This window comes from Oncorhynchus kisutch, linkage group LG11, assembly GCF_002021735.2.
Source record: "Oncorhynchus kisutch isolate 150728-3 linkage group LG11, Okis_V2, whole genome shotgun sequence".
Taxonomy (NCBI): Eukaryota; Metazoa; Chordata; class Actinopteri; order Salmoniformes; family Salmonidae; genus Oncorhynchus; species Oncorhynchus kisutch.
The window spans coordinates 15,749,694-15,821,782 of NC_034184.2; the positions used below are offsets into that span (position 1 = coordinate 15,749,694).

Here is a 72,089-nt window from a genome sequence, read left to right on the forward strand (position 1 = left end):
CTCCAAAACCGCCATAAAAAAGCCAGACTACGGTTTGCAACTGCACATGGGGACAAAGATCATACTTTTTGGAGAAATGTCCTCTGGTCTGATGAAACAAAAAAATAATTGTTTGACCATAATGACCATCGTTATGTTTGGAAGAAAAAGGGGGAGGCTTGCAAGCCGAAGAACACCATCCCAACCGTGAAGAACAGGGGTGGCAGCATCATGTTGTGGGGGTGCTTTGGTGCAGGAGGTACTGGGGCACTTCACAAAATAGATGGCGTCATGAGGCAGGAAAATATGTGGATATATAGAACTAACATCTCAAGACATCAGTCAGGAAGTTAAAGCTTGGTCACAAATGGGTCTTCCAAATGGACAATGACCCCAAACATACTTCCAAAGTTGTGGCAAAATGGCTTAAGGACAACAAAGTCAAGGTATTGGAGTGGCCATCACAAAGCCCTGACCTCAATCCTATAGAAAATTTGTGGGCAGAACTGAAAAAGCGTGTGAGAGCAAGGAGGCCTACAAACCTGGCTCAGTTACACCAGCTCTGTCAGGAGGAATGGGCCAAAATTCACCAAACTTATTGTGGGAGCTTGTGGAAGGCTACCCAAAATGTTTGATCCAAGTTAAACCATTTAAAAGCAATGCTACCAAATACTAATTGAGTGTATGTAAACGTCTGACTCACTGGGAATGTGATGAAAGAAATAAAAGCTGAAAGAAATAATTATCTCTACTATTATTCTGACATTTCACATTCTTAAAATAAAGTGGTGATCCTAACTGACCTAAGACAGGGAATTTTTACTAGGATTAAATGTCAGGAATTGTGAAAAACAGAGTTTAAATGTATTTGGCTAAGGTGTATGTAAACTTACGGGTTCAACTGAACATAACACGCTATAAAGATGGTGGGTATTTTTTATGGGATCATATCTTCAGCAGCAGACTAAATTAGGATTTGCCTGTGCTGAGTGTTTGAGTCAGTATTTCACTACTGCAAATAGACAGGTTAGTTTCCCCTGCCCTGCCTAGGCAATGTCTTGCATCATTCATAATACTGTTTGCTCACAAAAAATGATCAAGAGTCAAATTATACTCAAGAAGACACGACAGAAACACTGATTAGAAACATTTAGGATAGAAATCATTATTTAGATTGTCCATATCAAATCTCTATCTTGTTGTCTGGGACATAAATACTTCATGTCAATTGTGTTATGATTTTTATGTCAATATATCATACGGTATCGGACGTAATGCTAGTATGTGCTATGAGCCGCAAACAGAGATACAACAGCATTTTAAAAGGGCAGGGCGGAGAAAAGGCTATTATGAACTGAAGTCAATGATTGCATCCCAAATGGCACCCTATTCCCTATAATATAGTGTGCTATTTTTGACCCGAACCAGAACCTGAACCTGGTCATCAGTGGTGAACTTTATAGGGCGTGGGCTGCTATTTGGGATGCATCCAATGTTTTACTTTTAGGAGCTGGATATGAGTCACATGGTGTTGCCAAAAATGAGGAAACAGAGCCAGAGGGCAGAACAGCACAAAAACATAGGCTTTTGGTCATACTCTTAGTATCAGTACAGGCACAGGAGAGAAATTAAGTGCTTCTCCTTCATGCTGGGTTGAACTTAAAGATGAAAATTGGAGTCCTGGGTTCCAGTAGTGCATTAGAGGGACACACGCATGACTTGAACTGACCTTAGTCAGTTGGCAGTTAAGGGTTGTGCATCTGAAAGTACTTCACATGAGGCTTACACACACCACAGAGCACTGGAGTGTAGTCTGTGTTTAGGCAAGTCAGTTAAGAACAAATTCTTATTTTCAATGATGGCCTAGGAACAGTGGGTTAACTGTCTTGTTCAAGGGCAGAACGACAGATTTGTACCTTGTCAGCTCGGGATTCAATCTTGCAACCTTTCGGTTCCTAGTCCAACGCTCTAACCACTAGGCTACGCTGCCACCCCATCAAGATATTGTCAAGGGTAAAGTGCCTTCACAAAGTATTTACACCCCTTGACTTTTTCCAAATGTTGTTGTGTTACAGCCTGAATTTTAAATGGATTCAATTTAGATTTTGTGTCACTTACCCCATAATGTCAAAGTGGAATTATGTTTTGAGAAATGTTTAACAATGATTTACAAATGAAAAGTAAGTCAATAAGTATTCAACCCCTTTTGTTATGGCAAGTCTAAATAAGTTCAGGACTAAAAATGTACTTAACAAGTCACATAATAAGTTGCGTGGATTCTGTGTGCACCTAATTGTTGTTGTGTACCTAATCTCTCTACACCACACATACAATTGTCTGTAAGGTCCCTCAGTCGAGCAGTGAATTTGAAACACAAATTCAACCACAAAGACCAGGAAGGTTTTCCAATGCCTCGCAAAGAAGGACACATATTGGTAGATGGGTAAAAATATTTTTTAAAAGCAGATAATGAATATCCCTTTGAGCATAGTGAAGTTATTAATTAGGTATTGGATGGTGTATCTATACACCCAGTCACTACAACGATACAGTCATCATTCCTAACTCAGTTGCCAGAGAGGAAGGAAACCGCTCAGGGATTTCACCATGAGGCCAACGGGGACTTCAAAACAGTTACACAGTTTAATTGTTGTGATAGGAGAAAACTGAGGCTGGATCAACAACATTGTCGTTACTCCACAATACTAGTTTACTCTGAAGGAGGATCAGTAACAGTTGTGAACATCCATGGAGCTGAAGTCAAGGCTGAGGTCAAGGCTGAGGTCAAAGCTTCAATGGTCTAATAAATCGATTTGGGTAAACCCATTTGAATTCAATCACTTTTTGACAGCACCCCTTTTTGATATTTGCCCATTGTACAAGTGCTCAGAAAGTGACTTTTTGAACCTGAATCCCAAAACATTCAGGAGATAAAGGTGCTCAAAGTTGACTCATTTTAGATCCCCCACCTTACTATTAGACATGTCTTCATCACTGGAAAAGACAAAAAGTTCAGATTTATATCATTTAAAAGCTTACAAACAGGGTTGTCATACAATTTTTACATTTTTATTATACAAATTCTGTCATTTTTTAAAACCTTTTAACGTCAATTAACTTTCACATTGTTTTCAAATTCACATACAGTATGTTGTCCCTTAGACCCTATTTTACATAATCTAAGGTGTTTGTGTTGTGCCCGCCATCAGTTGAGACACATGTTTTGGCTAATAAACATACTAAAATACGAATAAAATTGAAATTGTGTCTTTCAAATGGTACCACAAAGATGGAGGTTCACACGAGAGAATGTTGACTTGAATGGGAATATCTGTTGTTTTAAATTATACTGTCAATCCTCCATAGGAAACGGGATGTTAGTGCTGGCTGGGCCACATCAGGATAAGGAGGGGAATTTCCCAAGAGATGAGGGGCAACGAACGTTTTCGGTGGCCCACTGCAATAGGAGGATGGCGACCGGAGAGAGAGTGGAGAGACCAAGGCTTGTCTATTCCAAGCAAAATGATGCAGCCTTCTGTTTTTACGTCAATTTTTTTTCACGCGAGTGAAAATCTGCCCTGGTCAGGGTTGGAACCAGGGACTGAAAGAACCCGTGCTACCTCATCAGCGCTCATGAGAAGTCGAATGACCACCTAGATAGTTTCCAGAGGTGAAAGGAGCTGGAGATCAGGCTGGTGTCCAATCAAACTCAGACGATTTGACCATGGACAGCTACCGAGAGCAAACATCGCTGACTGCAATGCAGCGCCACAGCAGAGGAAAGAGGCCACTCTAGGTGGAGACGAAATAAATAAATGCTGATGTTGGACAATCAAATTCGATATATAAATAAACGAAATTCGTTAAGGCTGGGTCATTGACATAAAGCTTATTTTACACTGCTCCAGCGAAACGAGACCCATCATGCATTTATGAAAGCACTTATTTCCAAAGTTCAAATGATCTTACTCTGTTTTACAGTTCTACAGGGATATTAAAGAATATGTTAAATTAAAGTGTTATTTTTATTGTAATTGTAACAATTATGGGGTCGAGCCATGTGTGATAACAGGTGGCATATTATTAATAAGAAACTTGTTTTCCTACTATAGGTAGTAGGTTGCATAGTGATCGCAACAATCCCCTCTTCCTGGTAAGGGACCTCCTATATGTGTACGCGTCCACCAAAAATGTTTATAGCCATTTTTTTGGGCATCTTCCAAAAAAATGAGAGGTAAGCCTACCTCTTTGACAGACACAATTATCCTATCCATAGATGTTGGTATAGCCAAATACTCCAATACAGGACACCTACACCACCCGATGTCACAGGAAGGCCATAAAGATCATCAAGGACAACAACCACCCGAGCCACTGCCTGTTCACCCCGCTATCATCCAGAAGGCGAGGTCAGTACAGGTGCATCAAAGCTGGGACAGAGAGACTGAAAAACAGCTTCTATCTCAAGGCCATCAGACTGTTAAACAGCCACCACTAACATTGAGTGGCTGCTGCCAACACACTGACTCAACTCCAGCCACTTTAATAATGGGAATTGATGGGAAATGTAAAATATATCACTAGCCACTTTAAACAATGCTACCTAATATAATGTTTACATACCCTACATTATTCATCTCATATGTATACGTATATACTGTACTCTATATCATCTACTGCATCCTTATGTAATACATGTATCACTAGCCACTTTAACTATGCCACTTTGTTTACATACTCATCTCATATGTATATACTGCACTCAATACCATCTACCGTATCTTGCCTATGCCGCTCTGTACCATCACTCATTCATATATCTTATGTACATATTCTTTATCCCCTTACACTTGTGTCTATAAGGTAGTAGTTTTGGAATGGTTAGCTAGATTACTTGTTGGTTATTACTGCATTGTCGGAACTAGAAGCACAAGCATTTCGCTACACTCGCACTAACATCTGCTAACCATGTGTATGGGACAAATAAAATTTGATTTGATTTGATTTACTGTCACATGCACCGATTAAATACCTCGGTGTCTGGGAAGGGCTTGGTGTGTTTGACTAAAACCAGGGCTCGAATTGAGTGAGGGTATCATATCCCCCTTGTTAAAGAAAAGGGCAAAAAGGATATCTATTGTTTGATTTATATTTTGAAATAAATACATAAAATGTATCCAGATTATATCAAGCGTTCTATAACCATGCTTAACTCTGTTTCTACCATAAGGTATCACAATCTCTAAAACGCCCGCAAAGACATGACTCCGATCCATATGGGGATGTATTGATTCCACTCTATGACAATCTGAAGCTAAACTGCAGCCTATAATATTCGAGGGGATTCAAAAAAAATGATCCCTATTAATTGAGCTTTTCTCTTTTTGAAACAAGAATATGTTTGTTTACACCCAGGTAGCTTTTAGGGAAGCACTTCTATTGGTTATACATTTTATTGTCTTGATTTTTGCCTTGCCTAGGGCGGCAGAACGTCCAGGACCGGCCCTGTATGTAAACTTCAACAGCATTGTAATACATGGAGTTGAATATGGCTACAGCATTACCAAAATATGACCTTTCTCTCATAGGAGCTGATATGTCATAGAGGCCTGAGAGAAGCAGTCTTTGTGTTCAGTAGAAAGGACGGAAAGGAGAAAGAGAAGGTGAGGTGTTGAGTACAGGCAAGGCTGACAAGGTTTTTATACCCTGATGAAGACAACTTGTCTGTCGAAACGTTGGTTATTAGGTTAATTAATTATTGTATCTGAGCTCCTAGAGTGTGCGGCTCTATTTTATTTTTCAAGTGTTCTACTCCGCTAGTCAGCACCTCGCCTAAACAGGTGTCCGTTTCTTTCGCCAACAGATAAGGCTGACAAGGTAACACACACACGCACTAACAGCAGCAGCAGACGCCCGAAAAACAGTCGTCACTGCGGTGCTAACAGTGTTATCTTGGTGCCTGCAGCTAGCAGTGTGAGAAAATTACATTTTGGCACACGTCAGGAAGTGTGTGTGTGTAGCCTACAGCGACCAGTGACTTTTCAGCACATCCAATAGGTGCAGTTGTGATTGCCCTGGAGTGGATGGTTTGGAACAGCACTGTCAGTGGTGAAGGTAGAGGATACTGTATTCCCTAAAGGGAAATGTAAGAGCTCTGTTGAATGCACAGGTTGCTGCCATCACTTCACAGCACAGAGATCTATTTCCATATATTTTCTTTGTGTGATAGGTGTGGTTGTGACAGCATTAGAAGGTGATGGCTGAACAGAGGCTGTAGTGCTGAAGTGACATATTTGACAGCATAGAGATCTATTTCCATCTATTATCTTTGTGTGACGTATGTGACGTATGTAGAAGGTTCTCTGACCTAATGTTTGGATCAAGTTGTCACATTGAACTTTCCTTAACGAAAATATAATTAGAAAACAAATGACAGACTCCTCTTTGAATACTGGTATGTGTCATTGAATACCGGTATGTGTCACCCTTGACCTAACCTGACTTCACAGGGCGTGCTACCTTCTCCTGGACCCCGGCTGATAGAGTCCCGCCACCCTACCCGTTATCTACTCGGTACAGCCAGAAGAGGACAGGCCACCCCCTCGGAGCCTGGTCCTCTCTAGGATTCATCCTAGGTTCCTGCCTTCTAGGGTGATTTTCCTAGACAATGTGCTTCTGCCTCTGCCTCTGCATTGCTTGCTGTTTGGGGTTTTAGGCTGGGTTTCTGTATAGCACTTTGTGACAACTGCTAATGTAAAAAGGGCTTTTTAAAATAGATTTGATTGATTGAAGGTCACTTCTTGTGTAAGTCTGGATGACTGTCTGCGTGGTCTCAGTTTTTCTTCACATGTTTGCCTGGGAAATGGCAACCATCATGGGCAATTCACCCTGAAAACAAAGTTATTCTATTCAGTTCTATTCTATTGTACTCACCACAAACTCCAAAATGACCTAATCTGATTAGATATAGGCTACTCAAAGAGACAGAGGACTGTTTCATATTCCTATTCTCTATGGAATTCAATATCTGACTTGGAATTCTCTATCCTACCTTATGTTGCAGAGCAAAGCACTGCAATATTACACCTCTGGACATCCAGAAACCAGTGGAGGCTGCTTAGGGGAAGATGGCTCATCATATTGGCCAGAACAGAGCAAATGGATTGGCATTTGATACCATACCATTGTATTTGATACCATTCCACTTATTCTGCTCCAGCCATTACCAAGAGCCCATCCTTCTCAGTGAAGGTGCCACCAACCTCCTGTGCCAGAAGCAGATGTGCATAGCTACCTTGAATATAATCGAATGAAATCGTGTCCACAAAGGGGGCATGAAAATAATATGTGATGCTCACATCCTTGCCAGTGTGCCCAGCCTCCACATATGTTGTAGTTTTAAGAACGAGCTTTCACCGTCAAGCCAAGTAATTCCAACGAACAACAACCACAGAACAACTCCCAGAAACACTTTCCATTGTGAGCTACAGACATCGTTGGTTCCATTGCTTGAGTAGATTTAGCCAATTAGGAATCTTGTGGATTAATGAGGGGATTTATGTTTAGTAGTGGCGGTGTGGACGTGTTTAGCACAAATTGATTGCATTAGTTTTGGGACCGGGCTACCTCCGGGATGTGAGCCCTATTCAAAGTCCACAGCGAAATCGGCTCCAAACAAAAGTGACGCAATTAAGCACGAGAAGTGCTTAAAGGATTTGAGGATTTTAAGGATTTTTAAGGATTTTGAGGAAAACGCTTTATCTGCCTTCCCAATGAAAAATATATTTCATGGAAAATATATGTTATTTGTTTGTGGACGATGCACCATGCTGCCTTGATGACAACATAACTGAATTGCGCAGATTACTGTTCGATTTGAGAAAGGCGCTCCTCCCTCACCGCTTTTGACCGGCACGTCACGGGCCATGGACCGGTGCCCTAATGTTCAGCATAATCGAATCAGCCCAATATCTAACAGGGACATGGGTCTAGGGCACAAAATCGGAGTCGGTGTTTAAGCAAATGCCGTTAAACATCGGGCGAAAGCGGGGAGGGAGTAGCACCATTCTATAATCTGTGCGCGGCTCAGTCATTTTGTCAACATAAAATAAATGTTTGAATTTTCAACAAAAAATCTTTGGGAAAGAAGAAAAAAATCACTTTTCCATGGGACAACACAGAATCCTACTAATTTACACACGTACTTAAGTAGGTCACTCTTGTTTTGAGCAGATCTCACTTTGCTTTGAACCTTTAAAATCGAAACAATTAATTTTCAGTCGAGGCAAAACACCTCAACACGGGCGCCCGGGTGATATTAATCGAACCCCCTCACTGATGAGAGCCAGCTCAAAGTGCCACGACTCCATTTAAAGGAAGAGGATTCCCAGACGAACTGTCTGAGAGATAATTTGGGGAAATAGCTGCATATTTTACTTCAGATTGAAAGAAATTCAACGACAAAATCCGTGCTTCTTCAACCGCCCCCAGAAGCGGTCTACAGTAGCTACATCAGCAGATATATATAAAAAATAAGGTATGAATTCTGAAGAGCTCTAGAATACTATTCTGAAAAATCAGAACCTTATTCCATATTTCATATGGATGGTAGTCAGACGAACTAACTGGTTGGCTAATGATGACTGTAACTATTTAGCATGTGATTCTTACTAGGCAGCAGCTGACAACTTCGCAATTTTATAATAATAAACTAGCAATGAAACTAAGTTAACTGGCTAAAAAGCCAGCTAGCTAACGTTTTGTAGCCTACTAGCCTAGCTAACGTTAGCTAGCCAGCTCCTAGCTGATCATTCTCAACTCGAGATGTGATGTAGCTACATAGTAGATAAACTCTGTAACGGTAGTTACATAGATTTGTAGAGTTGCTAATTCTCAGCTGGCTATCTCGACTTTCTTGCTAACGCGTTAGCTATGCTAGTTGCGACAGTTTCCCACAAGATGCCAGTTAGTAATGACACAACTTAATTTCCATTTCATGTCATGATAAAAGATTTCGAAATTACATGACAGCGTTTTTATGATAAACATGCCGAATACTGACCGCCGCATATGGGGCTCCAAGGCACCTACCGCCACTTTTTTATTTTTGAGGGGGGGGGGGGGGGGGCAGTAGGAATTTGTTTTAGCAGCCCCCCCCCCCACCCCCAAAAAATTACTTCCTGCATTTCAACACTTTGCCATGGGACAGAGATAAAGTGTGCTATTTAATAGCTAATCTCATGCTATTCTTCACATTTTGCCATGAGGATGAGAGAAAATTTAGCAGTATTAAAGCAAATTTCTTGCTGATGCTTATGGTGTGTTCATATGCTATCTGGGAGGTTGGGGGCCCCTGGCGGACTACAGCATCATGTATCATAAGGATAAAAAAAATGTATGTATAAAAAAACAATCATTTCGCTCCACCAGCAATAACATCTCCTAAACATGTGTTTTTGACCAATACAATTTGATTTGGATTGAAGTCAGAGAGTAGGGGCTGGCGGGTAGTTACTGCTCTGGCCAGGGAGTAAAATAATCCCTTTGGAATGTCCAGACAAACTTGGACGGAGCGTTGGGGTGTTGGCATTATGCCAAGCACTTGTTATAATAACACATGCTTGGCACTATAATGCCAAGCACACACATCTCCCCAAGCTGCACTGAGTGAGCTAATTGAAGAGTACGTAGCCTACTCTTTTGGTGATCCAGAAAAACAGGAGAACACTTATGTGGCTGTTTTATGAAAATCTGGGAATATTTGGCCAAGGAAACATTTCTGGTTGGTGTCAGGGAATGTAAACTGTTAGGGAGACTTTTAAAACAGGATTGAATAAAGTAACAGTAAATATGTTGAATGAGCATTGAGAGTTTGACAAAATGACCTTATGTCTTGAAGTCTAATATGGCTTTTTACTTACTTTCGTAGCTCTTTGTTAGATGCACGCTTTTGTAAGTACCGGTAGTTAACTGTCCACTCCTAGTTTAGCTGGAATGTAGCCCGAAAGGATTTGACAAATGTATTTGGTTGACGATATCAAATTGGCCAACGCTTCTTCTTGCACTGCGCAGAATTATTATAATATATATTTTTTAAATTTCACCTATAAATATTCACTTACCTTTGATCTTCATCAGAATGCACTCCCAGGAATTCCAGTTCCACAATAAATGTTTGTTTTGTTCGATAAAGTCCATTTATGTCCAAATACCTCCTTTTTGTTTGCGTTTAGTTCACAAATCAATATTCACGACGCGCAGGGCAGACAAAGTCAAAAAGTTCCGTTACAGTTCGTAGAAACATGTCAAACGATGTATAGAATCAATCTTTAGGATGTTTTTAACATAAATCTTCAATAATGTTTCAACCTGAGAATTCCTTTGTCTTTAGAAATGCAATGGAACGCAGCTACCAATCATGTGCGCACGCCTGACTGAGCTCATGGCCTTCTGGCAGACCCCCTAGTCAACCTCCTCTTATTCTCTCCTCCTTCACAGTAGAAGCCCCAAACAAGGTTCTAAAGACTGTTGACCTCTAGTGGAAGCCGTAGGAAGTGCAATCGAACCAAATGTACACTATCTTGGATAGGCAAAGAGTTGAAAAACTACAAACCTCAGATTTCCCACTTCCTGGTTGGATTTTTTTCTCAGGTTTCTTCCTGCCATATGAGTTCTGCTATACTCACAGACATCATTCAAACTGTTTTAGAAACTTCAGACTGTTTTATATCCAAATCAACTAATGATATGCATATCCTAGCTTCTGGGCCTGAGTAGCAGGCAGTTTACTCTGGGCACCTTATTCATCCAAGCTACTCAATACTGCCCCCCCAGCCAGAAGAAGTTAATGAGTCTGGAAGGAGAGTTTACAGTCTAGCCAGACACCTAGGTATTTGTAGTTGTCCACATATTCGAAGTCAGAACCGTCCAGAGCAGTGATGTTAGTCGGGCGGGTGCAGGCAGCGAACGGTTGAAAAGCATGCATTTAGTTTTACTATCGTTTTAAGAGCAGTTGGAGGCCACGGAAGGAGTGTTGTTGGCATTGAAGCTCGTTTGGAGGTTTGTTAACACAGTGTCCAAAGGAGGGCCAGATGAATACAGAATGGTGTCGTATGCATAGAGGTGTATCAGAGATTCACCCACAGCAAGAGCGACATCATTGATATATGCAGAGAAAAGAGTTGGCCCGAGAAGTGAACCGTGTGGTTTCCCCATAGAGACTGCCAGAGGTCTGGACAACAGGCCCTCCGATTTGACACACTGAACTCTGTCTGAGAAGTAGTTGGTGAATCAGGTGAGGCAGTCATTTGAAAACCAAGGTTATTGAGTCTGCAGATAAGAATGTGGTGATTGACAGAGTCGAAAGCCTTGGCCAGGTCGATGTACTGTGCAGCCGTCTTCAATCTTTTATCGATGGTGGTTATGATATCGTTTAGTACCTTGAGTGTGGCTGAGGTGCACCTGTGACCAGCCCGGAAACCGGATTACACAGCGGAGAAGGTACGGTGGGATTTGAAATGATCAGTGATCTGTTTATTAACTTGGCTATCGAAGACTTTAGATAGGCAGGGCAGGATGGGTATAGGTCTATAACAGTTTGGGTCTAGAGTGTCACCCCCTTTGAAGAGGGGGATGACCGCGGCAGCTTTCCAATCTTTAGGGATCTCGGACGATACGAAAGAGTGGTTGAACAGACTGGTAATAGGGGTTGCAGCAATGCCAGCGGATAGTTTTAGAAAGAGAGGGTTCAGATTGTCTAGCCCAGCTGATTTGTACGGGTCCAGGTTTTGCAGCTCTTTCAGAACATCAGCTATCTGGATTTGGGTGAAGGAGCAATGGGGAGGCTTAGGCAAGTAGCTGTGGGGGTTGCGGAGCTGTTGGCCGGGGTTGGGGTATCCAGGAGGAAAGCATGGCCAGCTGTAGGGAAATGCTTATTGAAATTCTTGATTATTGTGGATTTATCGCTGAGATCCTGATTGAAAACAACAGAGGTGTATTTAGAGGGCAAGTTGGTCAGGATGATATCTGAGGGTGCCCATGTTTACGGATTTTGGGTTGTACCTGGTGGGTTCCTTGATAATTTGTGTGAGATTGAGGGTATCTAGCTTAGATTGTAGGACTGCCGGGGTGTTAAGCATATTCCAGTTTAGGTCACCTAACAGAACGAACTCTGAAGATAGATGGGGGGCAATCAATTCACATATGGTGTCCAGGGCACAGCTGGGAGCTGAGGGGGATCTAAAACAGGTGGCAACAGTGAGAGATTTATTTCTGGAGAGATTCATTTTAAAAACTAGAAGCTCAAACTGTTTGGGCATAGACCTGGGAAGTATGACAGAACTTTGCAAGCTATCTCTGCAGTAGATTGGAACTCATCCCACTTTGGCAGTTCTATCTTGATGGAAAATTTTGTAGTTGGGGATGGAAACCTCAGAATTTTTGGTGGCCTTCCTAAGCCAGGATTCAGGCACGTCAAGGAGATCAGGGTTGTCGGAGTGTGCTAAAGTAGTGAGTAAAACAAACTTAGGGAGGAGGCTTCTGATGTTAACATGCATGAAGCCAAGGCTTTTTTGGTTACAGAAGTCAACAACTGAGAGTGCCTGTGGACACGCAGGGCCTGGGTTAACCTCCACATCACCCGAGGAGGAGTAGGATGAGGGTACGGCTAAAGGCTATCAAAACTGGTTGTGTAGTGCGTTGGGGACAGAGAATAAAAGGAGCAGATTTCTGTCCGTGGTAGAATAGATTCAGGCCATAATGTACAGATGGGTATGGTGGAGTGCGGGTACAGTGGAGGTAAACCCAGGCATTTTGTGACGATAAGACAGGTTGCATCTCTGGACATACTAGTTATGCTGGGCGAGGTCACCGCATGTGTGGGAGGTGGGACAAAGGAGGTATCTGAGGCATGTTGAGTTGGACTCGGGGCTCCGCGGTAAACTAAAACAATGATAACTATCCTAAACAACAATATACAAGGCATATTGACATTAGAGAGAGACATAAAGTGAGGCATAAAGCAATCACAGGTGTTGATTGGGAGAGCTAGCTAAGACAACAACCGGTAAGACAACAACAGCTAATCAGCTAAGACAACAACAACTGGTAAAATGGTGATGAATGGGCATAGAGGGTCAGTTAACTACACACAGGGCCTGAGTTCGAGGCTAGGGGCGAAAGATAAACAAAAAAAGAAACAAGATGGAGTACCGTGATTATCAGATCTAAACATCGGTTGGAGAAGTGTATAACATCACCACCAGCACATCTTCATCATATAATATCTTGTCATAAGTGCAATTTGACTGCAACAGAGAGAGGTTGGACTGTAAATTATCATCAAATGCATAGGAACCCTTACTGAAATATAAGACAAATGAACCTTTTTTTGTAAATGAGTAGTGTTTTAATTTGTTGATAAAACGCAGGGCATTATTGTTTGGGTGTGGGATGTGGGATGCGTGACAAAGTGCCAAAATGTGGTACTGTCCCATATAATCTTGGACATGTGGCAACCCTAATAGGCTAGATTCTATTGACTGTAATGGAGAGCTTCAGATGGAGTATACTAATATTAGAGAGAGTGAGAAGGATGGAAAGTGATGTTGCATAATAGGCTATATGATTTTCCTAAACGACTGAGATTTGCATTTCTCTCTGCATGGAAAGGACATTTCTTCAGAGGTACAGTAGGTGGCATATGGCTAGCTCTGTGTTGCCTTTTCTTTCTACACATATCTGTTTTTTAACCTGACAAAGATGTTGGTGCCCAATTGGGGACCAGCCCCCCCACCGTCAGCTGGAACGGTGGTGCACGGAATGCAAAAATATTCTTAGAAATATTTAACCTCCACACATTAACAAGTCCAATAGCTCAAATGAAAGATAAACAAGTTGTTTATCTAGCCAGCAAGTCAGATTTCTAAAATGTTTTACGGCGAAAACATAGCACATATTTATGTCAAACCACCACCGAAGACACAGCTAATTTCCATAGCCAAATTGAACAAAATATGCAATCACCAAACGCAGGATTAAAAGAAAAATAATTTCACTAACCTTTTGAAATCTTCATCAGATGACAGTAATATAACATGTTACACAGTACATTTATGTTTTTTTCATTAATATGCTATAAATATCCATAAATCTCTGTTTACAATGACGCATTGTTAAAAAAATGCTACTCAAATGTCCGGAGAAATGACGATGGCTTCTGCACACGCCGTCAGCTAACATGGAATACACAACATAAACTTTGACTAAATATGCATGTTCTACATATATATATATATATAATATATAGAAAGATACACTTCTTCTAAATGCAATCGCTGTGTTACATTTATTTTTAACTTTACAGATTTCGTTCACTAGGCTATAATGTGAGTCGGCGCTCAGGAAGCGCGCGATTCACACAATGAGAAGCCCCATTGAAAGTGGACACCGCGCTGAAGGCATAGGAACTGTTCCCAGGACTGTAGGTGCTTGGGAAGGGTGGGGGCGATGACGTCAAAGTTGGGCCAACTTTTTGGATGACAAGAGAGAGTTTGGGAGAATGAGTGCCCTGAGAGTTCTGCTTTACTTACAGACATAATTTAAACGGTTTTAGAAGCTTTAGAGTGTTTTCTATTCAATAATAATTTTTAATTGCATATATTAGCAATTTTTGACAGATTTTTTTTCTCTGTTTACCATGGGCACGCAATCACCCCAAAGGGGGCAGCAATCAGCCCTATCCCCATCAGGTTTTAAGTATGGTGTGCAGGTTAGAGCTTGACCTTACTTCCTAACAAAATGGAGAGGCTGAGCTCTTGGCATGACTCACGGTGTATATTTCCTCCCCCCTTTGCATAATTTGCCAAATGGTTAATTCCACCAAGCCATAATTGGGCCTATAAAAACACTGAGCAGGTAGGCTATGCTGCACTTGGGTGGCAGAAAGAGCTTTCAATTCAAGCATACTTCTTTCTTTTGATTTGCCAAAATGGGTTTAGTTTAGGGTTTCAATCCCTTTTTGACAGCACCCCTTCTGATTTGAACGAAACCTTCCATAATTATTAGCAATTAGCTTTTGCAGAAGTAGCAGCTAGGCTATTCTTCCTGGGGTCCACAAAAAATGCAGAACATGACAAGTAACAAAACACTGATAGACAAGGACAGTCACACAAATTTGAAATACAATATATGTATTGTATTATGCAAAAATTATAATAAAAACCATACGACAAAATTATTGTATTTGTGTGTGTCCTCAGTCCCCACCGTTCCGTGAGATGTTGCTTAATCTGATTTTAAAGGTAATTTTGCTGTTTGCTTGAGTAATTGGAGATGTTAGTTCCATGCGATCAATGCTCTGTATAATACTTTGCGTTGCCGTGAATTAGTTTTGGATCTGGGGACTGTGAATAAACTCCTGGTGGCATGTCTTGTGGGGTATGTATGGATGTCTGAGTTGAATGTTATTTGATTATGCAAACAATCTGGAATGTATTACAGCAACATTTCTCATAACTAGAAGAGAAGCAGTAAGTCTCTCAATTGTCAACCAGGAAAGACTGGTATGCATGTTATTGTTAGTTCTGTATGTGTTGTTAAGGGCAAGGCGTGCTGCTCCGTTTTGAGCCAGCTGCAGCTTTGCTAGGTCATTCTTTGCTACACTTGACCACGTGACTTGTTTCAGGTAACTCGGCATATGTCGACATCACTACTGTACTTCACAGGAGCAGCATTTGAACATAAACATGTTTCTTTTTTTATCAAAATGCGTTTTTCGGCAGAATTGCCTTCTGGAACGTGAATTTTCATGTGCCTTAATAACAAACTTGTATTCCATCCATAAATATGATTAAAATTGTTAAATTACGAGCCTAGTTGGTTTAGCCTTGGAAAAACGTAGGAACCTTCCCACTAGCCATGATTGGCTGAGATAATGTATGGGCTGGACATGCCGGGAAATTTGTTTAGATAGAAGCGTGCTACATGGCAGACCAGTCTTTAACGTGAGCTGTTCAGTATGTGTTGACAGTCCTTTCTACCGTGCTGTTTTTGAAAGATATAACGTTAACCATTGAGAACTACAAAACTTTTGCTACTTTTCTCAACAACATTGATGCCCAGAATTTAGCAGACGCTATCGACAGATCAGTAGGAAAAAGTGATGGGCTACTTTCTGCACAGTGTGAACCGGTGTGACTTAACACAACGCTGGCCAAACAAGCTGTAGCTCCAAACAAAACAGAGTTAAATGGTTCCAGTCTGCCGTGAAGCATTCATAGCTACATTTTCCAGATATACTTTATAATTTTGTCGGTCATTTTTATTGCAAGTTAAAGCATACTGTTAGTTAGCAAATGTTAGCTTGCTGGCTAACCTTACGTGTATGATCTGTGTAATAATATTATTTGAATCAGAAATCCATTTGCATTGCTAGTTAACATTGAACCTAGTTTGTTAGCTTTAGCTACCTGCAGATTCATACTACAATGTTTGTATTGGTAGTAGTATGAGTTGGGTTGTTCCGGTTCATTGTTTAGCTAGCTAACTACATGTCTAATCAAAAGACTCCACTTCGGCCAGATTGTTACACAACCTATCAAATTGGGTGTGTCTGGGGGTGATTAAGGCCATTGATTGTATTTCATGAAGATGTGTACATGTCTAGACAATAGTGACCCATCTGCTTAGCTAGATGTGGGTGGAGGCTGGTTATAACATTTCCTTCACACAATCCATATATTTAGACAAGTGTGTCGGGTAATCTAATAACAACAAAATATTTGTATTTGAACACTTTCAGTTTTTGATATTGCTGGTATGCAAGTACTATCCCTGTACTGTTTACACCTTCTGTACCCTGTGCATGTGACAAATAAACACATTTTATTTGATACAGCGTGTGTTTGCCACATGGCCTCTCATGTGAATCCTTAAAGGGGCGGCAGGGTAGCCTAGTGGTTAGAGCATTGGACTAGTAACCGAAAGGTTGCAATTTCAAATCCCCGAGCTGACAAGGTACAAAATCTGTCGTTCTGCCCCTGAACAGGCAGTTAACCCACTGTTCCTAGGCCGTCATTGAAAGTAAGAATTTGTTCTTAACTGACTTGCCTAGTAAAATAAAGGTGTAAAAAAAAAAAAAAAAAAAGAGATGGGTGTGGCTAAGGCTTAAGAGATGGTGTGAACGATGCTGAATGACTGACAAAGAAGAGCTCTCCAGTAGGTGTATCAAAACATTCAAGGCCCATTTTCTCAAAAGTGGGATTACAAGTTTATCAACTTTCAAAGCAGAATGACTTTCCCGTTGTTCCTCAACTGCAATGTATGATATACCATTTTCTAGCTCTGTTTTTTACACTGGATAAAAATGTATTAAACGTTTTGCTACGTAAGACCGAATCGAGGTGGTACAGTTGATTTTGTGTCAAACGCAGATCATCTTTTTATAACAGACATACCCCTCCCCATCTTCACAACAATATCCCTAGGAGTTTAGTTTCCTCGACTTGCTCAATGTTAAGACCCTCTGCACAACTCCAGTTGAAATTTAGGTCTTAGAGAATGCTTTGAACCAAATACAATGCTTTTAGTTTTATATGTATTTAAGACCAGATTATTATTAGTCACCCGTTCTGATTCTGACCGTAACTCCGTATTTTTGAATTTCAGTGAGCTCACTGGCTTTGGATGCTGACCTGTAGAGTGTGAAGTCATTTGCATACATAGTCATTGTAGCTTTGTAAGACCAGTGGCAAATAATTTGTAAAAATAGAGGCCAAAGGCAGCTTCCCTGAAGGACACCGCACTGTACATATCTGATGTTAGAGAAGCTTTAGGATTAATAACATCAAAGGCTGCTCTGAAAAATAACAGCTGAGTGCCCTTCTTTGTAGGAATGCTGAAAGTCAGTAGTCAAACACAATTCTCGCCATCCAATTTACTATGGCCAGGCAGGAAACTGATTTGGGTGGCTGTTCGAGCCAGCAAAGGGTGCTTTACTATTTTTAGGTAGTGGAATTACTTAGGTTCCTCCCATGCCTGTGGACACCAGTGGTGGAAAAAGTACTCAATTGTCATACTTGAGTAACAGTAAAGATACCTTTTTAATAGAAAATGACTCAAGTGAAAGTCACCCAGTAAAATACTACTTGAGTAAAAGTCTAAAAGTATTTGGTTTTAAATATACTTAAGTGTCAAAAGTAAATGGAAATGCTCAAATGTAAACCATTTTAAAATTCCTTATATTAAACAAACCAGACAGCACCATTTAAATGTTATTTGTATTGACGGATAGCCAGGGGCACACTCCAATACTAAGACCATAATTTACAAACAAAGCATTTGTGTTTAGTGAGTCCGCCAGATCAGCGGCACTAGGGGTGACCGGGGATGTTCTCTTGAGAAGTGTGTGAATTGGATCATTTTCCTGTCAAATCAGTGAAAATGTATGGAGTAAGAAGTACATTCTTTTCTTTAAAAGTAGTCAAATATTAATAGTAAACTACAGGAGAAAAATGGCTTAAGTAATTCTTTAAAGTGTTTTTACTTAAATACTTTACACCATTGGTGGAGACACACTCCTTCAGGCTTTGGTTAAATATCTAGCAAATAGAGGTGGCAATACAGTCTGCTACCATTCCCAATAGTTTCCTATCTAGGTTGTCGATACCTGGTGGCTTATTATTGATGGATAACAATAGTTTTTCCACCTCTCCCACACTAACTTGACCCTTTACATGTGGGAATTAGCCTGTATGAATAGGGCTGAATTGAAATCTTTCTTACCAAAGAAATATGAAAAGCATATGCATAACCATGGTAGCAATTGAAAGGGAACAGTTTTGATATAATGGAAAAGTTTTAGATCGAAGGTGAATACACAACAGTTCACCTGACCCATGACTGAATACAGACATTACACTGTTGGTTTATGACTTTTTATTTAATTGTTTAACTTTTTGCAACATTTGTTGATAATTAAATCTGAAAATACTCTGGGTAGATTCAGTAACATTATAAGACTATTCCTGGAAAATGTGGGGTAGGTACAAGGTGTTTGAGTAAGAGGACTATCCGGTGTCTCCAAGTGGTCACGCACCTCTCCAATGTGTGAACAGTTCCTAAGCAATTTTAATGTGCTTTTATGACTTGAAGAGTCTTCAACTATAAGGTACTTTTTTTTTGTTCTCCCCTAGCTTTGCTGTTCAGGAACTAGAGCAAGCTTACTTGTAGTTGTTTCATTTGGAACACATCCCCGCATCTCCGCCATCACAAAATGACTGTTTACTCAATTTAAAAACGGTCCATTGTAAATCGCAATCTGGGTCAGGTGGGCATGATTTGAAAGCTTGTTCTATTGCCAACGTGACTAGCTAAGTAAAAAAATATGATCTTAGTGTTAGGTTTTCACATGGCAATTCAGAGAATCAAAATGTAATTTTGGTGCTCATAGTCAGTCATGAGTGCATTCGGGTGCTCACAATAAACAAAAATGGTCATACCCTGGGTTGTTCTCAACAGAATATATCGCCATGTCATCTTGGACATCAAACATAGTGATCATAAACATTGACACTGTATATGACTTGAGTTTTATGGTTTGGAAATGTGAAGTGCACATTTGGACTCACAGGTGTTTGGCTTGCTTGTATGACATCAAAGCGGTATTTATTATAATCCTCAACATCTCATCTTTCAAAATACATTGAGTCATCATTTACAGCATTTCCGTCACTCAGACAAAATATTAGCAAAAGTTGCCCAATTAGCCGGAGGAATGGGGGCAACTTCTTGTCATGCTCGGTGCTCAAGTTAAGAACAGCTGTCAGTCAAACCCATACAGAGCTGTGAAGCGCCAAGCCAGAGCTCTGACGTCATGTATAGCATGTTACTGTACAGCTACTACCTGTCATGTATAGCATGTTACTGTATAGCTACTACCGTCATATATAGCATGTTACTGTACAGCTACTACCTGTCATGTATAGCATGTTACTGTACAGCTACTACCTGTCATGTATAGCATGTTACTGTACAGCTGCTACCTGTCATGTATAGCATGTTACTGTACAGCTACTACCTGTCATGTATAGCATGTTACTGTACAGCTGCTACCCGTCATGTATAGCATGTTACTGTACAGCTACTACCTGTCATGTATAGCATGTTACTGTACAGCTGCTACCTGTCATGTATAGCATGTTATTGTACAGCTGCTACCTGTCATGTATAGCATGTTACTGTACAGATACTACCCGTCATGTATAGCATGTTACTGTACAGCTACTACCTGTCATGTATAGCATGTTACTGTACAGCTACTACCCGTCATGTATAGCATGTTACTGTACAGCTACTACCCGTCATGTATAGCATGTTACTGTACAGCTACTACCCGTCATGTATAGCATGTTACTGTACAGCTGCTACCCGTCATGTATAGCATGTTACTGTACAGCTGCTACCCGTCATGTATAGCATGTTACTGTACAGCTGCTACCCGTCATGTATAGCATGTTACTGTACAGCTGCTACCCGTCATGTATAGCATGTTACTGTACAGCTACTACCCGTCATCTATAGCATGTTACTGTACAGCTGCTACCCGTCATGTATAGCATGTTACTGTACAGCTGCTACCCGTCATATATAGCATGTTACTGTACAGCTACTTGAAAATAAAAGAGAGCCGCACACTCGAGGAGCTCAGATGCAAAAATGGAATTACCAACGTTTCGACAGCCAATCTGTCTTCATCAGGGTATAATCACAAACTCTGCGGGATGACTCTTTATGTATTGTCAAAAGACACAGATGTCTGTAATCATGGCCAAGAGTGGCCTAATATCATTGGTTAATTATCAAATATTAAAATGCCATACAAAGAACAGCATACAAACAACAAATGGATAGCATATGATCATAGATTATTTTGACTGCACAGGTTTACAAACAATTACAATGGCAAAGTCACAATAATCACAAGATTAAAGTCTACGTTGTACAGCTACTACCCATGTACGGGTGTAACGGGCTACGGAACTCAAGTCTTTTTCCTTTGTGTTTTTGTCATTTATCTTGGTTTGGTAATATAATTGATTATTTTTAAGATATCATAAAATGGTTGACATACTATAAAATTAGACAATCAGCTGAGCAGCCACTACTTTTTCATAATTTATTTGAACCATACAATTTTTCATTTCATCATCAATCCAGGGGGCTCTCAAAATTATTTTCGTGACGGATGTTCTTTACCATTCGGTCATCAGATTTGCCACCAATGCTCCTTATAGGACACATCACTACACTCTATACTCCTCTATAAACTGGTCATCTCTGTATACCTGACGCAAGACCCACTGGTTGATACTTATTTATAAAACCCTCTTAGGCCTCACTCCCCCCTATCTGAGATATCTACTGCAGCCCTCATCCTCCACATACAACACCCGTTCTGCCAGTCACATTCTGTTAAAGGTCCCCAAAGCACACACTCCTGGGTCGCTCCTCTTTTCAGTTCGCTGCAGCTAGCGACTGGAACGAGCTGCAACAAACACTCAAACTGGACAGTTTTATCTCAATCTCTTCATTCAAAGACTCGATCATGGACAATCTTACTGACAGCTGTGGCTGCTTTGTGTGATGTATTGTTGTCTCTACCTTGCCCTTTGTGCTGTTTGTGCCCAATAATGTTTGTACCATGTTCTGTGCTGCTACCATGTTGTCATGCTGTGTTGTCTTAGGTCTCTCTTTTATGTAGTGTTCTCTCGTCGTGATGTGTGTTTTTGTCCTGTATTTTTAATCCCAGCCCCCGTCCCTGCAGGATGCTTTTTCGTAGGCCCTCATTGTAAATAAGAATTTGTTCTTGACTGACTTGCCTAGTTAAAAAGGTTAAATAAATACATTAAAATAAAAAAACAGGTGCATGCTTGTTGACAATTTGTTCTTAACTGACTTGCCTAGTTAAATAAATAAATGTATGAATGTTATCAGATGTTAGCAAGTTATTGATTTCATTAACCTTATTTCTAAGGCTACATTAATATCGGCTATTCTTAGCCCTTTCCTGGGTAGCTTATCACTGATAGACATATGGAGAAATGTTTTTGTAAAATAAAAACATTGACTACAATATATTAGTCAAACAATCAGGCACTTGTTAGTGTCAGTGTGTGATGTTGGCCTGAAGCTCTCACTCCTCCCAGACTTTTGGGAGGGTGGACAATGAGCTTGTCGTAGCAGATGTAAGCAATGTCCCCACGCTTTGTGGCAGCTTTCATAGCTGGGATAAGTTCTTTCTGTGCGTCAGAGAATATCTCATTGAAGAAGATGTTGATTCCTCTCAAGTTCTTGGCTCTCTTCAGAACAGCCATCTTGTCCTTGAACCTTAAGAACTTGACCACTATAGACCTGGGTCTGTCACCTGGGCTGAATACAGGTTTGCCCATTGAAAAAGTGCTCAGAAAGTGACTTTGTACCTGAATACCAAAACATTCAAGAGATAAGGCTGCTCAAAGTTGACCTATTTTGCTTCATCACTGCAAAGATCAACGGTTGAGATTGGATGTAATTTAAAAGCTTGTCAAACGATTTTTAAAATGTTTTTCAATAAACATTTATTAAACATGTTGTAGTCTGTAACACAATTTGTGCGAGGGGTGCAAACTTTGTACTTTGAACTTGAAAGCAAAGGTTGTCTAAGATGAGAGAGCTGAAGACAACTTGGAGTTAGACCAACTGCCCTTTTTTAATTAGGCTAGGCCTAACTATCCATTTCCCTGTGTGTTCAACGAAGTGAGTCCCTTTTGGATCACTTTGATATTTTAAGTAGAAATTGTGCTCCAATATTGGATTTTAAAAGCCTGTGATATGGAATGAAGTGCCCTTTTGATATACAGGGATTTTTCTACTATTGAACTACTTGGGTGTGCCGCCTAAGCATTTTTTTCTGGGTCACCTAAGTCCAAACAGTATGATAAATTAAATGCAAATTCAGGATGGAAAAATGCTTTCAGTGTAAGCTAAAATGACTAAAACCAGATAAAAAGCATATAGAAAAGATAATGGACATATATTTTAAAATAATATAATCTTTGTTAGTTCTCAATCACCAAAATGACAACTAGACAGTCGGGGAGAATTGAAAATTCACAAAACAATGAATTTAGCAGTATTGAGATTATTATTATGTTTGAGTAAAACAACACAGCATTAGCCATGGCAAATGCATATAATTGCAGGAAATTAGCTTTAAAACTGCAATATTTTCTCAGCTCCGTGGAGCTAATGCAAAAATGTCTCTAAGCCAAAGGGCTTCCAATGTCATTTAAAATTCAGCTGCATCAACGGTCCGATTTTTTTATTTCTGATTATTATTTATTTCTAGGGCTGTCAAACGATTAAAATAATTACTCGAGTTAATGTATTTTGTGGTCTTGTAGCTCAGTTGGTAGAGCGTGGCGTTTGTAACACCAGGGTAGTGGGTTAAATCCCCGGGACCATCCATGTGTAAAATGTATGCACGCATGACTAGAAGTCACTTTTGGATAAAAGCATCTGCTAAGTGGCATATATTATTAATGGCGACACACATCCATAAGTACTGTTAAAGCTTGAAGCATTTTAAATGCGTGTAACTGTAGGAAAAATAAACTGTCTCTCTGGATACAACAATTACCACGACGTGTTCTCCGAGCATGCGCTGACCAACTGGCAAGTGTCTTCTCTGACATTTTCAACCTCTCCCTGTCTGAGTCTGTAATACCAACATGTTTATTAAAGCAGTCCACCATAGTCATTGTGCCCAAGAACACTAAGGTAATCTGCCTAAGTGACTACTGACCTGTAGCACTCATGTCTGTAGCCATGAAATGCTTTGAAAGGCTGGTCATTGAGTAAAACAACACAGCATTAGCCATGGCACATAAACACCATTATCCCAGAAACACTAGACCCACTGCAATTTGCATACCACACCAACAGATCCACAGATGATGCAATCTCTAGTGCACTGCACACTGCCCTTTCGTTTTGCATGGCACGGTGCCCGGGCTGGGCTAAGTTTGCACCTTTTTTTAGGCCATTCCATTGGTTCTTAAATAAAGGTGAAATACAATTCTAATCATTTCTGTTTTTCTTTCTCCCTATCCAACAGGACAGCTAACCCGTCATAGTGGTCATCATGGATCTGTATGACCCTCAGACGCTAGGCATCATGGTATTTGGAGGCTTCATGTTCATCTCAGCCCTTGGCATCGTCCTGGTCTCCACCTTCTCCATGAAGGTAGCCTAACTGTTGTTAATATAATAATCATAATGTATACCATTTAGCAGATCCAAAGCGACTTAGTCATATGTGCGTGCATTTTTCTTATGGGTAGCCCCAGCAGCACTCAAACCCACAACCAGCACTCAAACCCACAACCTACTGAGATACACAGTTGTTGTTGTCGTGGTGGTGATCATGTATTACATTTAACTTATGTTTTCTCATTCTTCTCCATGAAGGAGACCTCGTATGAGGAGGCTCTGGCCCAGCAGCGTAGAGAGCTGGGCAAGATGGCACCTCCCAGCCAACTGACCAAGAAGGACAAGAAGAAGGACAAGGTAAAACGAGAATAAACACACCTCTACTCAAATGCCTTTTTGTAGAATTATTCTAGCTGTGTGTGTCTGCGTGCATTTTAATGCACATACTGTAGCGCATTTTGATTGTCATATATAATGTTAAAGTGTGTTCTAAATTAAATGTATTATTCTAATCATTAAGATATCTGAGAAGAAGAACCGTGGTAAGAAGAAAGATGACAAGCCCAATGGGAAGCTGCCGGAATCGGAACCAGAGGAGGTCCCAGTGGCCATACCTGAACCAACCCCAGCCCCAGAAAGAGTCACTGCTCCTGCCCCAGCCCCTGAACCAACCACTCACCCTGCTCCAGTTCCCACTGCCGTAGAGGCCCCACCTGCCCCTGCACCAAAGGAGAAGAAGAAGAAGGAGAAGAAGGTGGCTAAGGTAGAGCCAGCTCAGGCAGCCACCACCCCCATTGCCCCCTCTAAGCCTGCACCAGTCCTGGAGGCTGTCACCAAGGAGGTCCCTGTGATGGCAGTGCCCCCAGTGGGCTCCCAGCCGACTGCAGCCAAGGCTCAGGAGGCCAGGGCTCAGGAGGCCAGGGCTCAGGAGGCCAGGGCTCAGGAGGCCAGGGCTCAGGAGGCCAGGGCTCAGGAGGCCAGGGCTCAGGAGGCCAGGGCTCAGGAGGCCAGGGCTCAGGAGGCCAGGGCTCAGGAGGCCAGGGCTCAGGAGGCCCAGAACCCTTCTAAGAAGAAGGCATCTTCCAAGAAAAAAGCGGAGTCTGGTAAGGAAGCTTGGTCTATTTTTTTCTATTGGTCTATGTATTTCAATAATTTTACATATGTATTATTTCACATAACTAGAGAGCAACACAACTATTGATAATATACATGTATTTTTTGTGACCAACTTTTTATTTAGTTTGTCATCTTTTCGGGAAAGGGGTTACAGGTATAACATTAGAAGGGGGTTACGGGTATAACATTAGAAGGGGGTTACAGGTATAACATTCAATGTCATATTCATATATTCAGTTAAGATATTTGCATTTGATATTTCGTAGTAACTTTTGGCTGCCACTCAAAAACAGAGCAACAGAGCAATGCATACAAAGATTTGAGGCCAATTTCATTATGACACATTTATTAGGTAGTCTGTGAACAAAGTTGAAATGAAAAAATTGATGGTCAGAATTATGGGATGCCAAGGTAATGTTTTTCTCTATTCTGGTCCGGTTAAAGGATGATTCAGTTACATTTAGATCTGTGGGCCATACTTTTTTAATGGCTAGCTAAGAGTATGGGCTTTCCAATAGTTTATATGTTAGAGGTAGTCTGTTTACAAATTCCATCATTGGACAGGTTGACAGCTGGGTTTCCCATGGAACTCCATAGGCCAGCATAGCTGACTTAAATAAAAATAATAAAATGCTTAATAAAGATCTTGGAATGTCCTAAAATCATTACTGTCCATGATATCGCCGATACTGCATTGGGGCGATGTGAAAGGCCGTCCTCTCGATCGCAAGGCATTATTAATATTGGCGTGTGGGCATGCCTTTTAGTTTCCTAGTTGCATATTTTTTTCAATTTTGTGGAAAATAGAAATTGTTCGAGCAATAATAGGGACAAAGCGTAGTTTACATGAAGAGATATCAATGAACACCACTGCTTCCAGTTCCATTTCTAACTAGTAGACTATTTGATTTAGAAAAATGGCTCCTGGATGCTGATTGACGCAACGCGGAGTGCCTGGACACAGCACTTAGCCATGGTATATTAGCCATAGATCACAAACTCCCGAGGTGCCTTATTTCTATTATAAACTGATTACCAACGTAATTAGAGCAGTAAAAATAAATGTTTTGTCATACCGGTGGTATACGGTCTGATATACCACGGCTTTCAGCCAATCAGCATTCAGGGCTCGAACCACACAGTTTTATACCAGACAATATACCATGGGTATGATGCAAAACTACTTGTTTACTGTTGTAATTACGTTGGTAACCAGTTTATAGTAGCAATAAGGCACGTCAAGGTTTTGTCGTATATGGCCAATATACCACACCTCCTCGGGCCTTATTGCTTAATTGTATAATAGGCCGGACTATATACTATCTGCAGAGAGACTTGTGCTCCTACACTGCAGAACAAAGCTCAGTTGTTTTCACTGTGGTGGACTGATTAGAATGCGAAATTGGTGTGCTCAGCTGAAGTTTGTTCGTAACACAGTGTTTGGGTGCCGGGTTCAAAAGGTATACACTGGAAGAAAGAAAAACCTGCACTCACTGATATATTCTTTAAGTTTTCATGTCATTTTTTTTAGCAGCACATGTCAGAGCAAATGGACACGTTTCGGCGGCATCTGACGAATGCTGCCGTGGTGGACTCTGATCTTAGCCAGTCTAACTGGGTGTGGTCTGGTCGAAAGACTACTACTGCACACACATGGTCAGGGCCCAAGGCCTCTGTGTGTGTGTTGGGTTATGTGTGTGTGTGTGCCACCAAAGTGCAGCTACTACAGCTGCACAAGAACAACAGGACCACAAGTACAGGACCACAAGTACAGTAGTTTCTCCTAGGGTTGTAAAATTCCAGGAACTTTCAATAAATTCCATGTTTTTCCCGAAATCCCTGTTGGAGGAATCCTGGAATCAGAAGGGAATAAGCAGGAAATCCGGAATCCTCCAACCAGGATTTCTGGAAAACCAGGGAAGTATGTTGTCTGTCTGTAGATGTCATTCTTCCTTATATGGGTTGTGTTTTTGTGTCTGACAGACAGACCAACACAGGAAGTGAGGTAACTGCTAGCTAGGCTGTTAAAAACATATCTTTCTGTTTTTAATGAGTGGAAACGGTAGTCTAGGCAGGAACTACTTTAGCCAAAACACAAGCACTACTGTAACACTCTTACTAGAACAATGACAATGTGTGTGTGTGTTAGCCTGTTCAATTCTCAGTCTGTTCTTGGCTGCAGTGGCGCCCTCCTGCTCAGTGTGTGCATGTGTATGTGTGCATAGCTCTGGCCCTGTTGTGTGCTAGCTGACAAAGCCTCTCAGTAACTCAGACAATAGGGAGTTTCTCTGGTGCCACAGGGGCTGTGTCTGCCTGGTACCACTCTGGCCTCTCAGCCAGGGGTTCAGCTGCCCAATTCCCACACGTTCTGCCCTGAGCCATGGGAATTTACTCATATATTAAGCATATTAGACATACAGTTGAAGTTTACATACACTTAGGTTGGAGTCCATTAAAACTCATTTTTCAACAACTCCACAAATTTCTTGTTAACTAACTATAGTTTTGGCACATCTACTTTGTGCATGACACACTTCATTTTTCCAACAATTGTTTACAGATAGATTCTTTCACTTATAATTCACTGTATCACAACTCCAGTGGGTCAGAACTTTACATAAACTTAAGTTGACTGTGCCTTTAAACAGCTTGGGAAATTCCAGAAAATGTCATGGCTTTAGAAGCTTCTGATAGGCTAATTTACATCATTTGAGTCAATTGGAGGTGTACCTGTGGATGTATTTCAAGGCATACCTTCAAACCCAGTGCCTCTTTGCTTGACATCATGGGAAAATCAAAAGAAATCAGCCAAAAATTGTAGACCTCCACATGTCTGGTTCATCCTTGGGAGCAGTTTCCAAAAGCCTGACGGTACCACGTTCAAACAATAGTACACAAGTATAAACCCCATGGGATCACGCAGCCGTCATACCGCTCAGGAAGGAGGCGAGTTCTGTCTCCTAGAGATGAACGTACTTTTGTGCGAAAAGTGCAAATCAATCCCAGAACAACAGAAAAGGACCTAGTAAAGATGCTGGAGGAAACAGGTACAAAAGTATCTATATCCACAGTAAAACGAGTCGTATATCGACATAACCTGAAAGGCCGCTCAGCAAGGAAGAAGCCACTGCTCCAAAACTGACATAAATAAAGCCAGACTACGGTTTGCAACTACACATGGGGACAAAGATCATACTTTTTGGAGAAATGTCTTCTGGTCTGATGAAACAACAATAGAACTGTTTGGCCATAATGACCATCGTTATGTTTGAAGAGAAAGGGGGAGGCCTGCAAGCCGAATAACACCATCCCAACTGTGAAGCACGGGGGTGGCAGCATCATGTTGTGAGGGTGCTTTGCTGCAGGAGGGACTGGTGCACTTCACAAAACAGATTGCATCATGAGGGAGGAAAATTATGTGGATATTGGAGTGGCCATCACAAAGCCCTGACCTCAATCCTGTAGAAAATTTGTGTGCAGTACTGAAAAAAGCATTTGTGAGCAAGGAGGCCAACAAACCTAACTCGGTTACAACAGCTCTGTCAGGGGGAATGGGCCAAAATTCACCCAACTTATTGTGGGAAGCTTGTGGAAGGCTACCCAAAACGTTTGACCCAAGTTAAACAATTTATAAGCAATGCTACCAAATACTAGTTGAGTGTATGTCAACTTCTGACCCACTAGGAATGTGATGAAAAATAAAATCTCAAATAAATAATTCTCTCTACTATTATTCTGATATTTCACATTCTTAAAATAAACTGGTGTTCCTAACTGACCTAAGACAGGGAATTTTTACTAGGATTAAATGTCAGGAGTTGTGAAAAACTGAGTTTTAATGTATTTGGCTAAGGTGTATGTAAACTTCCGATATCAACTGTATTTAGCCTTCATTTATTGCCTTTTACCCCACAAACACCCCACGAAGACAACTGATAGCTGCCAAATATCAACCAAACCTAATAGAGTAGAATGCCCTACTAGACTGCCCACAGTGCCCAGTTCCCTCCCCTGAGATTGTGAGAACTCACAATCTTACGATGGCAGGCATACTGTATCAGACAGTAGGAATATTCCACATGGCCTTTTACCCCTTAACTTCCCAAGTTCTGCCAACATTGTATTCCTGTGCACAGTAACTGCCCTTTTGATGAGTGCTTTTCTCAGTAGGGAAGGATGTTTTATTAATAGCTATGATTTCCTCTCCTTACTTGTTGCATCTGACTCTCTAGGTGCTTGTAATAATATGTAATAACATCTCTCTCCCTGTCGTGCTCTCTGTTTAGCCATACCAGTGGACTCTGGTCTGGATTCCCCCCTGTACCTGCCCTACAGGGCCCTGGTCTCTACCGTTAGCAGTATGGTGATCAGTCAGGGAGAGGCCCAGCGCCTCATAGAGATCCTGTCTGACAAGGCTGGCATCAGACAAGACACCTGGCAGATGGTATGACCTGTGGCGGGGGATGGGAGATACTGTTGGGGGGGTGGAGAGGGGTGATATGAAATCACTCTGGGGAGGAGGACATCATGCATGACATCGTGGTATGACCCGGGATGGGAGATACCATTGTGGAGTTGAAGGGGAGTTGACAAATGTAAGGCTTGAGTTGGAGGGTAGGAAATCCGGCAGGGCATATAATACAATCTGGTCAGAACTGGATGGGAGATGTCATTTGAGGGGGTTGGACTGGGAGTGTGTGATGTGGGGGGGGTGGTACTGCATGGGACGGGAGAAACCACTGGGAGGGATGGTGACACTGACACACGTCATGCATGAGGAGGATGGGTGATTGGTCAGACACTCACAAATACACTACAGTTGTTGATTTTGATATTGATTGTGACTAACTTCCTGTGTGTGTGCGCATGCTACTCAGGCTACTCAGAAGGGCGACCCGGTGGCTGTGATGAAGAAACAGTTAGAGGAGAATCAGAAACAGCTGGCAACTCAGCAAGAGGACGCCACCGCAGCCAAGAACAGACTGAGGGAACTCACCAAGGTAACACGCACACACACAATGCGCAGGAGTGTGTCACCGCAGCCAAGAACAGACTCTGAGAACTCACTGGGGTAAAAAAAGACACATTCTCACACATTGAGAATCTCTGAAAATATGACTTATTTAACCACATAACTAGAATCCCCTCCCATGGATGAGTTGAACAATTGTTCACCACTGTTGTCTGTGTGTAGGAGCCAGGGTTGGGGTCAATTAGAATTGAAGTCGGTCAATTCAGGAAGGGATTTGGAATTTCACATGAAATATTTTCATAAAACATTTTTTTTTGAATCACTTCCTGAATTGACCCCAGTTCTTGTAGGAGCTGTCTGACAGTCTGTATCTCTCCTCCTTCTGTAGGAGCTGTCTGCTGAGAAGTCCAAGGTGGCCAGTGTGGAAACCAGGCTGAGTTCCCAGCTCTCGTCCAGGGAGCAAGAGATGATCGCTCTGCAGGCTCGGATGCAGGCCTCCTACCAGGACCACGTAGCACAGACACAGAAACTCACCGCTAAGGTACTGTATATAGAATAGAATGCAGGTCTGTCTCTGTCAGCTTCTGTCTTTTTCTCATTTGAATTCAGTATACTTTAAATTAGTAATGTAAAGATTTCCAAAGCATTCCAAAACTTTAAGTCAAAAGTCCCTCCCTACTCTCAGGTCATCAGTCTTCAGGAGCAGTTGGAGTCAGGTCCCACTGCCCAGCTGGCTTGTCTGCAGCAAGAGAACTCCATCCTCAGAGATGCCTTGAACCAGGCCACCAGCCAGGCAGAGAGCAAGTAGGTGTCTGTTCCTAACCTAAACCCTAACCCCTAACCCTGAACCAGGCCACCAGCCAGGCAGAGAGCAAGTAGGTGGGTTCCCGGCCCCTGTCCCAAAACATTTTAGTATTTGCCACTACGAAGAATACGTTTAGTTTTGAGAATGCAGATGTAAATTCGTATGGAACACAGTAAATTAGGATTACTAGGTTTAGGATTAGTGTCTGACTAAGAGACTGTCTACTGTGAAGCCTGCTCTCAGGTACACTACATGGCCAAAAGTATGTGGACACTCATTCAAATGAGTGGATTCTGCTTTTTCAGCCACACCCGTTGCTGACAGGTGTATACAATCGAGCATGAGGCCATGCAATCCCCATAGATAAACATTGGCAGTAGAAGTGCCTTACTGAAGAGGTCAGTGACTTTCAACGTGGCACCGTCATAGGATGGCACCTTTCCAACAAGTCAGTTTGTCAAATTTCTGTCCTGCTAGAGCTTCCCCAGTCAACTGTAAATGCTGTTATTGTGAAGTGGAAATGTCTAGGAGCGACAACGGCTCAGCTGAGAAGTCGTAGGCCACACAAGCTCACAGAACTGGACTGCCGTTCTGTGAGCGTAACAAGTAATAATCGTCTGTCCTCAGTTACAACACTCACCATCAAGTTCCAAACTGCCTCTGGAAGCAAAGTCAGCACAAGAGCTTCATGAAGTGGGTTTCCATGGCCGAGCAGCCGCACACAAGCCTAAGATCACCATGCGCAATGCCAAGCATGAGCTGGAGTGGTGTAAAGCTCGCCGCCTTTGGACTGGAGCAGGGTAAATGCTTTCTCTGGAGTGATGAATCACGCTTCAACATCTCTGTCCAACGGATGAATCTGCGTTTGGCGGATGCCAGGAGAACACTACCTGCCCAAGTGCATAGTGCCAACTGTTACGTTTGGTGGAAGAGGAATAATGGTCTGGGGCTGTTTTTCATAGTTCGGGATAGGCGCCTTAGTTGCAGTAAAAGGTGATCTTAACGCTACAGAATACAATGACATTCTAGACTATTCTGTGTTTTAACTTTGTTTCAACATGACAATGCCCCTTTGCACAAAGTAAAGTCTATACAGAAAATGTTTGGAGATAAGTGTGGAAGAACTTGACTGGCCTGCACAGAGCCCTGACCTAAACCCCATCAAACACCTTTGGGATCAATTGGAACGCCGACTGCGAGCCAGGCCTAATCGCCCAACATCAGTGCTCGACCTCACTCATGCTCTTGTGGCTGAATGTGAACAAGTCACCACAGCAATGTTGTAACATCTAGTGGAAAGCCTTCCCAGAAGAATGGAGAATGTTATAGCAGCAAAGGGGGGACCAACTACATATTAATGCCCATGATTTTGGAATGAGCTGTTTGACAAGCAGGTGTCCACATACTTTTAGCCATGTAGTGTATTTTCCTGACTGACCTGGCCTCCCTCCCTCTTCTCTCCTCAGACAGAATGCAGAGCTTGCCAAGCTGAGAGAGGACTGTGCCAGACTGACCAAGGAGCTGGGGGAGAGGAGTGAGAGCCTTCAAGCTGATGAGAAGGTCAAGAGAGGGCTGGAGACTAAGGTGTCTTCTGTAGAGAAACAACTTACTCTACTGCAGGTAGGACTGGAAAACACAGACTCACACGGACGCACATGCACACGGACGCACATGCACACGGACACACATGCACAGACACACATGCACACACGGATGCACACGGACACGCGAACACGGACATGGAAACGCACACGGACATGGACACACACACGTTCAGACAAATGACAACATCTGGAGAGGGCTGGAGGTACTGGCCCTGCTGCTATAAGTAGTATCGCACCAGATTTAGCTAGTCTGTTCTGTGACCTAGGAAAATGTAACATGCATACATGTCGTGACTTTACTTTCATTAATCTGATGACTGTTATTTATCTAATCAATAACTGTTTAATTGCTACCCGAATCATGTAACAATTAACTAATTAGGAATTTGGGTCACCACCAGAGCGGTTGCTTAAAGAGTTACCTTGTCCCGAATTTACCTATCACATCCATAAAACAGTCTACGTATTAATCATAACCTTGTATCATATCATCATTCGGAACAGTTGTAACTTCCAACAAGCTCAGTCCGATGATGCTGTGACACACCGCCCCAGACCATGACGAACCCCGCTTCAGAGTACAGGCCTCGGTGTAACGCTCATTCCTTCGACGATAAACGCGAATCCAACCATCACCCCGGGTTTAGGTTAGGAACATCACCCCTGAACCAGTCCTGTCTGGGTCAGAGACGGTGGATTTGTGCCCATAGGCAACGTTGTTGCCGGTGATGTCTGGTGAGGACCTGTCTTACAACAGGCCTACAAGCCCTCAGTCCAGCCTCTCTCAGCCTATTGTGGACAGTCTGAGCACTGATGGAGGGATTGTGCGTTCCTGGAGTAACTCGGGCAGTTGTTGATGCCATCCTGTACCTGTCCCTCAGGCGTGATGTTCAGATGTACCTATCCTGTGCAGGTGTTGTACATGTGGTCTGCCACTGCGAGGATGATCAGCTGTCCGTCCTGTCTCCCTGTAGCTCTGTCTTAGGCGTCTCACAGGAATTGTGAAAAACTGAGTTTAAATGTAATTGGCTAAGGTGTATGTCAACTTCCGACTTCAACTGTACATACAGTAGAACCAACAACACGATATACAGAAAATAAGGAACTTTGATGGGAATGCACCCGTGTCCAAAGTTATTATTTGCCCGCCAGAAAATGTTCCAATTTGTGCAAGACTGCGCAAATATCTGCATACTTGATCTGCGCAAACATTGGTGAAATGCGTGGGCTCTCCTCGAAGAGAAGTTTGTCCAGCTCAGTAAAGCCTCAAACATAAATTGTCCACAAATGCTGAAAAGGGCTACTTCTATGTAAATTTAATGAAGAGGCGGAACACACCTCAATTCAAACTTTTAGAAAATACAACATAGAAAATGATTTTGACAAGTTGAAGGCAGCGCGTGTTAACTGTCGTGTTGCGTAATAATCACATTTTGAAACAGTGAGTGCATTCTGACATTATGTGCATAAAACAACTCACGCCGTTAGAGATATTTGGAACTCACGTATAAAAAAGGTTAACAAAAACACATCATTTTTCATACACAACATAAAGGATGGAGACTTCGTACATGTAGTGTGTATATACTTTTCAAGTTACAGTATTTCTTTAACATTTTTAATGACATCACAAAATAACCAAAATGACATTCTTCTTTAGATCACCTCTGACCATTGGGGCGGCAGGGTAGCCTAGTGGTTAGAGCGTTGGACTAGTAACCGGAAGGTTGCAAGTTCAAATCCCCGAGCTGACAAGATACAAATCTGTCGTTCTGCCCCTGAACAGGCAGTTAACCCACTGTTCCTAGACCGTCATTGAAAATAAGAATTTGTTTTGCCCAGTGACTGACTTGCCTAGTTAAATAAAGGTTAAAAAGAATATAATAATTATTCCCCACGTTCTATATTAGAAATATTGTTCCAGTATTCGCTTTAGAACGTGTTAGCATTTCAGCGAGAAACGTCTGTGAAACAAAGGCACATTCCTGTGTGAATTTGGAGAGGGAGAATTACTGTCAACCCACCACCAATCTGGCTGAAGTCATCTACTGCAAAGCTGATCCGACCCATCCGCATCCTCACAGGACAGTCATGACATAGTATTGCACTAGATTTAGTTAGTCTGTTGTCGGAAAATGTTATTAGGAATCCAATATATCCAAGGAATCCAATATATCCAAGGGTATGTTGAACTGCAAGGCTACACCCTAGTTCTAGAACTGCCAGTTTGCAGTTTGCCTTCGCCTTACCCACTGGCTGGTCCCCCACTCCTCTAAAATCTTAGCTACGGGCTGGTCCCCCACCCCTCTAAAGCCTTCGCTACCGGCTGGTACCCCACCCATCTAATGCCCCTGTGATGCGGCTGGGTCTCTAATGGCCATGAAATCATAGAGCTGTGTGTTGAACTGGAATGAAGCCACACAATAATGGGGCTGAATGACTAGCTGGCTGGCAGGTTGGTTGCTGACTGGTTGGCTGGCTCACGGGCTGACTGATTGGCTGGCTGGCTGGCACCAGATGGAATGTGTGCTATGTGCCCAAGCAAGGTTTAAAACATTACTAGACACCAGCTGTGTTTAGTCCATTCGGTAAATCCTAATTGTGTGTGTGTGTGTGTACTATTATGGGGTCAGTGAGTCAATGTTTTACTTCCTGCCAGTCAAGAGTTCATGTTAATTAATCATTTAATTATCATGTCCTTCTGGACCAGTTACGAGGTTTATCAACAGAATGTTACATGCCTATTAGTGAATATACACATGTCACTATCATTAGCCCTCCAGATTTTAGTCTTTCTCTTTCGCTATCTCTCACACACACACCAGTTGTATACCTATTACTAAGTCTCTGTAGCTGGATAATAATGTAGTAGATATGTTTTGTATTTAGCCTCTGCTGCCCTCTGGTGGTTAGTAACATACAATGCGTCCACACCCTTCATCCTCAGGCCAGACCCTGGGAATAATATCATACTGTTATAATCATAGAAATACAATCTCAATCTAGTTGTGGTCATATCTTACCCTGAGCATGCTGTCACAATACTTACTGTAGTATTACAGAATATTAAAATATGTCTTACTCTACCTCAGGCCAGCCGTGTAGAGAGTGAGCAGGTGCTGCAGAGGAGGTTGGAGGAGGTTAGTGAAGAGTTGAGGAGTTCACAGAGCACCCTGGAGAAAGCCCAGCAGGACGCTACCTCCCTCTCAGGTAAGACATTCACGTTTCGGCAATGTTTGTTCGAATTCCAGTGGACTAACCGAGTATGAAGCGAAAATGCTCAATTGAAGTCAATGTCAAACTTTCCTCAAATTCTACCATTAAATTGAACCGTCAGATTAAATAAACCTACCAAAAGTAGAAATCGGAATAGCTATAGTCACGTTATTTGACTGCCAACCTTAACCAATTGTATTTTATTCTTCAAAATTGCAGTGAATAAGATCTATTGATTGAACAGCATTAATCAAATTTGATTTGTCACATGCGCCAAATACAACCTTACCGTGAAATGCTTACTTACAAGCCCTTAACCAACAATGCAGTTCAAGAAATAGTTACGAAATAAACTAAAGTGATTATTATATATATATTTTTATATATACTAATCTTAAAGTAGCACAAGAAAATTACATAACAATAACGAGGCTATATACAGGGGGTACCGGTACATAGTCAATGTGCGGGGCCACAGGTTAGTATAGGTCATTTGTAAATCGACTATGCATAGATAATAAACAGCATGTAGCAGCAGTGTAAAAACAAAGGGGAGCGTCAGTCAATGTAAATTGTCCGGGTGGCCATTTGTTTAATTGTTCAGCAGTCTTATGGCTTGGGGGTAGAAGCTGTTAAGGGGGCTTTTGGTCCTAGACTTGATGCTCTGGTACCGCTTGCCATGCGGTAGCAGAGAGAACAGTCTCTAACTTGGGCGACTGGAGTCTTTGACAATTTTTGGGGGGCCTTCCTCTGACACTGCCTAGTGCATATAGGTCCTGGATGTCAGGAAGCTTGGCCCCAGTGATGTACTGGACCATATGCACTACCCTCTGTAGTGCCTTACGGTCAGATGCCGAGCAGTTGCCATACCAGGCGGTGACACAACCGGTCAGGATGCTCTCGATGGTGCAGCTGTAGAAGTTTTTGAGGATCTGGGGCCCATGCCAAATCTTTTCAGTCTGTACTGAGGGGGAAAAGGTGTTGTGGTACCTCTTCACGACTGTCTTGGTGTGTTTGGACGATGATTGTTCGTAGGTGATGTGGACGCCAAGGATCTTGAAACTCTCAACCCGCTCTACTACAGCCTTGTCGATGTTAATGGGGGCCTGTTTGGCCCGCCTTTTCCTGTAGTCCACGATCAGCTCCTTTGTCTTGCTCACATTGAGGGAGAGGTTGTTGTCCTGGCAACCATACTGCCAAGTCTCTGACTTGCCAAGTCTCTGACAAGCAATATTTCTGCCTCTCACAGACCTTTTGTCTAGGTGGGAAATGGTCCATCTTTAAGAGGCTCCTCTGTCCTCCACTCGTTATTTGTATTAATGGTGCTCATAGTCAGTCATGAGTGCATTCGGGAACTGATAACAAGTTCAAACAGGTGCCATTAATACAGGTAACAAGTGGAGGACAGAGGAGCCTCTTAAAGAAGTTGTTACAGGTCTGTGAGAGCCAGAAATATTGCTTGTTTGTAGGTGACCAAATACTTATTTTCCACCATAATTTGCAAATAAATTCATAAAAAATACTACAATGTGATTTTCTGGATTTCTTTTCCTAATTTTGTCTGTCATAGTTGAAGTGTACCTATGATGAAAATTCCAGGCCTCTCATCTTTTTAAGTGGGAGAACTTGCACAATTGGTGGCTGACTAAATACTTTTTTGCCTCACTGTAGGTGTTCCTTTTGTCTAGGTGGGAAAGGGCAGTGTGGAGTACGATTTGAGATTGTCATCTGTGGATCTTGTGTTTCCGGCATGATGGTGTTGACGTGAGCCTTTCATGGCTACCGACGTGAGTGCTACGGGGCCGTAATTAGGCAGGTTACCATCGCTTTCTTGGGCACAGGGACTATGGTGGTCTGTTTGAAACATGTAGGTATTACAGACTCGGTCAGGGAGAGGTTGAAAATGTCAGTGAAGACACTTGCTAGTTGGTCTGCGCATGCTTTGAGTACACATCCTGGTAATCCATCTGGCCCCACAGCTTTGTGAATGTTGACCTGTTTAACGGTCTGGCTCACATCGGCTACAGAGAGCGTGATCACAGTCGTCCAGAACAGATGATGCTCTATAAATATATAGTTTGTAGTGAGTTTTGTCTGCCATCCCCCCCAGACATCCAGGTCCATCTGGGCAGGATAGAGGCTGATCTGAAAGAGCGTAGTGCCCAGGTGGAGGCCCTAACAGCCCAGCTGGAGCAGACCGAGCTGGAGAAGGGACAACTGGAGGATCAGGTAGAATCCATCAACGTACTGCTGGAGGCCAGCCACAACAGAGACGTGGACGAGGACACGGAGGTGAGTTGTCAGATTAGGGTTAGGGTAAGCGCCTAGACTGCTCCCAACCAGCACTTGCACACTCTGCGTGAGCCAGTGCTTACCAGTGCCAGAGAGGTTGTTAACTGAGAGACTCAAAATGTGATGACTTTCTGTAAACACTCATGATGACGATTCAGAGCAATGTCAATGGCAAATTTGTTCACAAAGTATTTGCAGGAGGTAATCACAAATTGAGTGTCTGTTTCCAACCTCTCTGGTGCTAATGAGCAATGGCTTGTCCGGAGATGATGTGGTGGTGAAAACCATGCTATCAAAGTTTTTTTGGGGTCCACTTCTGAATTCATGTTTATTTATGTTTTACAGGGTAACTCCACTGAGTTGGAACAGCTAAAGAGCAGGTATGGTTTTGATAATCTGTCCCTCATAATTCTCTTTATAGATGTGGAGTTGGTCTTTTCTCAACAACACCAATCATTTATCTTCCAGTCTTCAGGACAGAGACAGTCAGTTGGCATCACTCCAACAGGAGCTGAAGCAGCTCCAAGAAATGAAACAGGAGGCTTCTGTAAGTAGTCTCTATTCTGTTTTCATTGTGCTAGCTAGTTGGATGGCCATGGCTAACTGAATCCATTATTTCTCTATTGATTTCCTCTCTAGGTTTTTTCCTAGGTTCCTGCCTTTCTAGGGAGTTTTTCCTAGACACCATGCTTCTACATCCTGCATTGCTTGCTGTTTGGGGTTTTAGGCTGGGTTTCTGTACAGGGCTTTATAAATACATTTATTTGATTGATTTCCGAGCTGAATCAGTTATTTCTCTTGATTTCCGAGCTGAATCAGGTATTTCTCTTGATTTCCGAGCTGAATCAGTTAGTTATTTCTCTTGATTTCCGAGCTGAATCAGTTAGTTATTTCTCTTGATTTCCTAACTGAATCGGTTATTTCTCTTGATTTCCTAACTGAATCGGTTAGTTCTCTTGATTTCCTAACTGAATCAGTTAGTTCTCTCTTGATTTCCTAACTGAATCAGTTAGTTCTCTCTTGATTTCCGAGCTGAATCAGTTAGTTCTCTCTTGATTTCCGAGCTGAATCAGTTATTTATGTTTACTGAATGTATTTGGACATTTCTAGGCAGAATTGTATCCATTGGGAGGAGACATTTGGTTTCCAAAGTGGGGTATTGAGAACCATAATGTTGTCTTTTTATCTTTCATTATCTTCTTACTCTGTCCCGGCAGGCAGTTGCTACAGCTGAGACCGAGCGCCCACCTAGCAGGTCTGTCTGGAGCAAGTCCACTGCTATTTCAGTTTAAATCACCCATTTGAAGCTGAAACTATATCACCAACTTTGTTAAATTCTGCTATTATGTACCTGAACATCCTCATATGCATCTCTCTTCATTTCAGTGAGGAAACAAGCCTGGTGACATCACTTCAGGAAGAACTGAAGCAGCTTAAAGAAGAGATGGAGCAACTTAAAAACTCTCCTGTAAGTTTCTTTGAGCTAAAAGCGGTACATTTCTATATTTACACGACAGCTTTTCCATTATTGACATGGTTTCTCAAAGTTTACTGCTTTACAGGCTGATGTCACTGGAGAGACGGAACAGCTACTCAACAGGTGAGTTATGGTTTTATTGAAACCTAGTTTCAGAAGAATATACTTACTAGAAGGGACAGAACATTGTCTTGACTGGGACTGTTAGTTCTAGTAATTATAGTTATATGCCTTGTGCTTACTTGGATCAACAACAAACAAAAAAGAGATGTTTCAATACAACTTCATTACAACACACCATTGCCTAATGCTGGTTAACAATGTGGTCCTTCATTCCAGAATGAAGGAGAGAACGAGCCAGGAAGTGAAGCAACTCAAAGAAAAATCAGAGCAGGCCCAGAGCAGCACTGCTGTAAGTGTGCCATTCCTCTCCTACAGTCACCTACAGTTAACTTAGTCTGGTCCCAGGCCCATTTGTGCTGTTTCACCAATCTCCTATGGTCGTTTGGCATGACAACAACCATAGGAATTGGCAAGACCGCACAAACAGATCTGGGACCAGGCTATAGTTGCCCTTCTTGTGTATCAACTTGATCTGTACTACTGTAGGATATAGTTATCTGAATTCCTGCTTTATGTTTCAGCAGTCCGACAACTCAGCAGAACTGGCGGTGCTACAAACCAGGTACAAAAAGCTTTGTTCCTTACCAAACCCATTGATTTTAACTTGGTTTTTCCCTTGTGGAATATCAAATCAAACTGTATTTAAAGTGTCTTTAAAATCGCAACACATTTTACAGTAAAACAATACAAATGTTGATTAAAAGCTATATGGAATATTTGCTTTTGGCTCTTCTATATAAAAAGGATACTAAAGTAAACTGTGTTTCTGGCCATCTGGTTGTTTATTAGTCTGGCAGAGAGGGACGCTATGATGGCATCACTACAGGTGGAGCTAAGGGAAGCCAGGGACCAATCGCAGAAGGTAGAGGAGACCCTCGCTCAGGTCCAGCAGAGCCAGGAATCAGAGCCTAGCACAGAGCTGCCGGTAAGACATGATGTACAAATATGACTGAGCCATGATCATAACTTGATTGGTTTGGTCTGGTCTGACAGAAGTCATGGGGCCCGTTTATGAAACATTTAGATAGAAATAGGCTTTGTCGAACAAATGTGCCTCTCTGACATGTAGGATAAGGAATCACGTCTGCTCTATTCACAGCAGTCCTATATGCAATGTATGACAAAGATTGGCTACCGAACATATCCCTGGTTATGTAGTCTGTATATTATGTACACTGTATATAATGCTTCATATTTATATATATATATTTTTTTTCACCTTTATATAACCAGGTAGGCTAGTTGAGAACAAGTTCTCATTTGCAACTGCGACCTGGCCAAGATAAAGCATAGCAGTGTGAACAGACAACACAGAGTTACACATGGAGTAAAAAATTAACAAGTCAATAACACAGTAGAAAAAAAGAGGAGTCTATATACATTGTGTGCAAAAGGCATGAGGAGGTAGGCGAATAATTACAATTTTGCAGATTAACACTGGGGTGATAAATGATCAGGTGGTCATGTACAGGTAGAGATATTGGTGTGCAAAAGAGCAGAAAAGTAAATAAATAAAAACAGTATGGGGATGAGGTAGGTGAAAATGGGTGGGCTATTTACCAATAGACTATGTACAGCTGCAGCGATCGGTTAGCTGCTCAGATAGCAGATGTTTAAAGTTGGTGAGGGAGATAAAAGTCTCCAACTTCAACGATTTTTGCAATTCGTTCCAGTCACAGGCAGCAGAGTACTGGAACGAAATGCGGCCAAATGAGGTGTTGGCTTTAGGGATGATCAGTGAGATACACCTGCTGGAGCGCGTGCTACGGATGGGTGTTGCCATCGTGACCAGAGAACTGAGATAAGGCGGAGCTTTACCTAGCATGGACTTGTAGATGAACTGGAGCCAGTGGGTCTGGCGACGAATATGTAGCGAGGGCCAGCCGACTAGAGCATACAAGTCGCAGTGGTGGGTGGTATAAGGTGCTTTAGTGACAAAATGGATGGCACTGTGATAAACTGCATCCAGTTTGCTGAGTAGAGTGTTGGAAGCAATTTTGTAGATGACGTCGCCAAAGTCGAGGATCGGTAGGATAGTCAGTTTTACTAGGGTAAGTTTGGCGGCGTGAGTGAAGGAGGCTTTGTTGCGGAATAGAATCGATTTGATTTTCGATTGGAGATGTTTGATATGAGTCTGGAAGGAGAGTTTACAGTCTAGCCAGACACCTAGGTACTTATAGATGTCCACATATTCAAGGTCGGAACCATCCAGGGTGGTGATGCTAGTCGGGCATGCGGGTGCAGGCAGCGATCGGTTGAAAAGCATGCATTTGGTTTTACTAGCGTTTAAGAGCAGTTGGAGGCCACGGAAGGAGTGTTGTATGGCATTGAAGCTCGTTTGGAGGTTAGATAGCACAGTGTCCAAGGACGGGCCGGAAGTATATAGAATGGTGTCGTCTGCGTAGAGGTGGATCAGGGAATCGCCCGCAGCAAGAGCAACATCATTGATATATACAGAGAAAAGAGTCGGCCCGAGAATTGAACCCTGTGGCACCCCATAGAATGCCAGAGGACCGGACAGCATGCCCTCCGATTTGACACACTGAACTCTGTCTGCAAAGTAATTGGTGAACCAGGCAAGGCAGTCATCCGAAAAACCGAGGCTACTGAGTCTGCCGATAAGAATATGGTGATTGACAGAGTCGAAAGCCTTGGCAAGGTCGATGAAGACGGCTGCACAGTACTGTCTTTTATCGATGGCGGTTATGATATCGTTTAGTACCTTGAGTGTGGCCGAGGTGCACCCGTGACCGGCTCGGAAACAGGATTGCACAGCGGAGAAGGTACGGTGAGATTCGAGATGGTCAGTGACCTGTTTGTTGACTTGGCTTTCGAAGACCTTAGATAGGCAGGGCAGGATGGATATAGGTCTGTAACAGTTTGGGTCCAGGGTGTCTCCCCCTTTGAAGAGGGGGATGACTGCGGCAGCTTTCCAATCCTTGGGGATCTCAGACGATATGAAAGAGAGGTTGAACAGGCTGGTAATAGGGGTTGTGACAATGGCGGCGGATAGTTTCAGGAATAGAGGGTCCAGATTGTCAAGCCCAGCTGATTTGTACGGGTCCAGGTTTTGCAGCTCTTTCAGAACATCTGCTATCTGGATTTGGGTAAAGGAGAACCTGGAGAGGCTTGGGCGAGTAGCTGCGGGGGGGGGCGGAGCTGTTGGCCGAGGTTGGAGTAGCCAGGCGGAAGGCATGGCCAGCCGTTGAGAAATGCTTGTTGAAGTTTTCGATAATCATAGATTTATCGGTGGTGACCGTGTTACCTAGCCTCAGTGCAGTGGGCAGCTGGGAGGAGGTGCTCTTGTTCTCCATGGACTTCAGTGTCCCAGAACTTTTTGGAGCTGGAGCTACAGGATGCAAACTTCTGCCTGAAGAAGCTGGCCTTAGCTTTCCTGACTGACTGCGTGTATTGGTTCCTGACTTCCCTGAACAGTTGCATATCGCGGGGACTATTCGATGCTATTGCAGTCCGCCACAGGATGTTTTTGTGCTGGTCGAGGGCAGTCAGGTCTGGAGTGAACCAAGGGCTGTATCTGTTCTTAGTTCTGCATTTTTTGAACGGAGCATGCTTATCTAAAATGGTGAGGAAGTTACTTTTAAAGAATGACCAGGCATCCTCAACTGACGGGATGAGGTCAATGTCCTTCCAGGATACCCGGGCCAGGTCGATTAGAAAGGCCTGCTCACAGAAGTGTTTTAGGGAGCGTTTGACAGTGATGAGGGGTGGTCGTTTGACTCCGGCTCCGTAGCGGATACAGGCAATGAGGCAGTGATCGCTGAGATCCTGGTTGAAGACAGTGGAGGTGTATTTGGAGGGCCAGTTGGTCAGGATGACGTCTATGAGGGTGCCCTTGTTTACAGAGTTAGGGTTGTACCTGGTGGGTTCCTTGATGATTTGTGTGAGATTGAGGGCATCTAGCTTAGATTGTAGGACTGCCGGGGTGTTAAGCATATCCCAGTTTAGTCACCTAACAGAACAAACTCTGAAGCTAGATGGGGGGCGATCAATTCACAAATGGTGTCCAGGGCACAGCTGGGAGCTGAGGGGGGTCGGTAGCAGGCGGCAACAGTGAGAGACTTATTTCTGGAGAGAGTAATTTTCAAAATTAGTAGTTCGAACTGTTTGGGTATCTCTCTGCAGTAGACTGCAACTCCTCCCCCTTTGGCAGTTCTATCTATACAGTACCAGTCCAAAGTTTGGACACACCTACTCATTCAAGGGGTTTTCTTTATTTTTACTATTTTCTACATTGTACGATAATAGTGAAGACATCAAAACTATGAAATAACACATATGGAATCATGTAGTAACCAAGAAAGTGTTAAATAAATCAAAATATATTTGAGTTTTGAGATTCTTCAAAGTAGCCACCCTTTGCCTTGATGACAGCTTTGCACACTCTTGGTATTCTCTCAACCAGCTTCACCTGGAATGCTTTTCCAACAGTCTTGAAGGAGTTCCCACATATGCTGAGCACTTGTTGGCTGCTTTTCCTTCACTCTGCGGTCCAACTCATCCCAAACCATCTCAATTGGGTTGAGGTTGGGTGATTGTGGAGGCCAGGTCATCTGATGCAGCACTCCATCCCTTTCCTTCTTGGTCAAATAGCCCTTACACAGCCTGGGTGTGTGTTGGGTCATTGTCCTGTTGAAAAACAAATGATAGTCCCACTAAGCGCATACGCCATCCACATTGGATGGCGTATCGCTGCAGAATGCTGCAGAATGCTGTGGTAGCAATGCTGGTTAAGTGTGCCTTAAATTCTAAATGCATCAGACTATCACCAGCAAAGCACCCTCACACCACCACCTCTATTCTTCAAGGTGGGAACCACACATGTGGAGATCATCCGTTCACCTACTCTGCATCTCACAAAGACACGGAATTTGGAACCAAAAATCGCAAATTTGGACTCATCAGATCTAATGTCACCGGTCTAATGTCCATTGCTCATGTTTCTTGGCCCAAAGCAAGTCTCTTCTTCTTATTGGTGTCCTTTAGTAGTGGTTTCTTTACAGCAAATCGACCACGAAGGCCTAATTCATGCAGTCTCCTCTGAACAGTTGATGTTGAGATGTGTCTGTTACTTGAACTCAGTGAAGCATTTTTTGGGCTGCAATTTCTGAGGCTGGTTGCTCTAAAGAACTTATCCTCTGCAGCAGAGGTAACTCTGGGTCTTCCTTTCCTGTGGTGGTCCTCATGAGAGCCAGTTTCATCATAGTGCTTTGATGGTTTTTGCACTGCACTTGAAGAAAGTTCTTGACATTTTCCGAATTGACTGACCTTCATGTCTTAAAGTAAAGATGGACTGTAATTTCTCTTGTTCTTGACATAATATGTACTTTTTTTTTTTCTTTTTTTTTACCAATAGGGCTGTCTTCTGTTTCCCACCCCTACCGTGTCACAAACAAAACTGATTTTTTACACAAATTCAATTACACAAATGAACTTTTAACAAGGCACACCTGTTAATTTAAATACATTCCAGGTGACTACCTCATGAAGCTGGTTGAGATAATGCCAAGAGTGTACAAAGCTGTCATCAAGGCAACGGGTGGCTACTTTTAAGAATTTCCAATAAAAAATTTTTTTTGATTTGTTTCACACTTTTTTGGTTACCACATTATTCCATATGTGTTATTTGATAGTTTTGATGTCTTCACTATTATTCTACAATGTAGAAAATAGTTTTAAAAAATAAAGCAAAAACCTGGAATGAGTAGGTGTGTCCAAACTTTGACTGGTACTGTATCATTTGTCTGCTTTTACCTGTAAGCCAGAGCACCACAGAAAAATATCACATTTGTAGAAAATGTAATGGACATGAATGTTTTCTCATTTGTTCTGACTGACTGTGGTGTTTTGATTCCAGGAGCTGTTGGAGAAACTTAAGGAAGCAGAGGACAGCCACGGGACACTGCAGGCAGAGTGTGACCAGTACAGAACAGTCCTGGCTGAAACAGTGAGTACCTACAACAACTCAACACGCCCAGTTGGTTTACACATCGGCATATCTAGTTCCCTCAAATTAAAATCTGGCTCTTGAAACCAGTTCCACTGCTTTTTTTCATTATTCCCTCTAATTAGGGACTGATTTTAGACCTGGGACATCAGGTGGGTACAATTTAATTCTGGTAGAACAGAAAACCAGCAGTATTTTGGACCTCGTAGTGTAAGATTTGAATACCCCTGCTCTAGATAAACTTAAACCTACAACATAAGATAATTACATGTTTGTGTGAGTGAGAGACGGATGTAAATGGGGGATAGATCTACTGAATTTATCACCCAAAACCTGCATCTATAAAGATGTGAAATTTGACCTCAAGCAAAACCTTCTCTTGCATAAAAATACAAGTGTGTGTGTGAGTGGGCGAGAGAGCGAGTTGTGGTCTACAAGATTTCATCCTGCAAAATTTCAAATACAGAAATACTCACACAATCATGTGTCTGTCTCTCCACAGGAAGGAATGCTGAAGTGCCTTCAGAAGAGTGTAGAGGAGGAGGAGCTGGTGTGGAAATCCAAGATTGCTGACTCTGAGGACCAGTTGAAGAAGGTGAAGAAGCAGTGTTTTCTCTCCTCTCCAACTGTAATATTGTGTCCTCTCTCGTGCTCTTTGTGTGGCCCTGCAGTGTATTAGTGGGCGTGGCCAATGTTTCAGTCTCCGACCCAACATTTTAAAGGCCCTTTTCTTGGCCAAGAGACAATGTTTCTGTTTGAATGCAAATTTCCTGAAATTCTTCACATTTTGCCATAGCATAAGAACACAGCATAAGCAATCTGAGTGACTCAAACATTATGACACAATCAATGGGGGCCCCATGCCAGGACATATTTGGGATTTTAGATTCTCTCTGACTGTCTAGTTTTTATTGGTGATTGTTACTTCTCAAAGATGATCTAATTTAAAAAATATATAGCTCTATATACCAAAACCAGATACATATATTCTCTACATAGTCATTTAAGGTAACACTGAAAACATTTACATCCCGAAAATGACCACAAATGTATTTTTAAAAAGAACCCCGCCACTGCTCAATGATTATTGGGGAAACACTGCCATGTTCTAAACCACACCCTCTCTACTCACACTAGGCCCTGGAACAAGTGCACACTCTGAAGGAGACTGCAGAGAGCTTGAAGGCAGAGAACCAAAGCATAGAACAGGTATAAATATCAGGCTGATTTCAACTACAGTCCAGTAGGTGTGTAGTGCTGGACTGGTACTGTCTGTACTGAATTGTACTTAAGTAATGGACTCCTTACCCTCCTCTCCCTCCAGCTGAAGGAGCAGTTGATGCTGTTGGAAGCCCAGTTGGAGAAACAGTCCGAGACCGCCCCGACAGAGGAGGAAATGGCACCGGTACACATCTACATCCATACAGTACACCATAGGTACACTAGCTATACACATCTACATCCATACAGCACACCATAGGTACACTAGCTATACACATCTACATCCATACAGCACACCATAGGTACACTAGCTATACACATCTACATCCATACAGCACACCATAGGTACACTAGCTATACACATCTACATCCATACAGCACACCATAGGTACACTAGCTATACACATCTACATCCATACAGCACACCATAGGTACACTAGCTATACACATCTACATCCATACAGCACACCATAGGTACACTAGCTATACACATCTACATCCATACAGCACACCATAGGTACACTAGCTATACACATCTACATCCATACAGCACACCATAGGTACACTAGCTATACACATCTACATCCATACAGCACACCATAGGTACACTAGCTATACACATCTACATCCATACAGCACACCATAGGTACACTAGCTATACACATCTACATCCATACAGCACACCATAGGTACACTAGCTATACACATCTACATCCATACAGCACACCATAGGTACACTAGCTATACACATCTACACCCATACAGCACACCATAGGTACACTAGCTATACACATCTACACCCATACAGCACACCATAGGTACACTAGCTATACACATCTACACCCATACAGCACACCATAGGTACACTAGCTATACACATCTACACCCATACAGCACACCATAGGTACACTAGCTATACACATCTACACCCATACAGCACACCATAGGTACACTAGCTATACACATCTACACCCATACAGCACACCATAGGTACACTAGCTATACACATCTACACCCATACAGCACACCATAGGTACACTAGCTATACACATCTACACCCATACAGCACACCATAGGTACACTAGCTATACACATCTACATCCATACAGCACACCATAGGTACACTAGCTATACACATCTACACCCATACAGTACACCATAGGTACACTAGCTATACACATCTACAACCATACTGTACACCATAGGTACACTAGCTATACACATCTACACCCATACAGTACACCAGGTTTTGGGACTGTGGAAAATAGGGGATGGGAATCAATCCCCACATGGTTAGTTAAACAAGACTGTGTGTGCTTGCCCCTGTCTCCTGTGGTCCTGACAGGAAATGCAGTGGGCTGCCTGTTGAGGTCTACTAAGTATGTATCACAATTCTCCCCCTCCCCTCTTGTCCCTAACCCTTGGAGCTTCCTTTTCCAGGTCAGAGGTCAGCTGAGCGAGGCGATGATGTGTGCTCAGAGCCAGGAGGTAGTCCCTGAAACCAGGGCACAGAACAGCCAATCAGAGCCTGAGGTCAGAGTGCACCGGAGGTTATCGGTCATGGGGCACCCTTCACTGCATGTCTGTTCTACTTGGGGGGTACTAGAGTTTCTGGAAACTGGTCCCTGGACAGCCATGGTTACCACAACCATAGTTGTAGAGAGAATAGAGAGAATAGAATAGAGAGATATACAAATACTACTGGCTGATGTCATGACCATAGACAGCAGCCAGAGGTTTTAAAATGTTCTAGTAATGGCAGCCATCTTGGCATGTCATAAATAGGGACTAACTCATAAATAAATTGACTCGATTTTATTTCTATGGACTATATTCTAAATGAGTATCTCTCCTGCTGTTAAACCATGTATCTGTGGAGTTGGGATCCATTTGATCACAGTAGAAAAGTCCCCTGTTCTCTTACTGACACATTTTGATTGATAAAAACATTACAGCAATACAAGAAACAGAAGGGTAATCTGGTCGTCAAGATAGTCAGCACACACTAACTCCAGACTGTGTTTGTCTAGTCTGTCCAGTCTTCTCCATACACAGCTAACTCTAACCATGGTGTGTGTTGACTACCAGCTGCAACTAACTCTAACCATGGTGTGTGTTGACTACCAGCTGCAGCTAACTCTAACCATGGTGTGTGTTGACTACCAGCTGCAGCTAACTCTAACCATGGTGTGTGTTGACTACCAGCTGCAGCTAACTCTAACCATGGTGTGTGTTGACTACCAGCTGCAGCTAACTCTAACCATGGTGTGTGTTGACTACCAGCTGCAGCTAACTCTAACCATGGTGTGTGTTGACTACCAGCTGCAGCTAACTCTAACCATGGTGTGTGTTGACTACCAGCTGCAGCTAACTCTAACCATGGTGTGTGTTGACTACCAGCTGCAGCTAACTCTAACCATGGTGTGTGTTGACTACCAGCTGCAGCTAACTCTAACCATGGTGTGTGTTGACTACCAGCTGCAGCTAACTCTAACCATGGCTTCTAATCACTCTCATCTTAGCATGATCACTCACTCATTGGGTTCAGTTTCCCACTGATTTTAGATTTTTCACTGAAGGAACTACACTGTTTGTTTTGGACATGATGCTGTGTCTTGCCTGGTGTGGAGTGAAGTGGGCACTAACATGACACAGGGTGGTGTGGGGGTGTGCAAGTCACAACATTTTATAGTGCTTTTACATGCTTTTATCTATTTCTGTCTGTAGCAAGGAGGAACACACAACATCTCTAGTGTCCGTACAGATATTAATCTTATACTATATTTTCTGCACCTCAAGGTCCAGTCCCAGTTGAATCAGACCACAGAGGAGTTTGAACAGGTACTAAACTCTCCCACCCCTCACTACATACCAACCGGAAGAGGGTAGCTCTTGCTAGCAAGTTTGACATTGGCTAACAACAAAATTGCTTAGTTAGATACAGCGATTTGTCGGCTCGAATGTATGTTTGACTGTTTCTTATTTCTCTGACTGACTGTTTTGTCTTGATTCCCCACCCCCAGGCTCTGAAGACGGTTGCAGAGCTCCAGGCTCAGCTGGACCTGCTGAAAGAGTCAGGAGACTCCCCACAGGCTGACACAGAGGACGTAGCCCAGCTAAAGGTACCCACATAGCGCTGAACATGACCCTTGGCTTTGTTCATCAGGACACAATGCTGTGGAACTTTCAGATAGAAATTTGTTATGTAGAACAAACATGCCTCTCTGACATGTAGAATAAAAATAGTAATCATGTTGGCTCTATTCATTACATTTCTAACCCTAACCCTGCAACATTGGACAACGTTTGCCTGCTAAATGTGGACCAGGGCCAGTATTCATCAAGCGTCTCTGAATAGGAGTTCTGATCTAGGATTTATAAATCTCTCTGGGGTGAGGACTCTAGTGCCCAAATGCCTGTTTTAGCATGGGCACCGCCATTGTGGACTTTTACAATTTTAAAGTAGTCAACTGGGAGGGACTTATTATTGGTCAAGGAAGGATCACATGATTCTATCCAGGTCATCAGGAGGAATCAGCCAATGAATCATACTCTTGAGCTAACATTCCATAACTATAGGTGGCAATAAATCACCAACCTTGGCTTTATACCTGTTCAAACAACACACTCCAGGTGGCAGTATGCTCCATTAAAGTTAGTTTACCAGCTCATAGAAGTAGTAGAAGAACAAATTGACGAATTCAAAATGGAGCCTGAATAGCGCTACCTATGCTGTCACAGATGCTATAATGGGATATACAGTAGCCTATTCAATGCTGCGATCGTTATACATCTCTATGGGTCACCCCTGTCCATTCACTATAGTCTAAAAGGAAAAACTGATCCTAGATCAGTACTACTACTCTGAGACGCTTTATGAATACATGCCTTGGTCAGAACTGAAGCCGATGGAGGTTGTGTGAGGTCCGAAGGATCACCTTCTGTCCCTCTTCTTTTCTCCTCAGGAGCGCCTGCAGAAAGAGAGAGAACTAATCAAAGATCTTGGCCAAGCAGCCACCAAACTCCAGCAGCTCTTAAAGTCCACTCAGGAGCAGCTTGCCAAAGAGAGGAACAAACACCACACACTACAGGACCACTCTGATGAGACCAAGGTGGCTATGACAATCTAGTACTCATTTATTATGCTACGGTTGTGGGTTCAATTCCCACAGGGATCACATACCCAAACTAAAAATGTATGCACTCACTGTACTGACAGTTGTTTTGCATATCTGCGTCTGCTTAGTGGAATACAGAGTAAAATATTTATAATAATTATTATTGCACACTTAGCCTGAATGACTACAGTAATACTGTTTTGAACGGCTGCATGGGTGTGGTTATGTCTTTTCTATATTTCTTTGTAATGTCCATCAATGATTGTTTTGATTGATTCATGTATTTATTGTTTGGGTGTGGTTGTGTAAAAAATGTGTATTTTTGTGTCTGACTTTCAGAGTACAGTGCTGAAGGAAGGAACATCTGTTTAAGAGACTGAAGACAAGACATTAAAACATTCCAAAAAGGCCTTCATATGATTACTATTACCATAGTTATGCATTCCAAAACCATTCTTATTTCTTTGTACTGTAGTAGTTGATTTCTGCAACTCCTGTAAGAATCAAAGGACCAGTTTCCCAGACACAGATGCATGGTCAATGGAGAATCTCCATTTAAAATAACATTTTAGTCCAGGACTAGGTTTAATCTGTGTCTGTGAAACCGGACCAAAATGTTTAGCTATTGCTATGAACATTTCATTGTATGATCTATGATGAGGAAAAAAAGACTATGCTGCAAACAAAACTTTGTTGAAGAAAAAGCTCCATTCCATCAATGACTCTGGCTATGTCAGAAGTTATACCTAATACTAGCTTTGGGCCAGGGCATTGGACCAGAGTTAACCTATTACCTACTCTGCCTTATTCACAGTGACCCCCCCCCCCCAACCAGAGTCCAGTGTTAAAAGGGAAAACAATTGTGCGTTAACGCGTACATCGACCTGTGCAATTACTTTGTCTGTATCCAAAATGGCACCCTATTCCCTATATAGCACACTACCTTTGACCAGGGCCCTCGACGAAACGCAATGGGCCCTTGGTCAAAAGAAGTGAACTATATAGGGAATAAATATGGTGCCACTTTCGGACACACCTTTTGTGTGTGTCTTTTCTAAGAGGTTGGTTGAATGGTGGGTAGATTTTATGGTACACACAATGGATGGATGAATGCAATACAGTGAGTGCCTCCTTCAGTACTGTGTGCGCAGTAGCTGGCTGCCAACACACATGAATGACTTTGATAAAGAATAAACTACAATGTAGCTATGTGTAATGACTCAGTCCTGCTTGAACCTGTTGTTGTTGACATTTAAACAAAGGATTGATGAAAGAAACCTTGTGGCTGTTCCAGAAAGCATGATTGTTACATTAGCCAGCTAATATTGATAAACATCCAGCTAATTTGGACAAACTGACACATTACGGCCACACAATCAGAGGCTATGCTACAGGACTTCTTTGCTAGCACTGACAGGTATATGTTCCGGTACTCCGCCGATAGTATCGACGAGCTAACCACCTCCATCACAGGCTTCATTATGAAATGCATCACCTACGTTGTCCCCACAGTGAATGCTCGCTGCATCCTCGATCAAAAGCCCGGGATTAACACCGAGGTTGGAGCTAAAATAAAGGACAGGGCTACTGCTCACAGGGCTACAGTGGGGCAAAAAAGTATTTAGTCAGCCACCAATTGTGCAAGTTCTCCCACTTAAAAGATGAGGCCTGTAATTTTCATCATAGGTACACTTCAACTATGACAGACAAAATTAGTTGAAAAAAATCCTGAAAATCACATTGTAGGATTTGTAATGAATTTATTTGCAGATTATGGTGGAAAATAAGTATTTGGTCAATAACAAAAGTTTATCTCAATACTTTGTTATATACCCTTTGTTGGCAATGACAGTTTTCTGTAAGTCTCCACAAGGTTTTCACACACTGTTGCTGGTATTTTGGCCCATTCCTCCATGCAGATCTCCTCTAGAGCAGTGATGTTTTGGGGCTGTTGCTGGGCAAAATGGACTTTCAACTCCCTCCAAAGATTTTCTATGGGGTTGAGATCTGGAGACTGGCTAGGCCACTACAGGACCTTGAAATGCTTCTTACGAAGCCACTCCTTCATTGCCTGGGCGGTGTGTTTGGGATCATTGTCATGCTGAAAGACCCAGCCACGTTTCATCTTCAATGCCCTTGCTGATGGAAGGAGGTTTTCACTCAAAATCTCACGATACATGGCCCCATTCATTCTTTCCTTTACACAGATCAGTCGTCCTGGTCCCTTTGCAGAAAAAATGGCTACACAGACCATCTACATTGACTTTTCACTCACACACACATGCTCACACGGACTCTCCAACACACACACACTCAATTTGCTCACATTCTGAGCATAACACGCACACACATTCATCATACTGTACATGCTTCTGGTACTCTATAATATATCCTGATGCCTAGTCACCTTACCCCTATACATATCTACCCCTACCACTCCTTTATCCTTGCACATTGTAAATATGATATTGGCACTGACCCTGTATATAGCTACTGACCCTGGAACTGACCCTGTATATAGCTACTGACCCTGGATATAGCTACCGACCCTGTAACTGACCTTGTATATAGCTACTGACCCTGGAACTGACCCTGTATATAGTTACTGACTCTGGAACTGACCCTGTATATACAGTGGGGAGAACAAGTATTTGATACACTGCTGATTTTGCAGGTTTTCTACTTACAAAGCAAAAATCCAGAAAATCACATTGTATGATTTTTAAGTCATTCATTTGCATTTTATTGCATGACATAAGTATTTGATACATCAGAAAAGCAGAACTTAATATTTGGTACAGAAACCTTTGTTTGCAATTACAGAGATCATACGTTTCCTGTAGTTCTTGACCAGGTTTGCACACACTGCAGCAGGGATTTTGGTCCACTCCTCCATACAGACCATCTCCAGATCCTTCAGGTTTCGGGGCTGTCGCTGGGCAATACGGACTTTCAGCTCCCTGCAAAGATTTTCTACTGGGTTCAGGTCTGGAGATTGGCTAGGCCACTCCAGGACCTTGAGATGCTTCTTACGGAGCCACTCCTTAGTTGCCCTGGCTGTGTGTTTCGGATCGTTGTCATGCTGGAAGACCCAGCCACGACCCATCTTAAATGCTCTACCTGAGGGAAGGAGGTTGTTGGCCAAGATCTCGGGATACATGGCCCCATCCATCCTCCCCTCAATACGGTGCAGTCGTCCACCAAAGAATGATGTTTCCACCTCCATGCCTCACGGTTGGGATGGTGTTCTTGGGGTTGTACTCATCCTTCTTCTTCCTCCAAACACAGCGAGTGGAGTTTAGACCAAAAAGCTATATTTTTGTCTTATCAGACCACATGACCTTCTCCTATTCCTCCTCTGGATCATCCAGATGGTCATTGGCAAACTTCAGACGGGCCTGGACATACGCTGGCTTGAGCAGGGGGACCTTGGGTGCGCTGCAGAATTTTAATCCATGACAGCGTAGTGTGTTACTAATGGTTTTCTTTGAGACTGCGGTCCCAGCTCTCTTCAGGTCATTGACCAGGTCCTGCCGTGTAGTTCTGGGCTGATCACTCACCTTCCTCATGATCATTGATGCCCCATGAGGTGAGATCTTGCATGGAGCCCCAGACCGAGGGTGATTGACCATCATCTTGAACTTCTTCCATTTTCTAATAATTGTTGTTGCCTTCTCACCAAGCTGCTTGCCTATTGTCCTGTAGCCCATCCCAGCCTTGTGCAGGTCTACAATTTTATCCCTGATGTCCTTACACCCTCTCTGGTCTTGGCCATTGTGGAGAGGTTGGAGTCTGTTTGATTGAGTGTGTGGACAGGTGTCTTTTATACAGGTAACAAGTTCAAACAGGTGCAGTTAATACAGGTAATGAGTGGAGAACAGGACTGCTTCTTTAAAAAAAACTAACAGGTCTGTGAGAGCCAGAATTCTTACTGGTTGGTAGGTGATCAAATACTTTTGTCATGCAATAAAATGCAAATTAATTACTTAAAAATCATACGTGATTTTCTGGATTTTTGTTTTAGATTTAAAAATTTAAAAAAAATTAGATTCCGTCTCTCATAGTTGAAGTGTACCTATGATTACAGACCACTACATGCTTTGTAAGTAGGAAAACCTGCAAAATCGGCAGTGTATCAAATACTTGTTCTCCCCACTGTAGCTACTGACTTTCTACTTTACTTTGATCTTGATTACTGCACTGGTTTCATTGTACTTGTGCACATAACAATAAAACTTGAGACTTATCTCTCAAAGTCCTTCTGACTTCAGGGTCTGAAATGGCTCTTTGATGTTGAAGGCATCAATAATGAAGGGGTCTGTGCTTTTACTAGTTGGCTCTCATCCGTGTCTTTCACAGTCGAAGACCCACACACAGCCCCCGAGCCCCGCCCCCTGCCATTATAACAGTTGGATTTTGCATATATTGTTCGTCTTTGTTCATATAGCATTTTAAAGGGATTTTTAATCAGTTCTTTTGTTGTTTGTATCAAACTACTGAGTGTGCCTTAACATGTTTCTTTTTTCGGATTATACCTACAGTTTGGCTGGATTGTACTTGAATATTGAATAATAATGTGATTTGGGAGAAAATATAAATGTATGTGTATGTTATTGTAAGTTTACTTAAATTAGGATAAAATACAAATGTATAGATCGACTTTGAATGATGATGTAAATATGTTAAATTAAAGTATGCCGTCCCAAAATACTGAGCTGTGTGAGAATGTCGCTGAATTTCAAAGGTACTCTCGCAGGTGGAATCTGAAAATCCAAGATTTAAAAGAGGCAGAGGGAGAGGATATTAGGGAAGCAGTCATTAATATCCTGGGAAAGGTGGCTCTGTGCATCAAAGACAAGCTAAGAGACGTGATTGATGTGGTACATCGACTTTGGAAACGAAGATCTGATGGACCCCCTCGCAATATCATTTTGCGCTTAACTATGCGCCATTACAGGGACATCATCTGGAAAATCGCCACGGGGAACACGTTTCTGGACGAGAAGAAGCTCTGCATCAAAGAGGCTTTGATACCGCAAGATCAGATATCATCCTGACCAACTTTTCCTCTAAATACACCTCTGCTGTCTTCAACCAGGATCTCAGCGATCACTGCCTCACTGCCTGCGTGCGTAATGGGTCCCCTCATCACTGGCAAACACTCCCTAAAACACTTCAGCGAGCTGGCCTTCCTAATCGACCTGGCCCTGGACCTGATCTCTCATCCCGTCAGTAGAGGATGCCTGGTTGCTCATTAAAAGTGCTTTCCTCGCCATCTTAAATAAGCATGCCCAGTTAAAAAAATGTAGAACTAAGAAAAGATATAGCCCTAAAGTGGTGATCCTAACTGACCTAAGACAGGTAATTTTTTACAAGGATTAAATGTCAGGAATTGTGAAATACTAAGTTGAAATGTATTTGGCTAAGGTGAAAACTGTAAATAACACTTAAGATCAACTGGTTGAAAAGATGTTTGATCAATACTGATTCAATATGGTATTTCATTCCAGATAATGTGTTTAATATATTGGGAGGTAATTATATTCCTGAAAGATTACCCAGTAAATTGGCTAGGTTTCACCAACAACCTTTAATGGCCTGTAAAATATGCTTGCTACACAATTTTTCCCAACATAAAGCTATTTTGTGGAATAATTCAGACATAACTGTAAGGAATAAGTCATTGTTCTACCCCAGGTGGCATGAGAGGAATATTGACTTTGTTCTTGATGTTTTCAACAACAGGGGTAATATTCTTACATATGAACAATTTATAACATTGAAAGAGTTTCCAATACCTTTCAGAGAGTTCATTTCTGTGATCAAAGCCGTTCCCAGTGGTCAAACTACACTAATGAAAACTCATCTTAGCTTTGGTAATGATCACAAAGCTTATCCAGAACTCAGTTTGGAAGGCGTGGGCTTACTTGAGAAATCTTGTTGTAATAAATATAAGACAAATTCTCCATTCACAAGACCAACTTACATCAAGAGGAAACATTTTCTGGAACATGCGTATTCCTGACATTGTCTGGAAAAATGCATGGTTAAGGCCTTACAAATATTGTATACCAAACAAATTTAAGGAAGTTCACTTAAACATTTTACATAAGAAATATCCATATAATTCTATGTTGTCCAACTTTGTGGCTATTGATGATATCTGCGTTTTTTGTGAAAAAGGTGAGAATCTGTCTCACTCTTTGAATGTAAATTTCTGTCAGAATTTTGGGAAAACCATGCAGAATACTTATTTACCATTATGAACACTCCCCATGTTTTTGACATGAAGGATATAATATGTTACTATTACAATGATAACAAGACCATTGAAATAATTGTGATTTTTTTTTATTCTTGTTGCCAAATACTTTATACACAATTTTTTTTTACAAAATTCGATACCAAAACTACACATTTTTGATAGTTAAATTCAATCTTCTTAGAACATTATCCCTAGCGAATAACAAGAATAACATTTCCTGAATCATTATAATGATATTTTTTCAGAGTGATTACAATTGCACTATAATTGTTTTTTTATTTTTATTATTTCATTGATATTTTTGTATGTTTTAGTATTTTCTTGTTAATACCTGCATTCTATTTTGTATGATGTAGCAATGTAAGTTGTTGATGTATTATGAATAAAAAAAAGAAGGGAAAAAAAGAAAGCCATCACCATCTGCGCCCATTCAACATAGCCTAAATTAAAGTTTTTATTCCTTTTAAACAAAATAACTTTTTGGGGTTCTCATATGTTTACAATGATGTTTTGATTATTGCTTGAGCAGTTGCAAAAATTATATTTTGTTGTGATCTTTGCATAATAACTATTTTGGATGCAGCAGTTAGCTAGAATAGCTGTAGCTGTAGCAAAAGCTAGCCAAATAGCCATTTTACTGGTTGAAGTGTTTTTAAAGGGAACACTAAAATAACACATCCTAGATCTGAATGAATGAAATATTCTTATTAAATACTTTTTTCTTTACATTGTTGAATGTGCTGACAACAAAATCACACAAAAATTATCAATGGAAATCAAATTTATCAACCCATGGAGGTCTGGATTTGGAGTCACACTCAAAATTTAAGTGGAAAGCCACACTACAGGCTGATCCAACTTTGATGTAATGTCCTTAAAACAAGTCAAAATGAGGCCCAGTAGTGTGTGTGGACTCCACGTGCCTGTATGACCTCCCTACAACGCCTGGGCATGCTCCTGATGAGGTGGCGGATGGTCTCCGGCGGGATCTCCTCCCAGACCTGGACTAAAGCATCCGCCAACTCCTGGACAGTATGTGGTGCAACGTGGCGTTGGTGGATGGAGCGAGACATGATGTCCCATATGTGCTCAATTGGATTCAGGTCTGGGGAACGGGCGGGCCACCCCATAGCATCAATGCCTTCCTCTTGCAGGAACTGCTGACACACTCCAGCCACATGAGGTCTAGCATTGTCTTGCATTAGGAGGAACCCAGGGCCAACCGCACCAGCATATGGTCTGACAAGGGGTCTGAGGATCTCATCTCGGTACCTAATGGCAGTCAGGCTACCTCTGGCGAGCACATGGAGGGCTGTGCGGCCCCCCCAAAAAATGCCACCCCACACCATGACTGACCCACCACCAAATCGGTCATGCTGGAGGATGTTGCAGGCAGCAGAACGTTGTCCACGGCGTCTCCAGACTCTGTCACATCTGTCACGTGCTCAGTGTGAACCTGCTTTCATTTGTGAAGAGCACAGGGCGCCAGTGGCAAATTTGCCAATCTTGGTGTTCTCTGGCAAATGCCAAACGTCCTGCACGGTGTTGGGCTGTAAGCACAACCCCCACCTGTGGACGTCGGGCCCTCATACCACCCTCATGGAGTCTGTTTCTGACCGTTTGAGCAGACACATGCACATTTGTGGCCTGCTGGAGATAATTTTGCAGGGCTCTGACAGTGCTCCTCCTGCTCCTCCTTGCACAAAGGCGGAGGTAGCGGTCCTGTTGCTGGGTTGTTGTCCTCCTACGGCCTCCTCCACGTCTCCTGATGTACTGGCCTGTCTCCTGGTAGCGCCTCCATGTTCTGGACACTACGCTGACAGACACAGCAAACCTTCTTGCCACAGCTCTCATTGATGTGCCATCCTGGATGAGCTGCACTACCTGAGCCACTTGTGTGGGTTGTAGACTCCGTCTCATGCTACCACTAGAGTGAAAGCACTGCCAGCATTCAAAAGTGACCAAAACATCAGCCAGGAAGCATAGGAACTGAGAAGTGGTCTGTGGTTACCACCTGCAGAACCACTCCTTTATTGGGGGTGTCTTGCTAATTGCCTATAATTTCCACCTGTTGTCTATTCCAGTTGCACAACAGCATGTGAAATTTATTGTCACTCAGTTTGCTTCCTAAGTGGACAGTTTGATTTCACAGAAGTGTGATTGACTTGGAGTTACATTGTGTTGTTTAAGTGTTCCCTTTACTTTTTAGAGCAGTGTATAATGCAGTTGATTTGCGATGATGACACAGACATTATATTAAGCAGGACATTCATACGAACCTTAAAATCCAATTGTAATCCAAAAGTAGTGTGAAATGCACTCATAAATAACATAAATATAGTTTTTTTTTTGCTGGAGTTTTATAAGAACTCCGCCGTGTTCTGCCACCAACTTCCGAGCATCACCCTCCTGCGGCAATGTTTGCAAACACAGATCTGTGTCTATAATGATCAAAAATAAAAAAGCACAACAAATACACTGACCCACCCATACTACTTCCTGAATCTCTCCCCTTCAACGGCCACACCGTCAAAACCAAGTAAGACAAGTTATTTTGATTTTATAGGGTTATATTCTTAAATGTTAGCTTTTTTACCGATCCAAGTGAACTCGACTATTTCTCGAAATGTGCTTCTAGAATTGTGGGCAGGTTTAATCTTCTGACTGGCTTTATTTAGCTATTCTGTAAATTTTCTGTCAGAGCAAAGCATTTCCTATGTCAGCATCTCGTTTCAACACCCAGCCCATCATCGCCCTTTGAAAACGCTCTTATTTGTTAACGATCCTGGATTTAGTTATTGCCACTTTTTTAATCGCTACACTTTTTGTCATATTTTTCCTCTCCAACATGAACCTACTTGGCAGATCGACCAGGTTTTCTAATTAGACCTACGTAATAGAGGCAATAGTTTAATCTCAAACTGCCATTTTGCCTCAACTCGGGACGCGTAGGCTACTGGGCTACAATGTGATATGTATTGGATGGCTACATTGTAATATTATGTAACAACCTCAGTGTATCATACATATATTTATTATTCAGCGGATAAATGAACACATGAAACATGAGACAAAACAGACTATTCTGATTGGCTGGAAGGTTACATCGTAACAACCATTCTAGTCTGATGTAGCCGAAAGTATGTTGTTTTATGAAATTATTTGCTTTATGGTTTTATTTCGTTATTTTGTTGGGTTCAAATCGAAGAATCAAGCCTTGACAGCCACATTGTCGTGTGTTCGAAGCTAGTTCTCTAGCAATGACTTTCATTCTTAAACTTTGCATTAGGCCTGTACTGGGCCCGCCTCCCGGCCTGTTTTTTCAGATTAATCCGTGTTTAGGGTAGATACTACTGAGATCCCAGTGTTGTGCCGAAAATCGCCCCCTGCCAGAATTCTCTCCCCCTTCGCGTGAACGCGCACACTCAATTCTTCATTGCTGCGACTTGCTTGCTAGTTGAGATTTCTGCTCTTCACTCCGTTGTCAGTGTAGCCTACATTTCACTGATCTTAGCAGAAAGTATTTTTTATTTGTCCTTCAAGGCTGCTGTCAATGATCACGTTAGGTTGCGTTTCATTTTATTTTCTTGCCTGCTGAAATCCCCCCCCCCCCCCCCCTTCTAATTCCTTAATTTTGTGTCTAGAGTCAAATACTTTCTGTGGCACACATCAGAGTCAAATACTTTCTATAGAACCAATTTAACAGGCAACCGAAATTAATAATTAATGTATGTGTGTTATATTAAACATGGAGGAATGAGTAAAATGTAGGCAAGCAATAAACATTTCAGAACAACTACTAGTCGAATAAGACATGGGAGAGATGACGCATTTTGGCAGAGATATATTTAGACTAATACACTTGAAACAAATAGCCAAACTGAAAACTGTAGACATTACTAGTGAATCCCCTGCGATCAAACTGCCATAAAAAAATGAAATGCAGCCTAACTGAGGTTTTCGGCACAACATCGGGTCGTGTCAGAGGGGAGGGGGTGGGGAACACCCAATCGCCCCTCCATATGTCACTGGTTATGTTGCTCTTTCGGGTTATCCAGTCCAGGGAGTGTCTCAAATTAGGAGTGCTGATGTAAGTGCAGGTCTCCCTTGTATTAATTATGATTTAAAAGGCAAAATTGAACCTAGTGCACCACTTTGCGATTACAGGCCCTGAAACCAGAAACCTGCAAGGCAGTTTATGTTTATTGTGGTATACCCCGGCTTCACATCAAGTCATGATAGTGGAATACTGGTAAACTGGTCAAGAGTCTGTAATAGTGACTACTGTTTGTTCATTTGATCCCGGAGTCATATCATTCATCTCAACTACTCCATGTAGCCTATGCGAGGCACATCGAGTCTCCATTTGCCTGTGAAACTTTTACTTCTCTATTATAATCTGAGTATATTTAGTGAACTATGTCTTTACAAATCTTTATTCTCTGAATAAAATTAGCAGTTTTATTCTTTGAATATAATATTTGGTCAGCTATTTCCCCCAGTAATTATGCTTCCTCTGATCCTTTAGGCAAGGTACATAATGTCATTGTCCTTACAGTGTGTTTTGGAAAGGAAGGAAGACTCAAACTTTTTTATCCCATTTACCCTTTATTTAACTTGGCAATTCTAAGGGGAAGTAGGAGTTGCTCAAAACAATGAGCTTTCTCTTATGTAATAATCCAATGCCTGGAAATCTTGTCACATGGAAATGTCTGTGTATGCTTAACTCATCCTTTAACTTTTCTCTTTTTTTTTAACCAAATCTGTATTTTGGCTTTAAATGGTATGTTGTAGAAGTGTCCAGACACTTCTTTTGCGATTTCACTTGGTTTTGAGAAACTTACCCAGGGGTGAAAGTATATTTAAATGTCTTCCCGGTACCTCCTATGTATGTTCCTGTATGTGTTGACCATAACAAGTGCCCCAGAACCAGTGGAAGCAATAAAAATAACCGTAACATCAAAGATCCACCACCATATTTTACAGTAGGTGATAGGTACTTTTTTGATAATGCATCCAGGCCAAAGAGCTCTACTTTTTTGTCATCTTACCGTAGTACCAGTTCCAATCCAAGTGCCAGGCAATAGCATTGTAAAATATTGTAGTGGATCTTTGATATTATGGGTCTGTTTAGCTTCTACTGGTCCTGGGGTCCTTCTTAAGGTCAACGGCATCATGAACTCTAACAAGTACCAGGACATTTTAGCCAAAAACTTGGTTGCCTCTGCCAGGAGGCTGAAACTTGGCCTCAAGTGGATCTTCTAGCAAGACAATAACCCCAAGCACACATCAAAATCCACAAAGAAATGGGTAACTGACCACAAAATCAACCATTTTGCAATGGCCATCTCAGTCTCCAGACTTGAACTCCATTGAAAACCTGTGATTTTGAATTGAAGAGGGCAGTCCATAAGCGCAGATGAAGGATATCAAGGATCTGACAAGATTATGTAATGGCCTAAGATCCGACCCAATTGTTCTCCAATCTCTTTAAACATTTTAGAAAAAGGCTCAATCTTGTTATCCTCGCAAGGGGAGGGTGCCTTAGAATTGAAAACAGGGGTACCAATAATTTTTACCTCTTTGATTACAGGTTAAAATGTATTTCTCTGAGAAATTGTATTAGTATAAAATATAATTTCCCATTTTTTTTTTGCATGCAATATTGCAATTATTTATTTCATTCAGTATTGTTTGGACGTCTGTATCAAAGGTCCCAATAATTTTGGACCTGAATGTATTTTATATTCAGTGAGCTCCAACATTACTGGAACCCCTGACTGGCAATGCACAAGCAATACTTTAAATATATACAATATAATTATAGAGAGAAACTCAAAATACCAACATTTGAGAAATACTGTACTTTATCCATTTTTCAATGGAACCCACTTAAAATCATTTATTGATTTTATTAAAAATCATTGTCCTCTAAATCAAGGTTTCACAATTAATGGCACCCTTAAAGATGATTGTAAATAACATTTTCCAAAATTAAACCAGTAATTAAATTCCACTTATTTATGTTTATCTAAGTCTTAAGGAACTATATTGAGGCATTACATCACTTTCTGTTTCAGTAGGGTATAAAAACGAGGTAACACACATGCAATATCCCTTTGTCATCCAACACCATGAAGAAAACAAAAGAACTGGCAGTTCAAAAAAAGATAAATTAAATTTTATTAGTCATATGCGCCGAATACAACCTTGCAATGAAATGCTTACTTACGAGCCCCTAACCGACAGTGCAGTTAAAAAAAATATGGATAAGAATAAAAGTAACAAGTAATTAAAGAGGAGAAGTAAAAAGAAAAAATAACTATGTACAGGGGGGTGCCGGTACAATGTGCGGGGGGTACCGGTTAGTTGAGGCAGTATGTACATGTACAGTGCCTTGCGAAAGTATTCGGCCCCCTTGAACTTTGCGACCTTTTGCCACATTGCAGGCTCCAAACATAAAGATATAAAACTGTATTTTTTTGTGAAGAATCAACAACAAGTGGGACACAATCATGAAGTGGAACGACATTTATTGGATATTTCAAACTTTTTTAACAAATCAAAAACGGAGAAATTGGGCGTGCAAAATTATTCAGCCCCCTTAAGTTAATACTTTGTAGCGCCACCTGTAGCGCCAGCTGTAACTGTCTCTATCAGTTTTGCACATAGAGACTGAACATTTTTCCCATTCCTCCTTGCAAAACAGCTCGAGCTCAGTGGGGTTGGATGGAGAGCATTTGTGAACAGCAGTTTTCAGTTCTTTCCACAGATTCTCGATTGGATTCAGGTCATGGATGTGTTGTTACCTATCCTTACCACCTGGGGATGGCCCATCAGGAAGTCCAGGAACCAGTTGCAGAGGGAGGTGTTTAGTCCTAGGGTCCTTAACTTGTTGATGAGCTTTGAGGGCACTATGGTGTTGAACGCTGAGCTGTAGTCAATAAATATAATTCTCACATAGGTGTTCCTTTTGTCCAGGTGGGAAAGGGCAGTGTGGAGTGCAATAGAGACTGCTTCATCTGTGGATCTGTAGGGGTCGTATGCAAATTGGAGTGGGTCTAGGGTGTCTGGGATGATGGTGTTGATACATGTTTGTCGCCAAACTCACTGGCTCTAGGTCATCTTTACGTTTTTGCTAGGTAAAGCCCCGCCTTATCTCAGCTCACTGGTCACCATAGCAACATCTGTAAATAGCCCATCCAACTACCTCATCCCCCATATTGTTATTTTTTTTGTTGCTCTTTTGCAACCCAGTATCTCTACTTGCACATCATCATCTGCACATCTGTCACTCCAGTGTTAATGCTAAATTGTAATTATTTCGCCTCTATGGCCTATTTATTGCTTTACCTCCCTAATCGTACTACATTTGCACACTGTACATTCTATTATGTTATTGACTGTACGTTTGTTTATCACATGTGTAACTCTGTGTTGTTGTTTTTGTCGCACTGCTTTGCTTTATCTTGGCCAGGTCACAGTTGTAAATGATAACTTGTTCTCAACTGGCTTACCTGGTTAAATAATGGTGAAATATAAAATATGAGCCATAACCAGCCTTTCAAAGCACTTCATGGCTACAGACGTGAGTGCTATGGGTCGGTAGTCATTTAGGCAGGTTACCTAAGTGTTCTTGGGCACAGGCACTATGGTGGTCTGCTTAAAACATGTTGGTATTACAGGCTCGGACAGGGAGAGGTTGAAAAGGTCAGTGAAGACAGTTGCTGGTTGGTCAGAGCATGCTTGCAGTACATGTCCTGGTAATCCATCTGGCCCTGCGGCCTTGTGAATGTTGACCTGTCTAAAGGTCTTACTCACATCGGCTGCGGAGAGCGTGATCACATAATCTTCTGGTACAGCTGGTGCTCTCATGCATGTTTCAGTGTTATTTTCCTCGAAGTGAGCATAGAAATAGTTTAGCTCGTCCGGTAGGCTTGTGTCACTGGGCAGCTCTCGGCTGTGCTTCCCTTTGTAGTCTGAAATGGTTTGCAGGCCCTGACACATTCGACGAGCATCACAGCCGGTGTAGTAGGACTCGATCTTAGTCCTGTATTGAGGCTTTGCCTGTTTGATGGTTCGTCGGAGGGCATAGCGGGATTTCTTATAAGCTTCCGGGTTGGAGTCCCGCTCCTTGAAAGAGGCAGCTCTAGCCTTTAGCTCAGTGTGGATGCTGCATGTAATCCATGGTTTCTGGTTGGGGTATGGTACGTACAGCCACTGTGGGGAAGACGTCATCGATGCACTTATTGATGAAGCCAATGACTGATGTGGTGTACTCCTGAATGCCATTGGAGGAATCCGGGAACATATTCCAGTCTGTGCTAGCAAAACAGTCCTGTAGCTTAGCATCTACGTCATCTCACCACTTTTTTATTGATCTAGTCAGTGATGCTTCCTGGTTTAATTTTAGCTTGTAAGCAGGAATCAGGAGGATAGAATTATGGTCAGATTTGCCAAATGGAGGGCGAGGGAGAGCTTTGTATGCATCTCTATGTGGAGTATAGGTGGTCCAGAGTTCAACGGTGTACATATATATATTTTTTTATAAATACTTATGCCTCACCTTCTCATGCTTCCTTTCTTTCAGGTCCTAAAGATGAGTTATCCAGGTTACCCTCCCTCCGGTGGCTACCCTCCCCAGGCAGGTGGCTACCCTCCCCAGGCAGGTGGCTACCCTCCCCAGGCAGGTGGCTACCCTCCCCAGGCAGGTGGCTACCCTCCCCAGGCAAGTGGCTACCCTCCCCAGGCAGGTGGTTACCCTCCCCAGGCAGCTGGCTACCCCCCACAACCGGGTGCATATCCCCCCCAAGCAGGAGGCTACCCACCCCAGGCCGGTGGCTACCCACCCCAGGCCAGCGGCTACCCAACCCAAGCCGGCGGCTACCCCCCCCAGGCAGGGGGCTACCCTCCCCAGCAGGCCGGAGGTTATCCTTCCATTCCTCCAGCACAAGGTAAGGCTATTATTTTGGGATTACATTAGTATTTTGTTTTCATGGTAGTGCAAAAGTGTGCTTGCTCTGGTTTGGAGTTATCCTGTTCATTAAAATCATGCTACATCACTCACTTGTTGTCTCTTCATTCTCTAGGTGGTTGGGGTGGAGCCCCTGCTGGTGGAATGGTAAATATGACTTATTATCTTGAATCAAGTAGCTAACTACCAACAAGTAACTACCAACATATTGTACGGCTCTAAATCAGCGGGTTCTATTTACGACCTGATCTACACACCCCGTAACATGTATGGAGTCTGTTACCATGTCATTATGTCCCAAATAGCTCCCCATTCCTATGGGCCCTGGTCAAAAGTAGTGCACTATTTAGGGAATAGGGTGCCATTTGGGACATAGCCAGAGCCAGTAATGTGATACCAGCTAATCACCTCCTTTTCTCCATTCCAGCCAGGCGGAGGTATGCCCCAGGGATACCCAGGCGGTCCTGCTCCATGTCCACCCCAGGGGTACCCAGGAGGCCCTGCCCCAGGACAGCAGCCCATGCCTGGCTACCCTGGAGGAGCCCCGGCACCCAACCCCTCCATGCCAGGATACGGAGGTGGTGCTCCGGCTACTCCCCATTCACCTGCCATCAATGTGAGAATCTCTTGTTTCTTTTTCAGTTTGTGTCATGTGGACTGAAACCATTAACCTGTATTTACATAGCTTTTTCTTAATATACTTTACAAAGTATTTCCTTGTTTCAGTATTTCCTTGTTTCAGTATTTCCTTGTTTCAGTATTTCCTTGTTTCAGTATTTCCTTGCTTCATTTTCAGTACTTGTTTCTATTTGTCATTAGAGAGGCTACAGGGGTGCGATAAAGGACCACCCAGGTGCTGACCCTCTGAGGGATGTGGAAGTCCTCCGCAAGGCCATGAAGGGCTTTGGTCAGTAGTTCATCATTATAGACATTCACTATCATGGATAGATGTATGAAGGATTTGATGAGAGTCAGTCAAATTCTAATAACACTTTATTTAGAGATGCACATTACATACCTGAAGTTCCTTCTGGGGAAAAAAAGTGATTTTATTATATTCTATAAATCTTCAATGGCTAGATGCATATGTAGAATATTATACAATTAAGAGCACACTATTTAGTGATACACATTCCATCTACTACCAGTTAAACTGCTAATAATGCTAATAATAGATTATTTTCAACAGGCACGGATGAGTCCGCTATAATTGAGCTTCTTGGAAGCCGCACCAGCAAGCAGAGGGTTCCAATGGTTGCAGCCTACAAAACCACTTATGGGAAGGTGAGGTTTATACTAGAGTAATGACTATGGTTTCTTCTATTGTTGCTGTTAGTTTAACTTCCATGTAGTGTTCATCTATGTCTGCGTCCTGTAGTGGTAATTGTAACCAAAAGGAGAGCGAGACTGTATTCTTCAAAACAACTTTATTATAACATTTGCAAAAATGAAGCAATCAATAACAACCACTCAGTGCGTCGTTAGGAAAGTCCAATGAACAGAGTTCTCTCTCTTATAGAAAAACTACCACCTATTTTGTCTACTTGGCAGTTTAGCAGATGGAAACAGGGACGGAACATGGTGTGTAAAAGCAGATTTAGCTTGTCTGTTCAGATAATGGTGGCAACATCAACTGTCAACCTTCCTGCTTGTTTTCACACATCTAAGTTCCTGTAGATTGTGAAAACAGGATTTGACATACTGAGGTCTCACCCGAACGGCTCTTATCTGTATGCCAAGATTTATGACTAAGTCACACGACAAGCCTGTATCAGTAAAAATACTAACATATAACAATAGACACTTATCTTGAGTAAAACAGCATAGTATGTCAATCAAATTTATTTATAAAGTCCTTACATCAGCTGATGTCATAAAGTGCTGTACAGAAACCCAGCTTAAACCCCAAACAGCAAGCAATGCAGGTGTAGAAGCACGGTGGCTAGGAAAAACACCCTAGAAAGGCCAGAACCTAGAGATGAACCAGGCTATGAGGGGTGGCCAGTCCTCTTCTGGCTGTGCCGGGTGGAGATTATAACAGAACATGGCCAAGATGTTCATAGATGACCAGCAGAGTCAAATAATAATAATCACAGTGGTTGTAGACGGTGCAACGGGTCAGCACCTCAGGAGTAAATGTCAGTTGGCTTTTTATTGCCGATCATTCAGAGTATCTCTACCACTCCTGCTGTCTCTAGAGAGTTTAAAACAGCAGGTCTGGGACAGGAAGCACATCCGGTGAACAGGTCAGGGTTCCATAGCTGCAGGCAGAACAGTTGAAACTGGAGCACCAGCACAACCAGGTGGACTGGGGACCGCAAGGTGTCATCAGGCCAGGTAGTCCTGAGGCATGGTCCTAGGGCACAGGGAGAGAGGGAGAGGGGGAGAGAGAGAGAGAAACACGGAGAGAGAGACAGGACAGAGAGAATACTTCAATTCACACAGGACACCGGATAAGACAGGAGAAATACTCCAGATATAACAGACTGACCCTAGCTCCCCGACACATAAACTATTGCAGCATAAATACTGGCGGCTGAGACAGGAGGGGTCGGGAGACACTGTGTCTAATTAAACAGTATAGTATGTAATTAATATTTAATTTACACCACAGTCTCAAATGGCACCCTATTCCCCTATGAGCCCTGGTTGAAAGTAGTGCACTATATAGGGAATAGGGTGGAGCAGCAGCACATTTGGGGCACAGATTTACTGTATGTTGAGTGACCTCTTACACAATCTTCTATTTCACAGGATTTATTCCACGATCTAAAGTCTGAGCTGACTGGGAGTTTTGAGAAGCTGGCTATTGCCATGTTGCAGACACCAGCCAAGTTCGATGCATCTGAACTCAAAGAAGCCATATCGGTTTGAACGGGTTCTTTTGTTTAATCTTAGACTATACCAGGTTCATGTGCATTAGAGCAAAACGTAGGATAACATTTTGAAACAAAACAGAAACATGCTTTTTATTGGACAAGTTCTGATATTACCTCCCTATTTCAGTCCGTTATGGACCGTTTTCTTTTGTTTCGTGCCTACTGAACACCACCCAGGTTATTCCACTCTTTATATTAGGCCTCTTTTGTGAGTCATTTCAGTATGAAACAGAAAGCTCCATTAAAGACAGACAAAGTCAGGTATGTTGAGGCCTGAGGAATCACCCATCTTACTATCTGGTGAACAAGCTTTAGATACTTACTGTAGCTTGTAGAGAACATGTATTACTTGGGCCATGATGTATTCTTATCTTGAACCACAAACTATATAGTGAACTATGTGGTGATTCACTGTAGCTGTAGAGAACATGTATTACTTTATTGCACCTGGCCAGTAATTATTATTGTCTTCTAGATCATTTCTGGAACTCATACACATAGCATTTATATATTTACTGTATACTTAACCCTGGCTGGTTTGTTCTCAGGGTGCAGGTACTGATGAAGCATGTCTGATTGAGATCCTGTCATCTCGCTCCAATGCAGAAATCAGAGAAATCAATCAAATTTACAAACATGGTAAGAGCTGTGTATTTATTATGGATCCCCATTAGCTGCTGCCAAGGCAACAGTAGCTAAAATGCCAAGGCACCAGCTACTCTTCCTGGGGTCCAGCAGAGTTAAGGCAGTTTATACAATTGAAAAAATATTACAATACATTCACAGATTTCACAACACACTATGTGCCCTCAGGTCCCTACTCCACCACTACCACATATCTTCAGTACAAAATCCATGTGTACGTGTGTGTATAGTGCGTATGTTATCGTGTGTTTGTGGCAACTGACCACATGACTGAACAGTAATCCAGGTGCAACAAAACTAGGACCTGTAGGACCTGCCTTGTTGATAGTGTTGTTAAAAAGGCAGAGCAGCTCTTTATTATGGATAGACTTCTCCCCATCTTATGTATCAATATGTTTTGATGACCGTTTACAATCCAGGATTACTCCAAGCAGTTTAGTCACCTCAACTTGCTCAATTTCAACATGATTTAGTTGAGGTTTAGTGAATGATTTGTCCCAAATACAATGCTTTTAGTTTTATTAATATTTAGGACTAACTTATTCTTTGCCACCCACTCTGAAACTAACTGCAGCTCTTTGTTGAGTGTTGCAGTCATTTCAGTCACTGTAGTAGCTGACATGTATAGTGTTGAGTCATCTGTATGCCAGTGGCATGGCATTAGTAAAGATTGGAAAAAGTAAGGAGCCTAGACACCTGCCCTGTGTGTTTCGGAGTAACTGACTGAAATGGCATTCGTTTAAGACAATGTATTGAAATGCTGTGTGTTTCAGAGTAACTGACTGAAATGGCGTTAGTTTAAGACTATGTATTGAAATGCTGTGTGTTTCAGAGTAACTGACTGAAATGGCGTTAGTTTAAGACTATGTATTGAAATGCTGTGTGTTTCAGAGTAACTGACTGAAATGGCGTTAGTTTAAGACTATGTATTGAAATGCTGTGTGTTTCAGAGTAACTGACTGAAATGGCGTTAGTTTAAGACTATGTATTGAAATGCTGTGTGTTTCAGAGTAACTGACTGAAATGGCGTTAGTTTAAGGCAATGTATTGAAATGCTGTGTGTTTCAGAGTAACTGACTGAAATGGCGTTAGTTTAAGACTATGTATTGAAATGCTGTTTGTTTCAGAGTAACTGACTGAAATGGCGTTAGTTTAAGACTATGTATTGAAATGCTGTTTGTTTCAGAGTAACTGACTGAAATGGCGTTAGTTTAAGACTATGTATTGAAATGCTGTTTGTTTCAGAGTAACTGACTGAAATGGCGTTAGTTTAAGACTATGTATTGAAATGCTGTTTGTTTCAGAGTAACTGACTGAAATGGCGTTAGTTTAAGACTGTATTGAAATGCTGTTTGTTTCAGAGTATGGTAAGACCCTGGAGGATTCCATTAGTAACGACACCTCAGGACACTTCCGTAGGCTCCTCGTCTCACTCTGTCAGGTAACTTTTTATTGATATGTTATCAATGGGTTTTTGTTATGTTATTGATGTGTTGTTAATCGTTATCATTGTGTAACATCTTTGACAGTGAAGGTTAAAGCTGATTCATGATGACAACCTAATACTCAACAAAGTCGGTGCTCTTGCACTTCAAACTGGCTATCTAATGGCTACAAATTAGACATATCTTTAATTTGTGTTAACAATTTCTGAAATGTTATATTATTTTAATGAAGTGAACAAGCGAAAAAGACTCGGGGAAACCAAATTTGTATGAAACTGCTATTTCCCTCTCAAGATAAACATCTACTATAGCCTCTTCCTGAGTCAGGAGTCAGGATGTAGAGCCTATTATAGAGCCATTTTTTGTTTACAAGCAAACTTCATATTGGAGTGGTGCACACATATGCTCACAGCAAAAAGTCCTGTAGCAGATACACTGATGTTGGGACATTGACAAACTTAGTAGTGTGTGAGTGAATACCATGAAAACACACAAAGACTGATGGCTATAGCTATGTTCAACAAGTTATTATTCTTCTGGCTTTACCTAGCTCTATTTGGGATATTTTACCTTGCCTCGCTGGCTTGCTACGTAATCAGTCCTCCAATGACATCTGCAATGTTGTAGACGATGACCATCTGATTACTTGTTTGTTAACTTGCAGGAGCTGTATTTGAAGTTGAATGATCGTATCCATTTCAATGTAAACAAACTCCTTTCTACTGCGAATATGTGCCCAAAGCTTTT

The 72,089-nt window shown here is 42.1% G+C and overlaps 2 protein-coding genes across 13 annotated transcripts in view; both read left to right on the plus strand.

Moving 5' to 3' along the window:
* Nucleotides 1–8,314: 8,314 nt before the first annotated feature.
* rrbp1a (ribosome binding protein 1a) lies at nt 8,315–52,350 on the plus strand. 10 transcript variants are annotated; one of them, XM_031835367.1, is made up of 28 exons: nt 8,318–8,515; nt 24,131–24,259; nt 24,484–24,582; nt 24,746–25,328; nt 29,628–29,785; nt 30,219–30,341; nt 30,702–30,854; nt 30,999–31,117; nt 32,585–32,738; nt 35,815–35,932; nt 38,049–38,230; nt 38,576–38,610; nt 38,699–38,777; nt 39,448–39,485; nt 39,617–39,698; nt 39,778–39,830; nt 40,047–40,119; nt 40,352–40,392; nt 40,608–40,755; nt 45,706–45,795; nt 46,298–46,390; nt 46,933–47,004; nt 47,120–47,200; nt 48,457–48,549; nt 49,810–49,857; nt 50,040–50,138; nt 50,982–51,128; nt 51,474–52,350. In XM_031835367.1, the coding sequence occupies exons 2-28, from the start codon at nt 24,158–24,160 to the stop codon at nt 51,504–51,506; spliced, it is 3,096 nt and encodes a 1,031-aa protein (XP_031691227.1). In that variant the 5' UTR covers nt 8,318–8,515; nt 24,131–24,157; the 3' UTR covers nt 51,507–52,350. The 10 variants fall into 10 exon arrangements, 7 of the variants coding, with proteins under 7 accessions (XP_031691224.1, XP_031691226.1, XP_031691228.1 ...); XR_004211580.1 differs by having other exon boundaries at nt 8,317–8,515; nt 39,793–39,830; nt 40,620–40,755; nt 47,120–47,232; nt 48,457–49,857; XM_031835364.1 differs by lacking the exon at nt 38,576–38,610 and having other exon boundaries at nt 8,317–8,515; nt 38,652–38,777.
* A 7,440-nt stretch (nt 52,351–59,790) lies between these two features.
* The window catches only part of LOC109899947 (annexin A4), a 25,591-nt gene continuing 13,292 nt past the window's right edge, over nt 59,791–72,089 (plus strand). The window contains exons 1-10 of one of the 3 annotated variants that reach the window (XM_031835371.1): nt 59,810–59,938; nt 65,990–66,110; nt 66,153–66,353; nt 66,489–66,520; nt 66,801–66,989; nt 67,193–67,280; nt 67,563–67,657; nt 69,128–69,241; nt 69,801–69,891; nt 71,259–71,338. In XM_031835371.1, the coding sequence (XP_031691231.1) occupies nt 65,999–66,110; nt 66,153–66,353; nt 66,489–66,520; nt 66,801–66,989; nt 67,193–67,280; nt 67,563–67,657; nt 69,128–69,241; nt 69,801–69,891; nt 71,259–71,338 (1,002 nt within the window). In that variant the 5' untranslated portion in view covers nt 59,810–59,938; nt 65,990–65,998. Of the gene's footprint in view, nt 59,939–65,989; nt 66,354–66,488; nt 66,521–66,800; nt 66,990–67,192; nt 67,281–67,562; nt 67,658–69,127; nt 69,242–69,800; nt 69,892–71,258; nt 71,339–72,089 lie in introns of all 3 variants that reach the window. The other 2 variants (XM_020495620.2, XM_020495619.2) reach the window with 2 other exon arrangements.

Bases quoted from the DNA above. Each gene is read 5' to 3' on its own strand.
- rrbp1a (XM_031835364.1), top strand. From the start codon at position 24,158: ATGGATCTGTATGACCCTCAGACGCTAGGCATCATGGTATTTGGAGGC. The intron at 39,699-39,777 runs GTAAGTTTCTTT...GGTTTCTCAAAG, and splicing joins AGCAACTTAAAAACTCTCCT to TTTACTGCTTTACAGGCTGA. The intron at 46,391-46,932 runs GTGAAGAAGCAG...TACTCACACTAG, and splicing joins CTGAGGACCAGTTGAAGAAG to GCCCTGGAACAAGTGCACAC.